This window comes from Talpa europaea (genome assembly GCF_964194135.1).
Source record: "Talpa europaea genome assembly, chromosome: 13".
NCBI classification, from domain to species: domain Eukaryota; kingdom Metazoa; phylum Chordata; class Mammalia; order Eulipotyphla; family Talpidae; genus Talpa; species Talpa europaea.
Window position 1 is genome coordinate 48,493,465 of NC_140080.1, and position 72,089 is coordinate 48,565,553.

General features: G+C 43.6%; 1 protein-coding gene across 1 annotated transcript; it reads right to left on the minus strand.

Moving 5' to 3' along the window:
* Positions 1 to 13,887: 13,887 nt before the first annotated feature.
* On the minus strand, positions 13,888 to 38,985 carry CIDEA (cell death inducing DFFA like effector a; the record flags this gene model as incomplete). Its single annotated transcript, XM_084252673.1, has 6 exons — positions 13,888 to 14,076; positions 26,470 to 26,719; positions 28,889 to 29,014; positions 31,086 to 31,267; positions 37,926 to 38,072; positions 38,854 to 38,985. 6 exons carry the CDS (start codon positions 38,983 to 38,985, stop codon positions 13,888 to 13,890), a joined length of 1,026 nt encoding a protein of 341 aa, XP_084108799.1.
* Positions 38,986 to 72,089: the final 33,104 nt, after the last annotated feature.

Genomic DNA, 72,089 nt, shown 5'->3' on the forward strand with positions numbered 1-72,089 from the left:
CTACCCGATCCGCAGACCTGGAAACCCAAAGTCACTCTCAGAGCTGGCCGGACGCTGTGAGCTGGCGGGGACCCTCCAAAGCCCACGTGTCTGCCTTTATACCAACCTGGCTGCTTAACCCCACCCTCAGGTCCCAGCCACCTTCCCTTTGGAGGTGATGGGATTTGTCTTTCCCAATACCCTGATGGCTTTGGTCTGGGGTGGGGGTGGAGTCCACAAAGCCTGTATGGAATTAGCTTTAGGACATCCTTTCCCACTAACAAGTCCTCTATCACTCTGGTTCCTTGAACACACATAAAGCAGAATGTGTGTGGGGATGGGGAGGCTGAAGGAGAGGGCTGGGATGAGGTGGGCACCAGGGGAGGCACCAAGGAAGAGCCAGCTCTGGAACATTCCAACCAGTAACTGAAGGTGGAGGAAGGGGAAGTAAAGAAAGGCAGCTTCAGACAGGCGGAGAGATGATTCCTTGAACTATAAATTAGAGAAAGAACAAGATGTCACCAACACTACCCATAAAGAGCTTCAAGAAATTTCTTCATTTATTGAAGTCCTTGTTCTCAGTCCAGGAAATCAATGACAAATAGAAATGATCTCACTGTACTTTTGTCATGTAGACACTTTCTCCCAAAGTTAAATGTGGTTACCAAAAATTACATCTCCGTCATTCTTCTCCTCCATAGCCCCATCTCTTCACACACAATTCAGTTAAACCTATTGAGTGTTAAAAGTAAATCTTATAAAAATATACGTTTTAGTAATTTGGGCTTTCTATGGGAGATTTCTTTTTCACATAATTCTAAAAAGTCTGCTTATTTTTTCTCAGGATGCTAAATGAAGGACAAATTTTCTGATATCTTTTGCCTCTAAAAACAAGAAAAGGTAAACTTCAGTCTGGGATTTTTTTTTTAGTTGACTAAATTCTTTTTCTGATAAACTAAAAAGTTAGTTCTCATCAATGTATTTGTTTTAGGGTCTATAGGCTCACACCGTGTTTGCTACTAAAGTCCCAGTAATTCTCCACCGTGATTGGAGCCCTTCCCTCCTTACACTCCCACCCCAACCTTCTCCCCATCTGGTTGCCTCAGTTTTGCAGTCAGATGTCAAGGGTTTGTTGTATCGGTTCAGCACTATGGAACTTTCCAGTTCCATCCATGCTGTCACAAATGCCAAGAGTTCATTTTTTTTTTTTTTTTGTAATAACTGAGTAGTATTCCACTGTGTGTGTATTTATACAACATTTTCTGATCCATTCTTCTGTCTTTGGGCATTGAGATTGTTTCCATAATGTGGCTATTGTAAATAGAGCTGCAATGAACATAGCAGTGCATATATCCCTTTGAAAAGTCTTTTTGCAATCTTCATGTAGATGTGGAATTGCTGAGTCATGTGGTAGATCTATTTTTAATATTTTGAGAAACCTCTGTACTATTTTCCCATAGGGGCTACACTCCTATCAAAAGTTTTAGAGTTCCTTTTTCTCCATCTTATCACCACACTTGTTTCTGATCTTTATGACATGGGCCATTCTCATGGGTGTGAAGTGTCATCATTGTGGTTTGATTTGCATTTCCCTGATAAGTGATGTTGAACACCTGTTCATGTACCTTTTGGCCATCTGTACATCTTTGGAGAAATGCTTATTTAACTCATTTGCCAATTTTATTTTTATTTGGGTTATTTGTTGTTGGGTTATATGGGTTTTTTTGTAGATCTTGGATATCAGTTCTTGCTGGCTATATGGTGTGCAAGTATTTTCTCTCTTTCAGTAGGGTGTCTTTTTGTTTTAGTGATAGTTATTTTTTCATTGTGCAGAAGCATTTTAGTTTGATGTAGTCACAATTGTTTATATTTTCTTTTATTATAATCCTTGATGTTGGAGATGGATCTACAAACACATCCCTGAAGCCTATGTCATGGAGTGTTTTGCCTATGTTTTCCTTTATGAGTTTTATGGTTTTAGGCCCTACAACCAACTCCTTTGTCCAGCTTGGGTTAATTTTTGTGTGGTATGAGGTAGTTGTCTAATTTAATTCTTTTGCATATGGCTGTCCAGTTTTCCCAGTACCATTTGTTGAAGAGGCTTTCCTTTCTCCAACACATACTCTTGGCTATTTTGTTGCAGATTAACTCCCCATATAAATGTGGGCTTATTTCTGGGCTCTCAATTCTCTTGTGTTGGTTTGTGTCTGTTTTTACTCCAGTGCCAACTGTTATGATTATTATAGCTTTGTGGTATTGTTTGAAATCTGAGAGTGTGATACTGTCATTATTCCTCTTTTGTTTTGGTCAGGATTGCTTCGGCTATTTGTGGTCTTGGGTTTCTTTCTTTCTTTTTTTTTTTTTTAAAGATTTTTATTTATTTATACAAGAACTGGGGTACAGTTCAGAGGCACAGGAGGGTGAGAGAATTCACCAGAGACAGAGTGGGTAGCAGAACAGGCAGACGGACCAAAGACATTGCTGAGGGGAGCAGCGGGCGAGGCAGGAGAGGTCTGCCGCGCCACGTGGGAATCTCCCTGGCAGGCTGGGAATCGAACCAGCACTAGAGAGGCTGTGGACAGTTTCACAAGTTCTGCACTCAACCCGCTATGCCATGGAGGAGGGCTGGTCTTGGGTTTCATGTGAATTTTTGTAATAATTGTTCTATACCTTTGAAGAATGTTATTGAAATTTTCACAGGGATGCACTAAATCTTTTTATTGTTTTGAGCAGGATGGTAATTTTCACAATGTTAATTTTTTGGTGTGTCTTCTATTACTTTTACAAAGTCTTATAGTTTTGTTTTTTTTAAGATTTGTTTATTTATGCATACAAGAGCTGGGGTACAGGCCAGAGGTGCAGAGGGTGAGAGGATTCACCAGAGACAGAGTGGGGAATAGAACAGGCGGACTGAATGAAATACACTGCTGCGGACAAGTCAGAAGAGGTCTGCTGCGCCATGTGGTTTGCTCCCTGGCCGGCTGGGGATTGAACTCATGCTGCAGAGGCTGGGGATTGCTTCATAGTGCTGTGCTTAACCCCTTGCACCACCAGGGAGGCCCAACGACTTAATAGTTTTATTGCATAGGTCCTTCATCTCTTTGTTAAGTTTACTCCTAGGTATTTAATTTTTAATTTTTATTATTATTATTTTTTACACTATTGTTCATTTTTAAACAATATTTGCTTCCCCCCACACCCTCAGGTTGAGTTCCCATAGAATTTCCTTCACCAATACACCCGTGCACCATCACCACAGTCCCCTGTGCTCCTCCCTCCCTCTGTCTGATCCCTCTCCCTCCTCCTCCCCTGCAGGATGTCTCTGACTTATAATTGTCTGTTTTTGCTTTGTTGTGTTTTGTACTGTTATTTTTTTTTTTTACACTGATGTCTTATTTGGTTCCCCTATATTCCTGCTATAAGTGAAACCATCTGATATTTTTCTTTTTCCTTCTGGCTTATTTCACTGAGCATAATTCCTTCTAGCTCCATCCACATTGATGCGAATGGTGTGAGTTTATCTTTTTTGATTGCTGAATAATATTCCATGGTGTACATATACCACATCTTCTTGATCCAGTCATCCATTTTTGGGCATTTGGGTTGTTTCCAGGTTTTACCTATTATAAATAGTACTGCAGCGAATTGGAAGCTTCAAGGGAAACTCAAGAGAGCACACTGAGGGAGTCGCAGTACCACACTTGACCCCCTGCACTGGCCACCAGCAGCCAGGAAGTTATTTACGAACGGATTCTTTTCACTTTGGTTCCTTGTAGTTTCTGACTATGTTACAGGGCAGCCCCGCTCTAAAATGGGTTGCCTGACTGTGGGTCCTCACCCACAGCTTAAAAGGGACTTACACTGAAGGCACACACAAAAGATTAACAAAGGTTTATTTACAAGGGAAGGGGAAATAAGGAAATGTACAACTCAGGGAGAAAAGAGGGAGATAAATTCTTAATGTGTCCTACCGGTTCCACCAACCCGGAATCCCAAATGACCTGCCAAGACCAAACCTACCTGGCCAAGAGCAGGAGCCAAGTGCCCCAGACCCCACTAACATGGCTGGTTTTATTTACAAACAGAGAAGATGGATGCTTAACTCCATCCTCAGGTCCTCGCAACCTCCCTTTGGGGATCATGGGATTTGTAGTTCCCAGTGTCTTGATGGAGTGGGGATGGCATCCACAAAGCCTATATGGAGTTTGCTCAGGACATCCTTTCCCCCTAACAACTACACACTTTGGAAGCCACTGGGCCAACCCAGTTCACTGTCAGCCCAGGATTTTTTTCAAAAAGATTTATTTTTATTTATTTATATGTACAAGAATTGGGGTACAGGCCAGAGATGTGGAGGTTGAGAGGATTCACCAGAGACAGAGTGAGGAGCAGAACAGGCAGACTGACTGAAATACATTGTGGAGGGGAGCAGTGGGTGTGCATGTGGGTCAGCTTCCTGGTTGGGGATCAAACTCCTGCTGCAGATAACTTGACAGTGCTGAGACTTAACCTCTTGCACCTCCAGGGAGGGCCAGCCCAGGATTTTTTAAACTAGCTGAAGCAGTTTCAGGATTACCTTGGGCAATTTACATTTTTAAAAATAGTCTTTATTTTTTTTGTCCATTAAAAAGTAATAGATGGTACTATGTATGGTGACAGATGTTAACTAAACCTATGTGGTGATTACTTCACAATATATACAAATATTCAGTCCTTACCTTGTGTACTTGGAACTAATATAATATTGCATCAATTAGACATCAATTATGAAAACTGAAAACTTATTGAAAATTGAGAAAAATTAATAGATGAATTTTGCAAGATGAAAAGTACTGGAGATTAATGTGCAACAATATGAATATACTCAACAGTACTGGACTGTATACTTAAAAATGGTTTAAATGGGCCTCCCTGGTGGCACAAGGGGTTAAGCACAGCACTGGGTAGCTATCTGCAGAGACTTCAGTCTCTGCAGCCCAAGTTTGATCCCCAGTGGGCCAGGGAGCTACCCACATGGTGCAGCACACCTCTCCTGTCTTGCCTGCTGCTCCCCTCAGCAGTGTATTTCAGTCAGTCTGTCTGCCTGTTCTGTTTTCCACTCTGTCTCTGGTGAATCTTCTCACTTCCCCACCCCCTCACCTCTGGCCTATACCCCAGTTCTTGTATGCATAAATAAATAAATCTGTAAAAAAATAAAACGGTTTAAATGGTACATTTTATATTATATACTATGTTCTTTTTATATAATTATATATATTTTATATAATGTATATGAAATATATAATTTTATGTATGTATGTATGTACATAACTTTAAGTAAGGGTGGAAGAGTAATAGTTTCATAAAATAATGTGACCAAAAAATAACGCGAGACAAAAATCCAGCTCCCCAAATATTATCAATTAATCAATAATATTTAATGCAAAGCCTGCCAGTCTTTTATTCTACAACCAATTTTCTTCAACCTAATTAGACATGTGAACATAATGTTACATTTTCGGGGAATGCCCACCCTGGTCTGGCAGGCAAACAACAAGCCATCTTCAGGGATCTAACTTTTCAGATTAAAAAAGGATTTAGCACCTTTTTTAAAAATTTATTTTATTTTATATATTTTTTACATCACTTTTCATTCTTGCATAATGCATGCATTTTCTTCTTGGTTATATTCCCCACAATTCCCACTCCTCTTATTTTGACCCCAATCCCTCTTCCTCTTCCCCCTCCCCCCCAGTGTGTCTCTGGTTTATAGTTGCTTGTTGATTTTTGATTTTTATTATAATTAGTCATTTTCCTGGTCCCTTATTTAGGTCTTCTAAATTCCTGCTATGAGTGAGACCATCCGGTATTTTTCTTTTTCTTTCTGGTTTATTTTGCTGAGCATGATCCCTTCTAGCTCCATCCACGTTGCTGCAAATTGCATTAACACCGTTTTACATTAAGTAAAATAGAAATTGATCTAAGTGATTAGATCCTTAGCATCTTTGCAGGATATTCTGTAGAGGGGAGGAGAATGGATCCTGGATTGCCTTCCTCTAACATCATCGTGTCTTTGGATCATGATAATTTAGGGCTGGAAGCACTTCCTATCAAGAATAATTATATTACTGACATTAATTACTCACTGTTTCTAGCTATATAAATTAAGTTCAAACATATTTATTTGGGGCAGTTCTTCAGGAGTAAGATCTTTTGGGGCTGCTTCCCAGGTTTGAATCCTCACTTTATTATCTAGTAAACTATTTGCTTAAATATTCTTAAGACTTTATTTTTCAGTTAATAGGTTCGTGTTGCAGGCATGCTTTAAAACAATGAACTTTGTAACATAATTTAGTATGGGGCTGCATAAAACCATTTTTAGTGACTGCACAACATTTTATAGTATACTCTAGTTATTCCATATGTTTGGACATTTGGATTGTTTTCTGTTTATCAATACTGGTTATCAAACATCTTTATGCAGGAAATATTTTTTAAATTTGCAATTGAAGTGTGACTCTTAGGGATGGGATTATGAGTCAAATGGTATGATGAAAAGGATTTAGACATATGTTAGTCCTCTTTTCAGAAAGGGGGTAGAGAATGGGTGTAGAAGAGAGCTTCACAGCGTAAGGGGGAGACTTAGTGAGGAAGGAGACACACACACTCAACTGAGCTCTGGATGCTTGGAATTTTTTGAGAGATAGACCAAACCTTGTCTCTCACTTTGAGAAAAAGGGTGCTACAGCTACAGTTTTGGTCGTGGGGGTGAGTTCTGTTTTGTTTGAATGATAAAGGACCCTGCCCTCTTTAGAAGGGAAGGGACCAGAGAGGAGGAGAGGGCCCCTGAGAGACCCAGGATGTCTCTGAGGAAGGGCAGGGCACCGCCAGAGCCCAGTCTCTGCCTTGGTGTGGTAGGAACTGCTCTGCAACTGCACTATCCTTTTGGACCCTTTACCCACACCCCTCTTAGATGGTGTTACAGAGCAGCCCGTTCTTGACTGCTGGGAAAGTGTTCTCTGCCCTTTCCTTTCCTTTCCTTTCTTATTTGTTTACCAGCATTTTTTTCCCTCCATCCCTTTCTATCCAACTTCTGAAGTGTCCTCTTGTTGGGGAGATCCAAGCATGCAACTATCTTGCTAACAAAGAGAGGTGGCTGGGATGAGGGTCTCATGGCAGTCACACAGAGTGAATTTAATTTCAGCTTTGCCATATGGGGATATGGGGGCTCTGACTGCAGTCTCGTAGGGCTGTTGGACAGATTGTGCCTTAGGTCTTGAAAGAGTCTTCTTTGGCATGTTGCTCAGAGCAGGGGCTCACCATGTCGGCTCAGTGTCTGTACTCGTAGGTGGACCTCCTAGTTCTGCATTTGTAGAGGGCAGCCTTGTCTTGTTAGGTTACTGGGCTACTAAAAAAATAAGGTTACATTAAATACAATAGAAATTGATCTAAGTGATTATGTTACAGGGTATAAAACTGTGACAGGGGAGACAGCGTTGCTATGGCTGCAGGGAAAAGGATGTCCTAAAGCTAATTCCATACAGGCTTTGTGGACTCCACCCCCACCCCAGACCAAAGCCGAAGACACTGGGAACTCCAAATCCCATCACCACCAAAGGGAAGGTGGCTGGGACCTGAGGGTGGGGTTAAGCAGCCAGGTGTGGTATAAAGTCAGACACGTGGGCTTTGGAGGGGTCCCCCATTTTGTCTCTCCGCCAGCTCTGAGAGTTCTTTTTGGGTTTCCAGTTCGGCGGATCAGGTAGGACGCATTAAAGACTTTATTTCCCTATTTTCTCCCTGAGTTGTACATTTTCCTTATTTCCTTTTCCCTTGTAAATAAACCTTTTATTAACCTTTTGTGTGTGCCTGTAGTGGAGTATTCATAAGTCCCTTGTAAGCACGCGGGTGAGGACCCACAGCCAGGAACCCGTTCAATATCGGGGCTGCCCTATAACACAGGGACATGTGCCATTTTCCCCACCCCTTCTTCCATGCCACCAACATCTCAGATGCTTGGATTATAACTCCCAGCCTGCCATGAATTACACTTGAATGAGGTGGAGAGAAGGGGCTGCTGGGAAGGAGGAAGGAGTCAGGAGGACGAATGTTGGTGTAGAACCTAGAGAAATGAGAGACACATGGGCAGGCTGTTCCTGTCCTTGGTCTTGGTGACTTTAGTGCTTTTGGCCAGCAGGCTCTTCAGAGGCAATGACAGCCTTATCTTGGTCCTCTGGTGGATACAGTGTGTACAGTACGTGTTGACCCTCTTTCTGTCCCAGCTTTCTGGAACCTGTCTAATCCCTTGCTTGTGGGTCTATGCCAGGTGTTGCTTTGAACTTGTTCTCCTTGTGACTTTGCACCTCTGGCCCTCCCTGATCAGCTGGGTGTTTGTCTACAGGGGATGGATGATTTCAGAGTCTGACCCCGACTCTTACTTGGTATCACTTTCTCTCTCTCTCTTCATTGAATGTCACATCAACTAAAAATCTTTGCACACACTAACAGTATGCTTTCTATGTCTTTGTGCACAAGGGTGTCCAAACCCTTACAAATAAGCAATGGGGTTTTCATCCTAAACAGGCTCCCTGTGGCCCCCTCAGTTTTGCCCAACCTCAAATATGCGATTTGAAAGGTAGTTTGTGGGTGTGTGAGAGAGCACTAGAGAAGTGTCTACTTAATCACCTTTTATTTGAAATCAAACAAATATTTACCTAGTTTATGTAACACACAATAAATGCTGAGTTCTACCTCAAATGTTAGTGAGGACACAAAGAGAAAAGAGAACAGGAGAAGAGGAGACAGATACAGGAGGGACAGACAGATCATCATGCTTAAGGGGGGATGAGAAGTACATTTGGAGAAATGTACTTGGGTTGAACATTTCTAGAGGCATCTTCCATGGGCGGAGAGCCATGCTTGTCTTCCTGGGACTCTCCTACCCTGCTGAGCCCATGAACAGGGAGGCCAAGAGATAAAAGTTCCAAGGCCAGGATGTCCTCAGCTCTGTCCCCTCTGGTTCTATCGTAGGAAACAATTTTGAGTGTCTCCTAGCCTCCTTCTAAGTTGAGAGCAGAGAAGCCTTTGGTGCAAGTCATTCTTGGGGTGAGCCACACAGCAGAGCAGAGCTGGCACAGAACCCCAGCAAATTGGGGATTTCTGCAGACGTCCTGAAATTTCTGCCTTCTCTAGATATTGTGGCCTTGTTAGTGATGCATCTAGTGAGGATTTGCACACATGACAGGGAACTTGTTTGTGATAAAAATTTTAAAGACCAAAAGTATTATATGTCCACTGATTAATTATCTTGGCCTTCGTTTTTTCTGTCGATTCCCTCTCTTCCTCTTGACACTTGTAGCTTGCTTCACCCTGCCCCTTTTTGGACCTGTTTGTCTTTTCTCTAGCCCTTCCTAGCACAACTGAGCTGTTACATAATGAAACCATGCCAGGACAGATATTTAAACTATGCTTCACTTTCACAGCTAAAAGCACAAATGGGAATGTGGGAGTTCGGGCCATTTACCCTGTGGGTTGAGTAACATTAAGTTAATCTGCATCACCCCACCTCCTGGAGTGGTCTGATAGGTTCTTTCTCTGGCCCCAAGTTCCAGGTGGACGTGACATCACCTGGCAGGTATGTGGTGACTGTTCCTGTGTGTCTGCACCCCCACATCATCGTTAGCTCCCCAAGATCACATTGTCCAGGTGTTCCACATTTAGGCATATTACCATCTGGAAAAATGATAAATTCCTGAAGTCAGAGACAAGACTTCTTGTAAGTTGTCCATAATGTTTAGCCTATTATTGAATATGCAAATAAACTTAGAAAATGATTGTGAATGAAGAAAACAGAGTGGCAGAAAATGTGCAGTGCGAAAGGACTCTCCTTTTTTCTGTAAGGTAGACCCCGAATACTATGATGGGAAATTTTAAAAAAATGTAATAATGCCTCCCATAAAAACAGGGTTTCACCAGGTTTTCCCATCGTTAAATATAAATTCACACAGTGTTTTAAAAATAGAGTCAGAATGGTCCAAAATGGATGAGGATCAACAAGTTATTTGCCTGAATTCTCCTCCTAGTCACTCCTGGCTGGGTTTTCTATCATCACGGTCTAGGTCCTGAATATTCCATGGAGAGGGGGAAGGTAGGTTATAGGGAAAATTCTGCCTGCCCTTTGATATGTCCTACAGCTTCAGTTCTCTGAGTCTGAGGGGTGGGAGAGTTACACCGGGGATTAGGGGATGAGGGGGTAAGGGGTGGGGTGGTGCCTTTCTCTGCCTAACATTTTTCCGGGAAAGCAACTGAGATAATGTATGTAAAAATGTCTCTAAACCACAAGCTGCCCATAAGAATCATGTGAAATTCTTATTGTTTTTTTATCCACAGTAAAACTATGGCTATTTGGAGCATTTACCTCAGCCAGGCTGGCAGCCGCCCCCCCAGCTATCTCAGCTGTTCTCAGGAATTCTGTGGCAGCCACTCCCTCAGCTCAGTTGGCCTATAGTGCAGAAAACATCTCTCTCCATTCATCCTAACAGCTCACCCCCCAGTTCTCTAGCCCTTCCCTACTGAATCACATTTGTGGCTAACACCCAAATATAGGCTCTGGGGCTCACTCTTTTAATCAAAGGCGAAATGAAGCCTCTGGGACTGTCACGGTGCTCTAGGGAGGGGTCTGGGTGCTCTCACTGAACAACAATCCCTCATGTACAGATGAGGAAACCCACATCTGAGAGAGGCCAAGCAGCTGGCCCTGCCCACTCAGACTCTAGCTGCTTCTCTTTGTCCTCCTCCTCGCCCTCCTCCCTGACTGAAGTGTGCTGGTGCAAGAACGCAACAAGAGCCTCCCTCCCAGCACAGAGGACACTATTGCCATAGACTCAGGGGCCACGTCCTACAGCGGATCTCTAGAAAGCGTTCATTTTGCTTACGTGAAGCCTGCTGACTGTAACTCCCCATGGCCTAGAACCTGGCTCCTTAAACGAGAACCTGGCTCCGAGTGCTCTATGGCTGTTTATGCTGGCACAGTGCGTCGGGACTGTTAGGCTGCAATAGAGCTGATTATTGAAAACAGACGAAATAGAAAGAACTATCTAGTCCCTGCTCACTGCAGGGAGGGCAGGGGGTTGTGGGCTTTCCTTGTGGAATGAGCCTTCTCCCTGACCCGCCCTTCCTACACATCCTCTTGGATGAGAGCCTGCGCTCCCTGACCCCAAACACTGAGCAGCTGGCCTCCAACCCCAAGTCCCTGACAGGAACCACGCCTCTCCACCCTCTCATCTGGCTCCTATTCAACAGAACAACTGAAGAAGTGGCATGTCAAGGGCTCCCTGACTATTTTTATCTGACCATCTGCCTTCTAGTCCAGGCCTAGCAGGCAGCAACAGGCCCAAGGAATGCCACAGCAGGTGGGTAATGCTGGACAGCTGAGGGCGCCCCACCCTGCCCTGCCCTGCCCCTAACTGTTGTTCTAGGGATGCTGGAAATGTGTGGGGACACCAGGAGAAAAGATGCCCTCTGCACATGGTAGTGTGGGTGATGTGGGCGCTGTGCTCTCTTTTCCATTTGCAGGATGAGCTGAGGCCAGCTCTGCCCATATTGCCAGGGTCTGGGTGGCAGGACCAGGCAGGGAGCAGAGTGCTGGGCTCACAGCCATCAAAAGAGAGAACAGAGACAGACGTTCTCAGATGACATGCCCCCAAAGACGGCCAAGAGCTTGACTTGTAATAAGACCCATGTGTCCCCATGGACTCCTTGACCAATTAAACCTGGAGGCGAGTTTATCCGTCCAGGCAGAAACCGAAGCAGCCCCCATGCCCGAGCGCCATCATCAGAGGTGTGGTTGTGGAGCACTTGCTTCAGTGTGCTGGCGCGGAGGAAATGCTGAAAAACAAAAAAAATCAGTAGAAATCCCTTTCATGATAGACATTCCTAAACATACACAAAAGTAGAGATTAGTATAATGAATCTTGTGTTTTCATCAAGTTCCAGGTAGAAGCATTTCTTGAACAAATTTTAACAATATGCCTGTTTCCTCAGGAAGAAAAGGAGGGTGTTTGTATCAGAATTATAGTAAATGTTTGAATTTTCTCTTTTTAGGAAAAAATGGGAAATTAAATGGATCAGATGTTTTGAAGATATTGAATTTCTGTTGCTCCTTTCTTTCTCCTTAGTGTAAGATGTGCTCATTTCCCAAGCGCATGTGCTCAGCTTCACCCCCTTCTCCTGCTGTTGGAATAGCACCTGCGGGCTCTTGGGGCTCAAGAGGAGACGGCGGGATTACCTGGAGTCCTGGACTGGCACGGGTGGCACTTTGGGAAAGGCACTTAAATTCTAGATTCTAGGTTTTTTTCTCGCATATTCATCTAATGATATCTTAACTCTATCATTTAAAAGTCAGGTACAGCTATCTTCAAACCATGGAAGCATTTTGTAATGTTAACGATACTGAAAAATGTGAAAGTCATTTTGAACATGACTAAGGCAACAAGAGTCAGATGGAGAGACTGGAAAATTGAACCCCATCTGCCCAACCGCCCTAGCTTGGGTTCTGCACGCAGATGACTATGGGCCAATCTGATGCTCGGAGGGCTGGCTGCAAGTGGGGCTCTCCCCCTTGTTCTTCCCACCACCCAGCAGGGCTCCAGGTGCTTGAGGGGCTGCTGCAGTCACCTATCCCAGGCCCAGCCAGGGGTGGGAGTGGTCCTTGCAGGGCAGGTGGTCCTGACTCCAGCCTTTCCAATGACAGGGGGTCCCGACAGCCTGTGTGAAATTCCTTTCTGCTTCAACTACCTAGAATCCCACGTGGAACATGGTGACTCAGCACATGAAAGTAAAAGTAGTCACGCGGCACCCTGGGGAGCCGGCTGTGACCCCAAAGGGCCTGGTCCTTCTCCTGTCTTCCTTGGTTTTTAGTCTCGGTGTTGTGGGCGTTTTCCTGGACTTTTCCTGTGGCAGGTGCCTGGATGCTGGCAACTCCCCCAGAATATAGTAGAGTAGGGGGCCAGCTGTTTGTGTCACCTGAAGAACAGGAAGTGACACTTTATAGAGAGAAGTGACACACCACAGAAGGTCATGGCCATGACAACTGAGACCAGACCTGGGTTTCATTTTCATGTGGTGGTGTCGATGGTCCCACACAACCACCCATCCCAACAAAGCAGCTCCTAGGCAAACGACTCTTTTCTTGGTTTTCTGGCTGGTGGCTCTTGGGGGCTGCAGGTCACTGGGGCCACAGGCAGGTGCAGATTTGCTCTAATGCCTACCTTGGGGTGGTGGCTATGTGGCCAAGCACTCCTCCCCACCATTGTTTCAGATGCCACACTGCTGGGTGAGGGCTTCTCTGTGGTGGGACTCCCTACATTGTCACTGCCTGAGACAAGGGCTGTGGCCCACCATCACTCTGAGCTCCAGCCTCCGTCAGGTCTCAGAAGTATGGTCATCCTAGCAGTTTTGGAACACATTTGATGCCACGATCACAGCTTTGTACCAGCCTGTCTTCCTTGGAGATAAATCGAGCCCCAATGCAAACACCTTCCCCCTCAAACCCTGCTTCTTTTCAAACTCTGGAGAGAGCTCAACATCATTTTGAAACCAGAGGAAACCGTCTTTTGAGGCTGTACTCCAGCATGCAGACATCTGGTTTTTATCATTCCAGAAAAGGTGATAAAAATTGCACTTGGGGGAATTGTTGGAGCTGCCCATTGTGAACCAGGGGCTGAACCCCACCCCCTGACTTCTGGCACGGTGCAAGCCACAGGGGGCTATGGCCGCACAGCACCCTGGTCTGGACTTGCCCCTGACGTCCTGAGAGGGAGGCTGCTGTTGGGAAGGGGACAGAGCTGGGTGGCCATTTTGGGGGCCTTTACTAGGGAGTGATGTGCATGGGCTCACTCCTTTTCATTGGAGCTGCTGTGAAAGGCACCTGCCCTACTGGGTGGCAGGACTGCAGTCCCCCACTGCTTCCAGGGTCAAGAGAACGCAGCCATGCTCTTGTTGTGACAGTCTGTAGGGGGTCTGAGTCAGGTCAACCATGAACACAGAAGGCTTGGCTCGGGGCTTGGCTGCTAAAGTGCCGTGCTGTGCCTGACTTGGGACGCCAGTGCCCTGTGAGTCCACCTGCACCAAGAGAGAGAGAAATAACCGTTTTTCCTGGTGCTCGAGAGACCTGTTCCTTCATCCTTGATGAATTCAGTTGATCTGAGTGATTTTAAAAATAATTTTTCTTACATCTGTGCTTTAGATATTTTTATGTCATTTTGGGTGCTGTTAGGAACCACATATAGTTACATGACTATTTAAAAAAAACTTATTTTCTTTGTGTTTGAATTAATGTTAAGTCTAAGAATCTGTCTTATTCAATCATTACAATACTATGGCTGTCAAGGAAAAATAACATAATATCCATTTTGCAGATTGTAAAGGAACAGTGAGGAATAAACTGAGCCAGTGGGTGGTGCTCATAGCCAGCTCTATGGTAAAAAACACTATGGTGCTCACAGCCAACTCTTCTCAGACTCCACTCCCTGAGCAAGGGCTTATGGGAAAAAAGGGGCCAAGCTGGGGCTTTTGGCAATTAAAAACCTGCTGAAGTTTTAGACATTTAAGCTGCTAGGGCTTTGGGAATTAAAAAAATAAATAAATAAACTGCTGGGGCTTTTGGCAGTTAAATCACTGGGGAGGGAGGTATCTTTGGAGAAGGTGCCAGCTTGCCACATGTGGCTTCAGCTTGGACCTCGGTCTCTGCTCATGTGGGGTAGAAGAGATGGCATCCTGCCAAGTGCCAGCCTGTACATTCTCTCTCTGTGTGTGTGTGCGTGTATGTGTCTACATAAATCCTGTTATTGGTCTTTCACACCACAAATTAAGTCAAGCCTGGGCCCCAGGTTTGCCGCTTCAGATGAAGAAATTAAATCTCAGTGATATTAAATAACTTCCCCAAGGTCACACAGCTAGTAAAAATAGCAGAACTGGAGGTAGAACCTAAATATTGTTTGTGGTTTTGAGAAAAATTTATGTATAGTAAACACAAGGTGATATTAAAAGAATGTCAAGAGCTAGTACATTAATAAAATGACCAATCAACAAAAACACAAAATGATTTCTTTTTATTCCTAGTTAAACAAAATTATATTGTAAAATGGCAAATCAAATTATATAATTTGTAGAATAATTTGCTTATCAGGTTGTTTTAGTAACTTTCAATCATTTCTTTATTTTTAGGAAATGTTGAAATGACTTTCCTACATTACTCTGTGACTTCCAAATAAATGATGCCATTAATGCCATGTCTGAATAATGATCTGCGTAGGAAATACTGCAGTCTCCCCCAATGATATTGACAGACATTGGGTGACTTGTGTGGAGAACTGCTCTTAACATCAGTTAATATCGCTTCTAGCCTTCATTAGGTCTACAAAACCAGAACAATTAGATTCACAAATGTCAAGATTTTCTAATGCTGCTTTTATCAAATAGCTCTTTTATTAACCAAGTCATGCAAATATTTTATTGAAATGCCATATTTAATTAGTTGGCTTCATCTTATTAATTTTTATTCATTTTAAGTCACAGACCTTAATATAAATCATTTGATAGTTTCATGATTCAAAAACTTGAAGAAATGTAAAGCACTATTATATTTTCACTTTTTTTACCACAAGTGCATTTTAATGTAGTTGATTAGACATAATCAAATAAAAAAAAGCTTCTCTTCTGAAATTGAAGTTTCATTTTCTTCTGGAATTGAGATTTCATCCCAAGTAATATTTCATATACCTCCACTTTTACAATATCTTCTGTTTGTAGCTCATAATTTATTTTATGTGTTTGATCACTTTTACAATATATTAAATTAGTCATCTTTAATAAACAAAAAATTTCTTGTTATCAATCTAAAGGAAATATTAGCTAATATCTAATAAATTGGATCATAATTTATGATTTCTAAATCTCTAAACAAATTTTTCATTTCCAAAATTTTAATGAATACCATTCTACCATTTTTTTTTTATTAGAGTGACTTTAAAAAAGTATGATACAATTTTCAAGTCATTGTTCAGGTCTAGTCGTAGACTACCCATGAGGCCCAAGAGTTTTTAATTCAGCTTCCAGCCTATTAGCTAATCCTCAGGAATGTATGTGTGATAGTTGAGAGTATGATCTGAGGTAATAGCACATTTACGTATTTTGTTAGATCATCCAGAACTAATTTAAATAAGATGATTTCAACAATGACTTAGACACCTAGAAAATTTCCAAAATTTGGCTGGACTTTTTCTTAAACAATACATTGTACAAAATCCAAAGGAATTGCCAAGTAAACAATTCTTTTTTTTTTTTAATAGAGGCATGTTTTATTTATTTATTTATTTGTTTTGTTTTTTTGTTTATACATGCACTGGGTACAGTCAGAAGCGCGGGAGGGTGAGAGAATTCACCAGAGCCAGAGCGGGGAGCAGAACAGGCAGAAGGACCGAAGCACACTGCTGAGGGGAGCAGCGGGCGGCAGGAGAGGTCTGCGCGCCATGTGGGACCCTCCTCTGGTGGCCGGGGAGCAGCCGGGGATCGAACCGGCGCCGCAGAGGCCGCGGGCAGCTTCGCAACCCAGCGCTCAACCGCTGTGCCACCGGGGAGGCCCGAAACAATTCCTTTTGAAACCATTTTTCTTGAACACCAAAAATGAAGTTGCTACATTATATCAGATGTTTTTCTAGCTTCAGGAATGAACAACATCATAAAACTTTCTTCCACCAAGGACATAAATCTTGCATTTTAAGTAAATGATTAAAATATTTTTGCTTGGAATTTTATTTGAAATGATTGAAATTTCCTTAACAGGCTTTTACTGCCTCGATTGTAAGTTTTCCAAAAATTATTTTCTCATTTTAATAAATACCTATTTTAGAGCTAGCAGGACCGTTAATCAAATTGTCATAGCTCCAGCTCATGAAAACCAAGTCAAGATATCACTTCATTGGAATATCATATTCCATATGAATATTTTCCTGAAATTTGATGAAATATGTTCTGTCTGAAATTTTTTTTTAAATATTTATTTATTTATGCATACAAGAACTGGGGTACAGGCCAGAGGTGTGGGGGATGAGAGAATTCACCAGAAACAGAGTGGGGAACAAAATAGGCAGACCAACTGAAATACACTGCTGAGGGGAGCAGCAGGTGAAACAGGAGAGATCTGTTGCTCCATTGGGTATCTCCCTGGCTGGGGATTGAACTCATGCTGCAGTAGCTGCGGATAGCTTCATAGGTTGCGTCTTAACCCTTTGTGCCACCAGGGAGGCCCTGAAAATGCTTGATTTTTAAACACTTTTTATTATGAAAAATATTAAACAATATTAAACCTATACAAAGTTTGAGATAATAGTACAATGAACATCATAGTATCCATCACAGCTTCAACTATGATTAATTCATGAATAATCTTTCATTCTGTGTATGTGTGTGGTTTTTAATATTTTTCTCATTAAGGAATCTGTGCATATTTGGTATTTATGTACTTGCAATGATTAAAAACAATTGTCTAATTGGTATAACAAGTCAGTTTTACAATTCCTACCTCAAATTTAAAAAAAAATATTTTTATGCATACAAGAACTGGAGTACAGGTCAGAAGTATGGGGGGTGAGAGGATTCAACAAAGACAGAGTGGGAAACAGAACAGGCAGAATTACTGAAATACACTGCTGAGGGTGTTATAGGACAGGGAGAGGGGCAGCCCAAACCCCGCAAACCTGCCTATTCTACATGGATTCTGCCATCCGCCGCATCAACACAAAACATAGGAGACTTTAATGGGAAGGAACTTTAATAAAACTAGGAAACAATACAGGTAAGGCAGAGTCTAGTTTCTAAATGAAGCATCCAGAGTTACCCGTCCCCTCGTGGGTAAAAGTCCATCCAAATGGGATTGGCCCAGAGCAAGGCCCCAAAGCCTGCCACACGTCTAAGGCATCTTCCAGTGGGGACCCACAGGAAAGGGTGAGAAACAACCACACAAGCCCGGAAGGAAAAGAGCAAAATCAACATTAAGATAAAAGCTGCCATTGTCACCTCCCCATGGATCTCACCCACATCTGTGTCACCCCGTCCACGACCAAAAGACAAGCACAGTTTCTTCACATGTCTCTAGGATCCACGCGCCTCCTCCAGGTTTCCTGGCTCCATCCTGCTTCCTACCTCAGTCTCTTCTGCAGCTTCTTCTCTACCTGCTCAGCTCCACCCTTCCTTGGGTGGGGCAGGGAACCTGGAACCTCCCCCTTTCCTGGGGACCACCCTGTTACAAGGGGAGCAGCAGGCAAGGTAGGAGAGATCTGCTGTGCTCCCTGGCAAGGGATCTAACTTGTGCTGCAGTGGCTGGGGACAGCTTCATAGGTTGCATCTTAACCTCTTGCACCACCAGGGAGGCCCCCCCACCTAATTTTAACTTTACAATGAACTTAGGCAGATGCCTTAAATTGAAACATTATAGTATCTTTGATTTTTAACATCATTTGATATTGAGCTCTTCACAGTTACTTTAACAGGATTCCATGTTTGTGTTCTTTATGTGAGTGATCTTATCTGAGTTTAAGGGCATGATTTCTGACTTCTTCTGGTCACAGAAATTTGGAATAGTCACTGAGTTTCCAGCTTACTTCCTCAGTTGTAGTTAGATTCTGAATTTTATTTTATTTTTTTTTTTACATTACTGGGAGGCCCATTCCCAATTAGGGAACCAAAAATGGGAACCAGGCAAAACAGAAGAGTGCCCAGGGACTGCAAACTGTTAAGGGGGATAGCCCATGTAGCCCATTGCAAAGGCATCAAGCAAGGTGATCAAACTCTAGTGTGTGCAAAGATGTTTAATCGGTGAGATATTCAAAGGGCATATTGAGAGAGCAGAGAAAGAATTTCAAATAACAGACTCCCAATTAAACTCCAAAAGCCCCCCTCCCCGAGTGGGCAAATGCCCAACCAAACAGTCCAGGCCCGGAGTGAAGTGGCTGAAGCCCGAAAACAACGCTGCCAGAATGAGTCCTTGGCACATGCCTACAAGATGCCCAGGCAGGGGCTAGCAGGCTAGGAGAGAAGGAGACACCCAGAGTTCACAGTGTACCATCCAAACTGGAGGAGTCAAGAGGAGGCTGCCACTGTCTTTGAAGAGCCTGCCTACCCAAGTGCTAAAGCTGCCACAACCAAGGACCTGGAGCAGCCTCCCCACATGTCTCTCTTGCTCTTTTCCACACAAATCTATCAGCTTCGCTCCTTCCTTCTTCCAGTAGGCCCCATTCAGGAAGTCCAGTAAATGGTATGCTGGGAGTTGTAGTCCAAAGTATCTGAGACCTTGGCAGCATGAAAGAGGGGACAGGAAAGATGTTGCCTGTTCCTGAAACTACAGTGTCACCTTCCCTCTCTTGTGGTAACAATTGTACCACAGTGATTTTATTTTGTGCATAATTCTTTTTCACCCTGCCACCATTCCTTAAACCTTTGACGATCTCTATCTCCCTCTTCTCTCTTAACCTCAGAAACCTCACTTCCCTTATTCATGGTCCCTAGTTTTTGTACTTATTTTGTTTTGTTGAATTATCTTTATGTAAATGGCTACTATTTATCTTTATCATTCTAACTTGTTTTATTACATCTAATTCCCTGAAGCACCTTCCATTTTGCTGTACATGGCAACATTTCATCTTTCTGACTGACTAGTATTCCTCTACCTGGACATACCACACCACTTAGTTCAATTATCTCAATCATCTATTGATGGGCTGCTTCTGCATCACAACCACTGTAAACAGAGCTGCCGTCAACATTGTAGAGCCCATAATTTTTTGAGTTGATGTTTCCTTATTCTTTGGATAGATGTCCAAGAGTAGAATTGCTGGGTTACACAGCATTTCCATTTGAAGTTTTTAATCTTTTTCATATTCTCATCTACTTTCCACCTCACTTCACAGTATCATTTTTTTCATCTCTAAACATCTGATTTGTAGCTCCTAAAAGTAGGAATTCTTTTAGAAACATAACCATGATCATACCTAAAACTCAGTTTTTTAATATTCTTTTAAAAAACATATCACAGACAATCCTAAGAACTTGGGTGTCTTTAGATACTTTTCAAAGTGTCAATGTTTCTTTGATTATATTTCTTGAAAGTTCACTATAACTTAAAATATGAATCTTCTCCTTATTTACAAGATATACTTTCTATCATTTGATTATGAGCTTCAACATAACATGTTATGTTCATCATTGTGACGAAATATTTGTATTTTCAACTTGAATGAATCCGAATCATGTTACCACCAAGAATAAGCCACTCTTCTTTGTTAGTGAAATAATTAGTTTAGGGAAATAGGTGACGCAACCGGGCTGGTGGGGGCCGCTGCCCTCTCCAGGACCCGGGGACCCAGCTCAAGGCCATCAGCCAGAGGAAGGCCCCACCCAGGATGAGGGACTTTCCGCGGCCGCCTGCAAGCATAGGGACTCGGAGACCGCGCAGAAGCAGAAGAAAGAGGCACATGAGAAGAAGGAGCAACCTGAGTAGCTTTGTGGCTTCGTGTCCAGCCCTCCTGCCCTTGGCCTGTGTCCTTGGAGCAACCCTCCCGCGCCTCCTCCCCATGCGCAGGTCCCAGCACCACCCTCCCTTTCCCCCAGTCAAGAGCCCCTCCCTTTGGTGCTTCCTTCCCACAAGTGCTGGGGGTGGGGGTGAGGGGCCTTACCCCTTTCCAGCAGTTTTTTTTTAATTTCTGTGAGACTTGCCTGGAAATATTAAAAGTAGCTTCTAATTAAGTTTGTAATTCCCTAAATTAAAAAAAATATATATTATTTTTCATTCCAAAAATACACTTTAAGGAAATCTGAAAAAAAAAAAAAAAAACGCACTTGATGTTGGTTCCTTCCTTGCTTCCTTGCTTCCTTCTTTTCTTTTTTTTTTCTTTTTTTAAAAAGTCATCTCTATAGGGGATCTGTGGGGCAGGAGAGGGAATTTACAGATCTGAGTCATGTGCAACTAAATAGCTCTGGTAATTTTAAAAAATCGCTTTCGCATTCTTTGTGAAGTTTCACTTTCATAGCCTGAGATCTGATTTGGTGTGACTGGATATTTTATTTTCATCATATAGATTATAAAATGATGCACAAGAAGGCTGTGCCCTCCCTGTGCAGAGTTGGGGTGGGGGCCAGCTGGAGCAGAGGGATGCTTCTGGCATTTGGGTCACACTGCAGTTTCCACTCAGGCCAATCCCCTCTGTACTGACCTCTATTGTTCTGAGACATCTTATATTGCATTTTAATTTAAATGCTAATTTTACACACTGCAAACTGTGTATTATAGAACGCACAGAGAATGTATCTTAGCCCTCTCTATATTTTTGTGTTTATTATCGCAGTGTGTCAAATCATTGTACTAATAAAAGGGCAGAGATGGACTTCATTTATTTATTCCATTAATCAACAAACATTTACAGTCATGCCTCCCTTAAGGATGTTACTGTCATCGATACATTGCAAATCAGATAGCAGTCCTGCTAGCGCGGGTGTGTAAGGCAGGTGTGTCAGGGGACACCTAGGTTGGTGTAAGCACTCTGTCACCTGCGATCAAAGACAAATGGCTTAATGATGCATTTCTTAGCACAGATCTCCCTTCCTTAAAGGATGGGTAACTGCTAAACAGTTTCTCCTTGAAGATGCTGTTCCGGGTCATGGATAGGGTGGGACAGGCACAGGTGAAGGAAGCTGCTAGAAGAAAGGTTTTGCCATAGCCTGAAAAAATGTAAAGTAGTAAGAGAATTGAACTATCACTGCAAGACAGGACTGAACTTTAGCAAGCATCTCCTAGACCACTACATTAATGTTAACTTGAAAAAAGTGTTTTGGTTATATATTGTTTGTTGTTTTTGCTAAACCTACACAACAGTTTGTATAGAAGTGATTAGCATGAAGGGTTCATATCTGACTTTATATTTGTACATATTTAAATAATGTTATAATGAAAATAGTAGTGTTTCTTTAGGATTTTCCTCTTCTCCTACCTCCTCATGAACTCTCCAGCAGTTTCACCTCCCTCCCCTAACATGCACAGGTGGTACATGCACTCACATAGCATGCACACCTGTACGCACAGCGCACACATGCACATGGTTGTATTCCCAAAAGGCTGCCCCAAGATAGCATGTCCCAGGGCAGGAGACTACCTTTGAGGGCACTCACAGTGGAGCAAGGAGGACCAGACAGGGGTCATCCTCTGGCTCTGGGAGTTCTAGCCCTGGAAGCAGGGGAGAGAAGTTTAGAAGTCAAAATAGAAGGCAGACTGGATGGATCGATCCTCTCCAATGCTGACAGCTCAAAGATGAGGGGCCTGGGGTCAGCTCTACCTCCTCTTCCTGCCCCCCAGGAGCTTCCCCAGGTACTCTCCCACCCAGCGTTGTCCCCTCTCCCTGCACATAGTGCCCAGATGGCCCCCCCAGAATACTTGCAGCTGTCCACTTTGAGACAAGTCCCCCCACAGTCAGTGGCTCCCATTGCCCTGCTCCTAGAAAAAGGTTTGTTGTCATTTAGTTTCCCTCGTCTGCACCAGAGAGAATGGCAGGATAAATCAAAGAAGTTAATGAAAGGAGTCAGGATTTCATGGACGTGCTCCCTTCAGGATTGGGGGTCCTTGCAGGAAGGGAGAGAGGGGACCCCAGTCCTGACCTGAGAGGAACCGAGCCCTGGCCTGTGGCCTAAGAGGCCCAAGTCTCTGCCCGGGCGCCACAGGCGGCTTGTTGGCGGAACAGGCTGTAAGCAAGCAGGGAAGGCACTATAAATAGGAGTTTTTTTTTTAATTCAAGAGTACAGAAGTAGAACCTGTGGGGGGAAGTTTTAGGGACCCAGATGTTTTTTTGTTTGTTTTTTTCAAAGATTTATTTATTTATTTATACAAGCACTGGGTACAGTCGGACGTGCGGGAGGGTGAGAGAATTCACCAGAGCCAGAGCGGGGAGCAGAGCAGGCAGAAGGACCGAAGTACACTGCTGAGGGGAGCAGCGGGCGGCAGGAGAGGTCTGCGCGCCATGTGGGACCCTCCTCTGGTGGCCGGGGAGCAGCTGGGGATCGAACCGGCGCTGCAGAGGCTGCAGGCAGCTTCGCAACCCAGCGCTCAACCGCTGTGCCACCGGGGAGGCCCGGGACCCAGATGTTAGACTAAAAAACCCCAACTAGTGAAACATGTGGAAGAAGTTATTGTGAGGAACATCATTCCTTCAAGTGTTCAAACCAAGGGTGCTGAGAAGGTCTCGGGTGGGGGTGGTGGGGGCAGCAGCGTCTCTGAGCACACCCATGACATCTGTGACTCTAGCTGAGACACTGCTCAACCCCAGGAGCCGTGGTCCTGACCCAAATGCCCTCACCTGGGCAAGAAGCTTCTTTTAAAGCAAAATACTATTTGGAGTGAATGTGAGTGATTTATGTATAGCCACAAATTGGAGCAGCAGCCTTTCAAGTTTTTATTTTGTGTGTATGTTTGAGGTCTAGTCATACACTGGTGAGGCAAGAGTTGGTGTGTGACTGGAAGGTCATCCCATCTTTTTTTTTACAATTTTTAGATCTTGGTATCTTTATTTATTTATTTTAAAAAGATTTATTTATTTATGCATACAAAAACTGGGGTATAGGCCAGAGGTGTGGGGGGTGAGAGGATTCACCACAGAGTGGGAAGCAGAACAGGCAGATTGACTGAAATACACTGCTGAGGGGAGCAATGGGCAAGTCAGGAGAGGTCTGCTGTGCCATGTGAGTTGCTCCCTGGCTGGGGATCGAACTCATGCTGCAGTGACTGCGAATAGCTTTATAAGTTGCGTCTTAACCCTTTGCGCCAACAGGGAGGCCCAGTCATCCCACCTTAACTGCCTTCCCCTGTTGCATTCTCAGGCATCATGTCTAAGAGGTCCAGGTCTTGAGGAGAGAATGTGGGGCATTCGTGACATGAATTATATTTTGACAATGCAGGCTGAGTATTTCTGCTCCTTTGCCCCCGACCTTCCTGGGAGGACCCCAAGTTTCCACTCAGCCATTGCGTGGTTGAGGGAGTAAAACAGAAGAGGAGTAGAATTGGTAGGATGAGGAGGGGCTGAGTTCACATCAAAAAGATGGAGTGCTTTGGGAAGAGTCAGGAGTCAAGGGTTGAGGTGGGAATCCCCCCACAAGATTGAGGAACTGAGGTACTGGGGGATATGGTGGGGCCTGGAAGCTGCTTAACTTGTTGTCCATACCTGGCCAAGAGCCTCCACATCATAATAGCTGTGAGGTGAAGGGCCCTGCTACCCTGGCTTGGTGGGTGGGGCACAGTTGCTCCCCCCTGTGACCAGGTCAGGGGGTGTTGGTATTCCACAGTGGTGCTGTGCATACAGAGGTGTGAGGAGTCTGGGCAGGAGATGTGGGGGAGATGCAGTCTAGCCTTCAAGACTGACCCCCAAAGTTACAGCCAGTGACCTCTTGGGGTCAGAATACACCCCAGTGCCTTGGCATCTTAGCTTCCAGAAAACCTAGGGTGAAATCTTGGGGTATGATCCCTCCTGGAATGGAGGTTTGAAATTGAAAATGGGGCCTACGTTGAGTGTGAAATGAGACTCCAACCTGCTCTAAGGGTTTGTGGGCCATTGTGCAGCTGGAAGGGCATCTCTGGTCCTCTCTGAGGCTTCAGTGAAACCCCTTCAGGGCTGTGCTTTTCTCAGGGTAGCATAAAAGCAATAGCCCCTGAGATAAGGCAACTGTTTGCAATGGTTCTCCTGAGGTAGTTCAAATCCTTCTGTAGAAGCTGAGGTAACGGTAGCCAGGAAGAGGCACATAAAAGAGAGAAGTGGCAGAAAGGTGAACAGATGCGGGCCCAAGTTTCCTTTCCATACAATTCATTTATAACAAAGGAGCAGGAATCAAAGGGCAGGAGGCCTTCTGAGTGGGAGATGCATCCCCCTGGGCATGAATCACCATCTGTGCCTCCTTCCTGAGACACAGTCATGCAGAGCACAGCTTCCTGGAGAAAGGCCACATCGTCACAGGATGTCATTCCTGTGTCCCCAGCTGGGTCAGCTCAGGGCCAGGTGTCACTCAGCGGGGGTGGATATGCCTACTTCACTTCACTGTGTGCTGTGTGTGGAGAAAAAGAACTTGCCTTTGAGAAAGTGGATTCCAGTTCAGGCTCCTAGTCTCAAAAAACCTATGGCAATGCCAGTGATTTGGGTTCTTGGGGCCAGCCAGCCAGCACATGCTTGGTACCTTGGCAGGGGTAGAATTATGGTGAGCAGAGAAGTGCCAGGCTGATGAAGGGCATTGCTGATTTTAAAATTCATTCACTTACTTATTTCTAATTTGCAAATGACCAATATGGGACAAGGGGAGTTGAGATTCCAGGTCTTCAGAGCACCAGTTCTGGACCTTTGGGAGACAAAGATGCTGGGCTTGTCCTTTGTTCCCATTTCAGTCACCACATTTCCACTGGCTTCCAGGGGCCTCACCTTGCTAACCAACTCAGGCTGCAGCGCTGGAGCTAGTTCCTGATGCCACAGATGCAAAGCATACGTGTCTCCACTCTTCTTGCACCCCCAGTGGGACTTGACAGGGTCCTAGGTGACCTCCTGAGGGGCCTTGCTGTCTGCCAGAGCTGGTAGCTTCCAGAAACGTATTCTGATACCCCACTGACCCCCTGGGAACACCCCTAGCTGGGCACTCCCTCCTCGTGTGCTGTCTCCAGGCCTTGGGAATCTGTTTACTTTTAAACCTGTGCCCAGAAAACTGGTCTAGGAACTGAATTTCTGGAAGTGTGTTCACAGAGGGCGATTTAAACCAGTTTGCTTGGACTGTGAGCTGATGACTTTTAGAACAGTTCATCGTGGCACCCTCTGTCCCTGTCAGATGTGTACTCTGACCCCTCAGAGTACCCCTGACAGGGTCCTAGGTGACCTCCTGAGGGGCACCTTGAATCTAGCCTTAGGTGTGGAGCTGACTGTACTGTGACCTCAAAAAGCAGGGCATATTGACAAATAACAAGGTCCACGCAGAAACGCAAGGATCACAAACCCGATCTCCTAAGAAAGTCTTCCTCTTTTCTGAATCTTAATTTCAGAAGTCAGTGAATCATGGACACAAGGAAAGACCTTGGGCCCTTGAAAGGGACCCACAAGATGTGAACAGACACAGTGGGTGACATAGGTATCACTGATCCCCAAAACCTTGCAGTGGTTTCTCCCTGGAAGCCACCCTTGGTGGAGTTTTGCAGCGCAGGGCAGGAGCTGAGGCTGAAGCCAGCTCAGCCGCCTCCGCTACAGCCACTCCTCCCTGAGCCGGTGACCTAAATGTGGGTTAAGAGAAACTAAGATTCATACCACAAAGTGTCATGTTTGGAATGTGCATCACCTAATCCCGCCTCAGACAGGAGAGAGGAGCACCTGTTGGGCCCGTTCCCGTAAATGCAGGAGTTTTCCTTTCTGCCTGCCAAGGGCTCCCTGGGCCTTTGATGTCAGCCAAATCAACCTTTGCATCTGGCTCTGTGCAGCCCTTGGATGTCCCAGCCTGGAGGCTATGAGACCCCTTCCCTGTGTCAGCTGCTCCAACATGGGCTGCCTGGTAACTCTGGGAAGGGCTGGGTGAAGGGGGCAGTTCCACACTCCAGGAAGCCCTTCTGTTGAATTTAACTCCCTTCCGATGATGAGATGGCAAAACCCCATCCCTCTCACATTCTCCTTTTGCTTCATTCCCGTTTTCTACCAGGCTGGGGTGCTGTCTGGATACGGCAAGAAAAGGCCAGGCCAAGGGTGGGTGCGGCTGAGTCAATGGGATCAGGAACTTCAGGGAAAATTCCTTTTTTGGAAACCAGGCAGTGGCTTCTCAGGACAACTGAATCCTTGGGAAGTGACGCCAGCCCACAGTCAGCTCAAGGCAGGAGCTGCCTCCTCGGAAGGTGCTGGAAAGCAAGCTCAGAGGCCCCCTAATTTCAGGCTGCTCCCCTCCCTCCCCCCCACTCCCTGTGGGCAGGGCTTTCAGTAGAGCTCCTTATATAGAAAACATTTATGAAGAGGCTCTGGGGCAGCAGTGGGATCGCATCTGAGCAATCTCTGTGGCGCTCGCTCTGCAGCAGGTCTTGGACTGGAGAGAGCAGACACAGACGGGGGGAGGGGAGGGCCAAAACACCTATTTCTTTGGCTATGATATTTAAAAAGAGGCTGTTTTGAGGCATCCTCCCACAACTGACTGCCTTACCTTTGCCTTTCCTGCCTGCAAGGGATTGGCCCAAGGTTCTACTTCTCCAACAAGGCAGTTCAGAAACTGTGGGTCCCCCCAGGATTGGAGTGGACCTCCTTTTCATTAAAGTCTCATATGTTTTGTGTTGATGCAGCAGGCGGGAGAACCTACTTAGTGCAGGCAGATTTGCGGGGTCTGGGCTGCCCCTCTCCCTGCACATGATGACAGGGACTGAAGGGGGACTGCGTTTGTGGAGGGAGGAAACATCTAGGTTCCACTCCTGGTCTTTGGGCTGGAATTGCAGGTAATGGTGCAGGCCTGGCTAGGGCGCCTTCACCATGCCTGAGACATCTCTCAGCTGGAAGGGGAGAGAGGCCCCCACCCAAGGTTTCTTAACAGGAAAGCCATAAATCTGAAAGGGAGTAGATTTGTTTCCTAGCATCTATTCCCCTAGTTCTAGTGGCAATACCCCCATTCCATTTGGGGTACCATGTTCCTGAACTCAACCCTAATGGTCAGGGCTTATCTTTTCTGGTCTGTGGGGTGGAGTGTGCAGGTCATGCTGGCTTGGACTGTGTGATCCACAGCATTCCCCTGAGCCGCAGGGCTTGGGCTGCCTGTGGGGCTGGCATCTGGCTTTTGGGAGAGGAGGGCCTATGTGAAGGTGACGCCACCTCACAGGGAGGCTCGACTGAGAGATGCAGAGACAGACTCCCTGGCACCTCCTAGGAGAACCCTGTGCAACTGTGTCTGCAGCTAGAGCTAGCTCTGCTCTCCCCAAGCTTCCTGAGAGAGAGTTCCACACTTGCAGCCCAGGGTCTCCCCAGCAACACTGGCACGGCCAGGAAATAAAGACAGCTCTGCTGTGCATCGGGTCTAGGTTTTAAACAAATTTTAAAAAAAAATTTTTAAGAAAAGGCTGAAACTGCTCCTTGAAGGCCTCCAAGAATTCAGGTCCTTAAGCTTTTGGGTCCCTTTGGGTTCATTCAGGACCCACATTAATAACACACACACAGAGTAACACTTGACAGCTCGTTATTTCTGTGGCACCAAGTACTAAAAAAGACTTATGCTATTAAATCCATTAGAAGAACAGATTTTTGATGAGTTTTGCTTTTTGGGGGAGAAGAAAAAGACACAAGGAAGTATTATTTTTTATTTTTTTTTTATTTTTTACAGCATTGTTCATTTTTAAACAATATTTGGTTCCCCCCACCCCCTCAGGTATAGTCCCCATAGAGTTTCCTTCCCCAAGGCACCCGTGCACCATCACCTCAGTCCCCTGTGCTCCTCCCTCCCTCCCTCTGATCCCTCTCCCTCCTCCTCCCCTGCAGGATGTCTCTGATTTATAATTGTACAAGGAAGTATTATTGCACTTAAATATTAAAAGTATTGTGATTTACTGCAGGAAATGAAGTGCTAAAAAGGCCAAATGCAAGTACATGCTGCTGTCCAGCCACATTCCTCTGGCCCACGGACCCCCTCCCTGACTTCTCTTCAGCCTGGCATGCACAGCCCCCATGGCATCACCCAAACAACCCCTTTGAGCCAGGTACCACTCCTGAGTAGAAGAGACCGTGAGCTTACAACTACATGTGGTTAAGAACATGCACTTCTTCCAAATTTGTCATCTGAAAGGGACTGTTGGCATCGTGTTAAGAGCTGGCTGTGCCCCTGCAGTCTGCATCCCTATTCATGCATGAACCCCCACCTGGAGTGGGACTTAGGAGAAGCCTGCTGTTCTGTGTCCCCGAGCACACGGAGCATGTAGGTGCCTGCGTAGATGAGAAACTGCCCAGTCACCTGGGCAGCATGGGACAGGAACCGCAGCAGGCTCCTGCAACAGAGGAGACAAGGGCAGGATTAGTTCTGTGTCAGTGACAAGTGAATTCACAAACGTTCATATGCACTCACACATACTATCCAACATGCGTTCAGAGCAGGTGTGTGTGTGCCAGAATGCCTGGATCCACGGACCAATGACAAGTCATGCTGTTGACCCGGCTTCCCCTGGGGCCTTGCTAACATGCAGAGGTTGATTTGGGAGGTCTGGGATTATGCATTCTGGGGAGTGCCCACTGACCTGGGATCACCCTCTGAGTGACATGGCTTCCACTAGCCACTTCCAAATATGGCCAGTTGCTCAGCAAGGAGAAAACACTAAGCAAGCTGACTGCTGAGTGTACATACCTTGTCATGTCCTATAGCCTCTTGCTTAAGCTGGGGACCTGGTTGGGTGGGTGGGGGTACTTATTACTAAAATCAGGCTGTTAGGTGGGAAAGAAGTCCGGCTGAAGGCAAGTCTTAGCAAACACTGCACTTGTGACCTATGAACCAGTTTGCTTAGGACTGGAACATCTTGTCGTTGCCAGAGTATCTAATCCTATGGTTGAGCTGGGCATTCAAGGTGTTTCAGACTAAACCAGTAGCTCTAACTCAAATTCTTATTTTCTACCCCAAGTCCAGGACTAAAAGGTTTCATTCCAGTTGTAAAGTTCTGTTGCTTCATAAAGACAGCCCGGGGGGCACATGGACTGGGCATCCGCCAAGGGGCCAGGCAGGCCTTGCCTTTGATTTAGGGACCTTCTTGACTTCTGTGCCATTGAATCTCTCAGATGGAGAGAATTAGTGACGAGGAGGTTGTTTGTCTTTCAAAAAAAAATTCGCTGAGCTGGGATTTAGGATGAACTTTACACTCATTTCTATACTTATCTAAGTTGTATAACTCTCCTGTTATCTTTAAAACAATCAAGCAATTATATTATTTTTTCCTAACTCAGCAAAAAGAGGAAGCTCCCTTAAGAATCAAGATTTGAACACCAGGACAGGAAGTGTGTCCAGGCAGGGGTTGTTGATGGTTCTCACGGAAAACAGGCCACACATAAACCACCATCCAGCCAAGGCTGTGCAGGGATGGGAACCTGTCAGAGGAGAGCAGTCCCATTTACAAAGCATTTCCATATGGGCGATGCCCAGGGAAGGCCAGAGGAACCCTTGTGGGGACAGTTAGAAAGAAGGAACCAGAACTCTCAAAGAAGCAGGCAGACCCTGCCCCACGGGGAGGTGTAGAGAGCTTCGGATGGAGAGTCGCAGCCTTTTTAGACTCAAATACCTGCCACTTCCAGTTTCCCTCCTTTCATCTCTCCCTTCACAGAGACTTAGTGTTTTAGAGACTCAGTGATGAATTTCCTGGGGGGCTAGAAATAAGTGTATTTAGAATCTGTGCAATCATAAAGAACTTGGAAGGAATGTTTTCATTTTAAAGATGATACAAACAGGCTCAGAGAAGTTAAGTAACCTTCAGAGGTCACACAGCTGACTGCTCAGAGGCAAGTATCTGTCCTGGCTGTACCCAGGGCGTACTCCTTGTGAACACACAGAATTTGTTCAAATAGACCTGGGGCTTAGACTTGGGGCTTGTCTCCTATAGGCGCCCCTGTGGTGCATGTGGGCAGCCTGCTCCGGGCTCGTGGGACCATGTGCCTGGGCAGCATATGGGGAAGGACCACGTCACCACTCCTTCCTTCTAGCTGCAAGTTAGCAGTCACAGAAATATGTGCAGAAGTATTCCTCCAAGCTTTTGGTGCCTGCTCTGCACAAAGCAGGCTGGACTCCCCACAGCTCCAGACTTAGCTGTGACTGCTTAGAATTAAGGTTTTTAAAGGCACAGCTCTAACTTTTAAAAGAAATTTGGTTTTTATTTATCTGTATTGTTTATTTTTCATTTCCATTTAGTATTTAATGGTCTTTGGAGAAAAAGAATATATCTGGCTCAAGACTTTCTGTTTTCTGAAATCAAACCCAGCCTAAGAATTAGACTGCGGTGGAACACGAGTTAGCGTGACCTTCAGCTGCGGCCGGAGCCCTGTGCAGGCGTCATATCCCCCAGCTCACCCAGAATCCGTTACCTCAGCATGGACCTGAGCCCATTGCACCGGATGTCGTAGGAGACCGAGTACATCTCGTACATGGTGGCCTTCACGTTGAGGCAGCCAATGACATCCTTGGGATTCGGCCTGTACAAGTCGAAGGTGACTTTTGCTATTCCTGATTTCTTTGGTTGCTGGCGAACTGGAACATAATTACTACCCTGGAACAGCGAAGGGAGGAAGAGACCTTAGGAACATTCCAATGATCACAATGCAAATGCTGTCATTCTGGGACAGGCTAGTTTAAAATCTGCAGTGACTGCGCTGCTGGTTAGTTGTCCGGGGCCTCGGCGAGCTGTGGCGCAGTAAGAATGCACATCATTAAGCAGGCAGCCAATGGGACAAAGCAGCCAATGGGATGAACACATGTGTACACCACGATATGTGCAGGAGCCAGGCATGCAGGGAAAGTACCAACCAAAAAGAAGCACGCAGCCTGAACATGAGACACAGGCAAAGCGCAGGCGCAGCACAGGGTATACAAGGCATGTGCTAGAGGACGTAAAGGTCCCTCGTTTTGCAGCTTCTCATTCAGTGTGTCAGCATCTCATTTCATCCCCAGCCCCTCTTCCTTGCCTCTCGAATCCGGCGGGTCGGGACAGTTAGTTACCTGAAGAATGTTTTTGTGGAGCAATAGGGAAGTATCCTTACCTAATCTACTATCAGTTTAGTGATTTGGATTTGGCTTTAGGATCCAGGCATCAATGAGCTGCTGTAATTGACATGTGGCATTAAGATGCATTCACGCTTGGCTTTTAGTGCCATTTGCGGTTACCTGATGGCATGAGTGGCCTCCTGGCTGTGGCACAACCTGCCAAGAAGTGCGGGAAGCATTTTAATTTTACAAGAGGCCACTGGGCAGAGAATTTCAGAGTCACATGGCTAAGGTAAGGAGTACAGTGAGAACTTTTAGGGTTTCCCCAAATATCTAGTAACCGCACTGAATGAGAGCTGACTTTATGGGGACATCAGGCTGTTTGGTCACAATATCTACCCTCAGTCTACCTGAAACATCAATGGGTGCTTCAGGTTGAAAGGAGAAAGCCTGAAAATCCCCAGGTTATAAAGGGCACTAAAACATAATCTTCCCCACCTAAAGCTTTGAAAAGGCAAGAGAGAACAAATTTGTCCCAGGGCACAAAAGGCAGGCCCAAGGCTAACCTTCCTACACGTTTGCTCCACGCACAATTGTGAAATATTCAGGGCTCAAAGCTATGCAACCAATAGAGTTGTGAAGTCTCTGGAATCTTTAGAGGTGGGAGTGTTGAGGTTATGAAGATTAAATTCATAATTACAATAATTTGTTATATTTGAAGTTAAAACCTATATTCCCCTAAAAGTACCCTAACCCTGCTCACTAAAGCTGCTCTTCTTTTTACCTCTCAGAATATACATGTATAGAGCTTTTGCTTATGGCCCAATGTTTAATGCACAAGGGATTCTACTGCCTCTTCAGAGGGTGGTAACTAGTCATCATTTGGGAAACTGTATTTCTGAATATTGATTACAGAATCAAAAGGGTTTTTACTTACAATTCTGCCACAACCCTTCTTCATCACCTCACATTCCTTTTGCTTTTTGAAAGTCTTTAACTTGCTTACCCTAAATGTTTTCCTCGAGTCTTGGTCTTCAGTCAACATCAAGATGCCCTCACAAGGCTAATCCAGCTGCCACCTAATCCCAGGTACCTGGACTTCTCTAACCCACTAAGGAAGGACACTCTGACCTCCCTCTTGAAGTGCTCTGAGAAACTGCTTCCTCACAGGCTTTAAAGGTTTTAGACTGAAGAAAGGAGACCTCTTGTGGCTATTTCTTGATTGGAAAATTTTTTTGTTGTTGTTGAAAGTTCTTGTTCAGTCAAATAAAAACACCAACACGCAGAGTAGGTTCTATATCAGCTATGAGGGGCCCATCTCCACCTAAGGAAGATGGTTGGAAACTAAATCAGGAGAAGAGTCCCTCTCACTCACTTGCTAACCAGGCTGTCACTAGCCCCACACCCCACCTTGAACGGGTCACATCATAGCGTCATCCACTTCCATTGCATCCTGTCACTCCTTGTTCTTCAGCTCCGTGGCCCCTTGTGCACACATTCTGGGGGCATCTACATGTCACATTTAACTAGGTGTCTCATTCATAAAACAAATAAATGGAATAAACTCTGCCTTTGGTTTATGGTGCCTCCTCACATCACTCATGCTCTTCCTCTGCCTTCACCCCTGCTCTCATCACTTCCGTCCTCTTAGAAGTACCGTGACGACACTGACTCCCCAGGTGGCTCAATCAGCTCCCATCTCAAGAACCTCAATTTAATCACGTCTGCCAAGTCCCTTTTTGCTATATTCATAAAATCCAGAGACTCAGATATGTACACCTTTGGGGTATCATTATTCTTCCTGAAATACTTTCCTCAAACAAAAAGCAGTACAGCCCAATATTGTCTTTTGAAAGAGTCGTCTAATTTAGCCCATCATGTTCCAACCCATAGGTATGACTTTCATCAGCTTTAAGGGTATTTTAATTTTTTTTTAAACTAATTTTTTTTTAGATTTATTTATTTATGCATACAAGAGCTGGGGCCAGAGATGTGGGGGGTGAGAGGATTCACCAGAGACAGAGTGGGGAACAAAACAGGCAGACTGACTGAAACACACTGCTGAGGGGAGCAGCAGGAGAGACAGGAGAGGTCTGCTGCACCATTGGGTTGCTCCCTGGCCGGCTGGGGATCGAACTTGTGCTGCAGTAGCTGCGGATTGCTTCATAGTACGGTGCTTAACCCCTTGTGCCACCAGGGAGACCCCAAGGGTATTTTAATTTTTGTGATTTTATTTGTATTATTTCTTTCAGTCAGAAAACTATGATGTGTTTGCTATGTAGAGGCATGAAAGAGGAAGCTAGGAAATGGGTATAGGCAATCAGTGAGGAACAGGGTACCCCAAGCCCATTTATCAGTCTGATTGGAGAGCAACTCTGGACCAGGGGGGTGCCACTCCCTCCAACCCAGTAAAGAATGAAATATCCAGAACACCAACACCATAATACAATGCTAGAGCAATGAACCATAGTTTCAGGAAGATAAACCAGGTAATGTGCTCAAACTCAGTGGGCCCCGTAGCCTAGGAGACCCCACGTCCAGCCATCAGCAAGAGAAACAATGAGACACATCCAATGGCCAACATCCACTCCTTGCCTATTGTACCCATGTAAGCAACTGCTTTTTGGCCCCTCAGCAGCTACCCATTTGGGACCCCTCTCTGCTCAGAGAGTTTTCCTATCCTTCTATCAACAAACCTCTTGCTTTTCTGTAACTTTGGCCTTGACATTGAATTCTTTCCTCACCAAAAACAAGAACTGAGAAAGAACCTACCTGGGGTCCTCAGGCTCCAGGCCTGCTCCCAAAGGCCCAGTCAGGAGTTCACATACAATAGATGCCAGTTTATAGAAAAATAAAGAGCAATAAGATGATAGGTATGCACACTACTCTGCATAAAATGAAATTATCAACCAATTATCACTTGTGTATTACTTCCCAATTATATTCCTCAGTCCCCTCAGGAGGAAACCATTTAAGTGCACATCAGTCCCATACTTTTTAAATTAAATTTTATTTTTATGCCTGTCTTTTAAAAAATTTGCATGTATAGATAAAACATTATATTGCTAATTTTGTAGATATTTGAATTATCTATAAGTGATTAAATGCAGAGGTTCTCAAAGTGTAGTTTGGAGATACCTGGGGATCTTGAGACCCTGAAGCTAAAACAATTTTCATAATAAACATGAAGATGTAATTTGCCTCCTTATGAATAGAGGAGTTTTGCACTATACATTTTCTAAATGGCCAATACATGATATTATAAGATCATCCCTGGTAAAAGGGCCATCCAAAGTACAAGATACTTACAACTATGAACAGATTAATAAGAGAGAGAATGAATACAGAAAAAATAACCGTCAACAATGAACTACATAAGATGGGCCTAATAATCATAGAAAAAATGGCTGTAATAAAAAAGCAGAATTTACATTTTTTTCAAGTGCACATGGCATATTTTCAAAGATAAACCATATGTTGGCACACAAATCAAGTGTCAACAATTGAGTAATACCAGTATTTTTTTCTGATCAAAATGCTTTAAAACTAGAAATTAACCATAAAAAATAAATCCATGGAAAAACCTCAAACACATAGTGATTAAACAACATGCTTCTTAATAATGACTGGGTCAATGAAGAAATTTAAAAGGACCTGATGACAAATGAAAATGAAGATATAAATTGTAAGAATCTAGGAGATGCAGCAAAATTGGTACTAAGAAAGAAATTAATTGTAGTACAGGCCTAGATTAAGAAATAAGAAAAATATCAAATGAAAAAGTCACCCTTGCTCCTAAAACAACTTGAAAAAGAAAAAAAAAATTCAAAAGTTAATAAAAGAAATGAAATAATAAAAATTAGAAATAATGATGTTAAATAATGAAATTAAATAATAATGAAGAAATAATGAAGGTAAAACCAAAAAGATGATACAAACTCAAAAAGATAAATAGAATCAATAAAACTTTAGGTAGTCTCATAAAGAAAAGAGAAAATCTTAATAAATAGAATTAGAAATGAAAGAGGAAAAGTTATGACAACTACCACAGAAATACAAAGGCTCATAAGAGGCTATTGTGAACAACTCTACACCAAAAATTTGGTAATTTTGAAGAATTGGATAATTTTTAAAAATACTATAGTTTACCAAGACTGAAGCAGGAAGAAACAGAAAATTCAGGCAGATCACAGTTGTGGAAATCCTAATAATTAAATCTTATGGTACAAAGAGGATCCTATTGAGGTCTTAACTTATATTTTCCTAAACAGCAATGAGGTTGAGCATCTGCCTATGTTTTGCTGTCTTCTGCAGATGCATGTCTATTTTTTGCCTATTTTGTATAATTATTCAAAACAGCATTTTGAATGTTGAATGTCTGAATGTTGAAACACTTGGTTATGTTGAAAACACTTTCTCCCTACCTGTGGCTTGTTTTACTTTCTTTTTAGTATCTTTTGATGAAAACCATTCTAAATGGAGTTGGGGTTGTAATATAAAAAATGGTTGTGTGTTATGTCTTGTTTAAAAAAAATACCAAATACTCTGAGGATGCCAAGTAGACATCTACTAGAGCTTTGCACTTACCGTTCCACTTCGTTTCTGTTCTTACCTTTATCTCTCTATGGCACCTCCTTTAGACATAGCTTTCAGGTCTCTTATTATTATCTTTAGTTCTGACTGAGTTTCCATTTAATTACTATATTTTTCATGTCAAGAAATTCTATTTGATTCTTTCCAGACTGCCTAGTCCTTTTTGATTACTTCTTGTTCCTTCTTTTGATATTTTTTTATATTTTAAACATACCTACTTTATACATTGTATCTGATGATTTCAATATTTGGGATCTTTGCAGACCTGACTGTTATTTCGGGGTACCTTCACATAGAGTGCCTTGAGTTCTGATGTCATGTGTTTTGATTCTGAACTCACATCTGTTGGAACTTTAAGAGTGAAAACTCTTGAGGCCTGGATCCACGTTCACTGCAAGCTAATTTGCTTCTGCTAGTTATGTGGGGGCACATTGACCGTGGATCCTTAGGGCTGCAGAGAGGCTCGTTACTAAAGAGAATTCAAAGAATTCAAGTCCTTCCATTGATGCTTCCTCCTGAAGCTTGAAATGAAACTCTTAGCTTGGGTATTTTTGGATTCAGCAGTTCCTCAGACCTCTTTTTTTTTTTTTTAAAGATTTATTTTTATTTATTTATACATGCACTGGGTACAGTCAGAAGCGCGGGAGAGTGAGAGAATTCACCAGAGCAGAGCGGGGAGCAGAGCAGGCAGAAGGACCGAAGCACATTGCTGAGGGGAGCAGTGGGCAGCAGGAGAGCCATGAGGGATCCGGGGAGCAGCCGGGGATCAAACTGGCACTGCAGAGGCTGCGGGCAGCTTCGCAACCCAGTGCTCAACTGCTGCACCACCGGGGAGGCCCTCCTCAGACCTCTTAACGGTGATATGTGACCACAAATTCTCAGGAGAGTACTTGAAGATTCTGTTTTATGTGGGCATCGCTAATCTGGCCTCCTCACTTTATGTCAGCTCGACTTTGTCTTTACTTCCAGAATCCATGAAAACCAAAAGGATTTAGTTGCTAAGATCAGAGGTAGCCCACAGGTGAGATGCCCACAGGTGAATTGCCCTGCTTCAGTGCTTGCTTTCCTCTCTGGGTTCTGGCTCCCATAAAAATATTGAACTCTGAGGATTTCCCTTTCTTGAAGGTTAGTTAGGCATCTAAAGTAATGCTTTTATATTTTTGCTTTACATTTTTAGGTGCTTTATAGTGGGATGGTTTGCCAAGATATATAATTTATAGTTTTTTCAGTAGAAGTCTTTGTTGTTTCAAATCACTGTGCTCACGTACGTGCGCGCGCGCGCACACACACACTTTTATCAGCTGTTAGTTTGAGGGGGCTCCTAAGAGCAGAGACAATGACTTGTTACCAGTTCATAGCTATGCATTTTAATAGGATCTGTAGCTATTCACTAGCCAAAGCCTGCCACACAGCATTGTTTACTTTAAATATATAACTCAAATTCACAAAGGTGCTAAGTTTCTAGAATAGTCCTTAATCTAAAATAGAATCCCTCTGAGGGTGGTAGATCTGGTCATTTGGTGAATACAAAGTAAATATTTAGAAAGAGGGCATGTCAATTCAAAACTAGGGATTGCTCCTTGTAGGTAAAAGTTCTCCCTTGTGGCTGTTTGGATGTGTGTTTTGCTTACCGGTGTCCACTTCTGTCCTTTTTCCAAGACCATGAAATGTGTGTTGTCTCCTAAGGTCTGAAAGAATTCCTCTGTGTCCACCACAGTGCCATCCTCTTCTAGCACCAAAGTGACCAGGCCAGTGGTGATAACAAGGGCCTCGAGGGTCTAGATGGGCAACACAATTAGAGACATGAGATGAAGCAAGAGATTCCATTTTGACTAGTCAATGACATAGATGAAGTTACAGTTTTAAAAGGGTTCAGTAATTCTGATAAAACTTTAAAGATATACCTTCATTGGTGACTATGACCCAGTCTTTGCTTGAAAAGGAAAAACTAAGATTTCAAATAAGTATAACTTGTTCAGGCTTTCAATGATGACATAAGCAAGTATGTTGAATTCTTTCTCAAATCACTTCCTTATTTCAATAAATATAAACATAATCCTGCAATACAATAGCTAAAAAGCCCAACCTCGTTTGGCATACATGCACTTCTCTCTTGCTTCACAGACTGTGTGTTGGAAGCTCATTTCTCATTTCTGTGAGAGTCCTTGGGTCAAACCTCCATGACAGTCCAGTGTTTTTCCTTCTTTGATTACTTAGGACACTGTTTTAGATTAAGGAGTATTCACCCCTGGGTTTAATAATTAAAAACAGATTTCTAAAACCTGCTGCTTGCCTGTATTTTCCCTTGTGAACAAAATAAAGTGACAGTATCAATTGATGATTCGTTTTAAGGTTTTTGTCTATACCTAAATTATAAAAGAAATTATGTTTCCTTTCATTCTTTCATTTTCCCTTTAATCACTTGGAAATAGCTCTCTTCACACTCTCCAAGACCACAGCATTGACATTTCTGTTTTCATTTTGGCTCTGCACACATGCCCACAGCTCTGTGTGGCTCGGGGCACCTCTGTGAACTGTGGGAGACTCTGGCTCATGCACCTTGCTGAGAAGCTCCTCCAGACTGTTTGCCATCACCCCTCTCCGGCTGCTTCTGTCATGGTTGGAGACCCGGAATGGGCGAGGGGAATGGATGAGGGGAGTTAGCAGGGCTCTCTTAGTCTTTGATCCCATGGACGTTATGGGCCTAGAAGTGAAGAGAAAAATGCAAACTATCTTTGCCATCCTTTTCAAAAAAGAGTCTTTAAAGGGAGGTTTGAAGTATACAGAAATAAAACAATTTTAATATTTGCATTTAAATCAAAGAAAATTAATGGGGATGAGTTAGTAAAAGACATTTTTTATATATACCCCAATATCCAAGGAACCAACCAACAAACAGGAAGTTAAAAAAACATAATCATCTTTACATCTATTTTATCAGAACATTCCATGTCCTGGTGATAACTATTTGAGAAGGAAAGGTAAAAAATCAACACACTCAAAAAAAGAAATAAGAATTATGTACTATAAACATGGGTTTTAGAGATGAAAAATCTAGGAAATGATTTATAGAAGCCATGAAGTAGCTAGGCAGAGTTTAAGATAAGCTACATGAACACACATATACATAATAACTATGTATTTGTACAGTAAGACTGAATCAGAAGTTTAAAAGCCATGTATTGGTTACTATACAATAAACTGATTTTTAAAATTAACTTAGGTTAAACAGGGAACAATGAAACACTATAATAACTGGTTGAAAAAACAGGAAGGAAAAGAAATTTAAGCTATATGTTACATGACACTTTGAAGTAAATTTCACATTTTTCAAAGAATTAATACAAAATTTCACTATAAAATAGAACTAATATGAAAAAAGAAAACTGTAGCAAAACAAAATCAAAACTATTCTGAGGACAAAAATTCCCAACCCTTGGTTATTAAATTTTAGTTACCTAGCAACTACTAAATAACAAAATGGAGAAAAATGAGAAATAGCTAATGAGAAACTTACTACTTTAATGAAAGCATATATTTTTAAAAGATTTATTTATTTATACAAGAACCAGGGTATAGGTCAGATGTGCGGGAGGGTGAGAGGATTCACCAGAGACAGAGTGGTGAACAGAACAGGCAGACTGACTGAAATGCAGCACTGAGGGGAGCAGTGGGCGAGACAGCAGAGGTCTACTGCGCCATGTGGGTTGCTCTGCAGCTGGCAGGGATCGAACCAGCACTGGCGAGGCTGCGGACAGCTTCACGGCGCTGCGCTCAACCGCTTGCGCCACCAGGGAGGCCCGAGAAACTTACTACTTTAATAGTTCTTTAACAAACACATATTTTGTTTTATAAATATTATCTCACTTAATTCTCAGAAAACCCTGTGAGACAGTCTTCATTTTCTCAATTTATTGATGAAGGAAATTAAGATGCAGGACTGCCTGCTGCTGACAGAGGCCAGAGATGGGGTTTAGACCCACCCATGTTCTTTGCCTTATAAAGGTGATCTGGCTGGCACACACTAAGTGATTAAATAATAAGCAAATTTGCATGTCAGTAAACATAAGAAGCTTTTCATAGCAATTCAAGAAATGCAAACCATTTACCATACCACATGCTTTAATGCAACAAGCAAGATGTTACTTTTTCTTGGCATTCATTACATATTATTTATTTATTGAATTTTTATTTTTATTTTTATTCAATTAATTGATTTTGAATTATATAATAATTTGAATGATTATATTATGAAAATTCAATTCATTATTATTTGAATAACAATTCAAATAATTATTTATTATTTTACGAGAACTCCACAGGCGGCACAGATGCATCTTGGTGGCACTAAAAGGAGGGTCCATGTCTCTGGAGCCCAGAGTAGCAGCACGTAAGAGAGTTTTGACCCAGGACTGGGGACATTTTAGATTTAGAAATGTATCCATAAAGGACTTGTTCAAAAGAATATAAACAGCAATTAGTAGTTTTCCATGCAAGTCTGGCTTTGTGCTATGGGCTGTGGTGTTTGACACGTGGAATCACTTCATCCCCATGGCTCCCGAGGGGCCAGGTCCTGTTGCTGAATTGTCCCCACACACGTGTACTGCTCAGTTATCAGCACTTTGGACAAAAGATTGATTTATTTATGCATACAAGAGCTGGGGCACAAGCCAAAGATGCAGTGGGTAAGAGGATTCACCAGAGACAGAGTAGGAAACAGAACAGGCAGATGAACCGAAACACTGCTGAGAGGAGCAGCAGGTGAGCCAGGATAGGTCTGCTGCACCATGTGGGTCACCTCCCTGGCCAGGGATCGAAGTCATGCTGCAGTGGCCGTGGACAGCCCCATAGGTTGCGTCCCAACCCCTGCGCCACCCGGGAGGCCCTAGCACTGGATTCTATCTGTGTATCTACCGACCAATATAAATGTACGTATCTATATCAATCTGATCTATTGATTGATAGATACGCAGACACATTGTCACTTATTTAGGCAAAATTTTCCCAACTAGATTGGAATTTTCTTATGGACAAAGATTTCTCTGTTGTATCTCCCATAATGCCAGACTAGTGTTAGGCAGACCAATTTTAAATAGTGTGTTGCCTAACTTGAACTCTACAAATGGACATAAGTAAAAATTCAATGACTTATGAAGTTATTTGCTATATGAAAAACTGAGAGTATAGTAATGAACCAGCTCTCCAAAATTGTCAGGTTAAGGCCATGCTACCAACACGATCAGCCAGCTTAAGGAGGGTCTCCGCTGTAGTATCCGTGAGCCCCTTGCCAACACATTGGCATTCTGGAATCAGACCCAGGTTGTTTATAAGTACTTGGCCTGGAGTTATTCTGTAAGCATCACATGGTGGCTCCTTCACTGCTTGTGTCTGAGCACTTGCTAGGGCCAAACTATGTATTCATTTTTAAACACATTTTAGCCAATTATCAAGGAAAAGTATCACCCTATTTCTCACATGAGAGAACTGAGCTTCAGAGCCTTATCTCAGGGGCACCCAGTGATTAAGAAATGAAGAGAGGGGCCTCCCCTGGTGGCGCAGTGGTTGAGTGCTGGGTTGCAAAGCTGCCCGCAGCCTCTGCAGCGCCGGTTCGATCCCCAGCTGCTGGCGAGGGTCCCCCATGGCGCGCAGACCTCTCCTGCAGCCCGCTGCTCCCCTCAGCAGTTATTTCGTCAGTCTGCCTGTTCTGTTCTCCGCTCTGGCTCTGGTGAATTCTCTCGCCCTCCCACGCTTCTTACTATACCCAGTGCTTGTATAAATAAAAAAAAAGGCAACATTTTTTTAAAAAAAAAGAAAGAAATGAAGAGAGACCTAATCTTTCTCAACTGCCAACCTCAAGCAACAGACTGGAGGTCTGGAGCTCAGGGAGGAAGGGCCATTCCATGGCCTAAAGGAAAGCCATTTCTCAGTTCACCCTCAGCTGCTTTTTCCTTTCAGGTCACCAGATTTTTTGCACAATTGGTTTCCAGTCAGATACCTACAAGGAGATTATGCTAGGTCAGTGGTCCCCAGTGTGGGGTCCTTAGGAAATGAGGAGGACCCCACACAGAAAGTTTGAGCCTTGAGTAGGGGCACTGGCATACAGCCTCTGAACTTCTGCCCTATTACCAGGAGTTACACCAGCTTCCTCAATTACACAAAATGATAAACAAGATGCCCACATCCTGCCAAGCTGGTGTTGCGGGAACTTGTTCACCTTCTCATCCCAGGTGACTGTGTGGGCAGTAGGGAAGTCTATCCACATTATGCCTTTATGTTTAGGCCGTTTGCTCTCAGCTTAACAGGATCTGAACTTAGACTCATGGGTGAAGTCCTGATGAGGCGGGGACAGAGAAAGATAGGAGTCCGTACACAATACCATGTACACTAGTGCATTACTTAACGACTCTACAGGACGAGTATTACAGGGTATAATAGTATTAAATAGTATTAAAACAAGGTGCAGGGTGGCAAGAAGTGAGTAAGGTCAGAATTAGCATACCTGGAGCAGGGGTTTGAATCAGGCCCCGGTTTCATGGAACAGTACCTGCCCCACCAGAAGCAACCCCTCCCATAGCACAGATGACCCTGAACCTCAGAAGCTTCTTTTCCCCCAAAACATTGTCACTGTCTATGAGGCCTTCCAGAATCTGTGTTCACAACGCCAGGGTCAATCTGTCTGTTTTTTACCTAGTACCTAGTTTGCTATCATCAATCTATTTATAGGATGAGAGATAGGCTCAGACAGAATCAAAGAAATGGGAGAACAAAGCCCACACCTTAGATCTTGGGCCCAGGGCCTAGTGGTCAGTGGAACAACTTCAGGGTAAATACCTCTGACCCCATTAGCCACGGTCCTGAATCTCCTCACTGAATGCAGCTTAGCGAGTGCGCCAGTGACCTAGCACGGGTGATCACACAAGGTTCTTATTGTCTTTAAGCTTAAGTCAAGATAAATGCTGGCAGTGGTTCTGATCCTTCCTCCTCACCCTGCCTTAAAGAGAGTCATCCTTGATTTTAAAAGGACATACAATCTATTGTTCCTCTATCCCATCATGTTTCCTGAGAACTGGGTCATCGTTGGTGAAAATCTTAGGGAATACACTAAACAGTCCTCCAAAATTCAACCCTGCCATTCTTTTCAAGGGCTAGGGTCCGAGCTGAGGTGCCAAATTATATAAAATTAAGACTCTCTTCTGCATAACATAAAAAAGAGTCAAATGAAATCTTCTGCCTACCAGCCCCCATCATTCCTTGTGGAAGTGGCAGCAGACAGTCATGTGGAGGAAGGGGAGGAAGGGAAATAACTTACTAGAAGGAAAATAAGGCAGGAGACAGGCTGTTCGAGGAAGCAGATTGTTTCGTGGAAATAGAGACAGTAAGAGAAGTCAGACTTCATAGATTATTCTTGAAAATTGGGGAGGGGCAAATCTCCCAGAAAGAAAGGGCAAACAGAAGAGTCTCTGTATTTTTCCCTGAGGGAAACAGGGAGCTTTCAACTAAGAAAACTGTGTGAAATGAAGCAGCAAGCCACAGACTGACTATAGATGTGAACTTCACTCCAGCAAAATGAAGCTAACTGCCCACAACCTCCAGCTCATAAAAAAGCACCTTTATATATCACCCTGGGGACTAATGTTTACTCTGCAAGCGCTAGAGGAAAAAGGCAGGCACAGGAGCCAGGTCTGGGCTGGGAAGCGTTTGGTGTCATGGTGGTGATGAGGTAGTGCTCTGAGGCAGCGCTCTGAGGCCATATTGCCCAGGGAATGTTCAGGGTGAAATTATGACTGAGGGAACACCACATATCACCCTGAGGCAGCGAGGGAGGTGCTGGTAACAGAGTAATGAAGCACCGACAGGAGTAGTGCCTAGTGGACAGAGCATGTCATCAAGGCTGAGTGACGAGAATGCTGAGACAAGAAGGGATGATGTCAAATATGGGAGATCAGAGAAGTAAGACCCTTGGAAAGTGTGTGTCAGGCCCAGCTGTGACGTCTCTGTGAGTGGTGGGGAGAGCATCAGAGGGTGGACGGCTGACCCAGTGGCAAGAGGCAGAGGAATAGCATTGGCCTCCTGCGTGCCCTATTAGAGCTGGGCACATACCCCAGACCTGTCTGACCACCTGGAGGGGACCGAGGCAGCCACGGTGTGTGCTGACCTGCCTATCTAAATACTTGGTATCCAAGGGTGTAATAACATTAAAGTGAAATCATGTTATAATATTAAAGTGAAATAATAATAAGAGTGAAATAATATTAAAACAAGAGTTTAGACCCACGAAGGACTAAGGATGAGTACTCTGAGTTATTTGCTTGTAGAAAACAGAATTCCTTGTTCATTTAGATCACTAAGGATCACTAAGTGGCACAAAATTTGCACAGAAATGACAGCTATTCAAAACCTAGAGTTCCCTATTTGAGGAAAGGAAAGGGACAAAGAGCGATAAAAGCAGCCATTTGCACCAAGTGTATTTCGCCTTTATAGCAACTGCAGGGCTGGCATTATCACAGACAGGACATTATCACAGACAGGACAACAGGACACAGGACAGGACAGGGCAGTAAGGACACGCACCCTGCAGCAGTCCTTGCTCCACAGGGCGGTGCGAGCTGAGAACTCCCGCTTTCCTGATAACCAAAGCCCACACTGATTACCACGATTAACCAGCTCATGACTGGCTGAAGATTTTATAACTGCTTACTTGTACCTGATCTTAAAAGAAGACACATACGTTGATTAAATCATTTCCTTGGCCAAATGCATTTATTTACTATACCAGTATGTTCCCTCTAAATTAAGAACGCAGTGCGCAGCCGGCAGCCAGCCAGGCCATGATTAGCGTCACCTTAGCCTACACAGGTTTCAAAGAACAGGGAGGAAAAGTGTCTTCCTTTCAACCAACATCACAGATGATTTTCTTCCAGGTTAGTTTGGAAGCAGGTAGATTTTTCAAAGAACTGCAACAATCGCGTGCCCTGAGTGCACTCCTGGAGCTTGCCAGCTTAGAAGGAAGATTAGGCATTTGCTGAGGTTTTGATTTGTCAACATTTCGTAAGCCGGTTACCTCTACTCTGTTTGACCCAGTGGAAACATCGCACAGATGCAGTTTGGGATTGGACGTGGGGACGGTATTGCAGGGGCGGGGTGCAAGAGCAGGGTCAGCCTTCGCTCCAGCCTAGCCTCCCCTCTGCTCCAGGCCACACCCAGCAGGAGCCGGCGTGGCTCTTACCCACCAGAAGCAGCCCAGCCCCCTGGCGCTCGGGGGACCCTGAGAATGGGGGTGCTTGTGTTACAGCCGGAACAGTCTGGAGGCGCGCTGTGGAAAGGTGTTGCCCCATGGGACAGGGGTAGGAGTGGGGGTGGAGGGGAGTGGGAGTGGGGGATACGGAAAGGCCTCACCTTGCAGCTAGGATCGGTTAGTGAGACGCTTGACAAGTCTGCTTTTCACCTCCCCGGTCCCGCCGGGTGACGAAGGGTTTTGTTTTTGTTGTTTTTAAAGAAGAAGCCAGTGCCTTCCGGAGAGAGCAGCTGTATGCGCTGGCAGCTCTTTCTGACCTTGAGTAGGGACGCCCCCCCCTTAAGTCCCGGGCTCAGAAGCCACAGGCCACCCCTGCCGAGGGCGAGTGTCCCGCCTTTCCTTACACTGGAGGACGAGGCTCCCTGCACGCCCGCTCTTTCAGGGCTCCGGGGCGTCTCTGTCCTTTCTAAGAACTTCGAAGGTCCCAGTAGCTATAATTTTAAGTGACTTTCACGCAGCATTTTTAGGATTTTCCCGACAAGAGTTGGTTCGCGAAGATAAACTGAAGCGACGGGAAAAAAGCGACCTCAGCCCGCGGCCGCCGGTCTCTCCCCTCGGGCCCCGCAGAGCCGAGCGCGGGACTCGGGGGCCCCTGGTACCTCTGCGCGGCGTCGCCACCTTCGGATTTGCCGATAAGGGGGGGCTTCCTCCCGCCTCCCCCGCCCTCCCCCGCCCCCCGCAAGTCCTCCGTTACAAACCCAGCTTGGGCTCCGGGAGCAGCGTTCGGGGAACCACCAGGGCCCGAGGAGCGCCCGGTGAGCGACCCACGCCCCCTCCGAATCCCTGACCCGGAGCCCGCCCTCCGCCCGGAGCCAGCCGCGCCGCCTGAGGCCCCTGCCCGCGCCCCCCTCGCGCGCTCCCTCGCGACCCCGAGGCGCGGAGAGCCCGTCCCCGCGCCTGGCGGAGCGCCGCCTCGTCCCCGCGACCAGGTCCTCGTCCCGGGGGAGGCTGCGGCAGCCGCCGGCGAGGCCGCCCCTGTAGGCACCCCGCCGCCTGCCCGGCACGCGCCCGCGCACCCCGGAGCGCCGCCCCGGCCACCTGCAGCCGCTGGGGGAGAAAGAGACACGCGGGCGGGAGGGGGAGGGCGCTGGACCCGGCCCTGGGGGCGCGCGGGGAGGATGCAAGAGGACGAGGGGCTAACGGAGCCCGGGGTTGGGGGCGCGGGGGTGGGGGAAAGGCAGGCGCAGCGGGAGGCAGCGAGCCCAGCACGCGGGGAGAATGGCTCCGGGCACAGGAGGCTCCAGGAGATGCCGCACGCACGGGGCGCAGAATGAGGGGGCGGCACCTGGAGGCCCAGCACTGGGGCGCAGGGCGGGTGTGGGGGGCGCCGCCCGGAGTCGGGCAGAGGTGGCACTCGCCTGAGGAGGGCTCCCGCGTAGTCCCAGGCGCTCTCCATTGCCGAGTCCCGGCGAGCACCGGCCCTTCCCCGCCGCGCCGCCTCTTAAAGCTCAGGGGCCGCCCCGCCCCGTCCAGCCTGCCCGACCAGCGCAGGGCCAGGACCTTGGCAGCCCGCTCGCCGCTGCCCAGGGCTGCAGCTTGCGTTTTGGGAGCGGGTCCACGCCCCTTCAGGGGCCCTCGACGGGCGTGGCTCTTTGAGGCAGCTGCAGAAAACCGTGCTCCTGATCCTCGAACCCCAGATGCTTTGAGTTTCTTGTCACCCTCCTGTTTGCCACACAGTTTCTGGGGGCTGGGGCGGTTGGCAACATCACCCCCCTGGGAGGCATGGCCTTGGCTGTGGAAAGGCTGATGAGTTGTTTTTAAAACCAGACCGGGCATGAGGAGAGTGAGGCGCAGGATGGGTGCATCTGTTCCCTCAAGACCACAACTGGCACTGGAGCTCCCTACACCGAGGCTCAGCTCAGCAACACAGCTGGCTTTTGTGAAGCAAGCACACATTTCTCCTGTGTGGGGGTCTTGGTGTGAACAGCCTCACTTAAGTTGTAGGAGTGTTGAAGCCAAAAGCAATTTCCTTCTAGAGTCCTGGACTTCATCCACTAGGACCTGCTGGGAACTTCCTGGCCCCAGGGCTCAAATGGGGAGTGTTCTCCCTCCCACCCCCCACTCAGGTCATTACCTGCCTTTCCCACTGACAAAGTGCTGTGGCCTGAATGTTTGTGCCCACCCACCCCCCTTCATATATTGAAGTTTGAACCCTCGGTGTGATGGTTTAGAGGGAATGCCTAAGGGAGGTGCTTTAGCCAGGAGGGTGGAGCCACATGATTGGGATCAGTGTCTAATACCAGCTGTCTGGAGACATCTCTTCCCTTCTGCCATGTGAGGACACAGTGAGAAGGATCCAGTTATGAACCAGGAGGAGAGTCTCTTTAGAACCTGCCCATGTTGGCACCCTGATCTTGCATTTCCAGGCCCCAGAAATGCAAGTAATACATTTCTGTTTTTCATAACTGCCCAGTCTGTGGTGTTTTGTGTCCCACACAGACTAAGGCCCTACACAAACTAAGGTACAACCCTAATTTTTATCAATGAGAAAAGGAGTCTATTCAATTCAACTCACTTTTTAAAAAACTTTTCATTGGGCCTCCCTGGTGGTGCAAGGGTTAAAGTCTCAGCGCTATCAAGCTATTGCCAGTTATTGTAGCATGAATTTGATCCCTGGCCAGGGAGCTCACCCACATGGTGCAACAGACAGGTCTGCTGTCTCTCCCACTGCTCCCCTCAGCAGTGTATTTCAGTAGATCTGCCTGTTCTGCTCCCCACTCTGTCTCTGGGGAATACTCTCAGCCCCACCTCTCCCACCCCCGCAACTCTGACCTACACCCCAGTTCTTGTATGCACAAATAAATAAAAACAAAACAAGAAAACTTTTTATTGTGAAAATTTTCACATACAAGGACACTAGAAGGACCATCTCATGGGTACCCCATATCCAGATTCAATCATTTAAAATTTGACTTATTTCCTTGTACTTATCTGTGCTTGTATCTGAACCCTTCACATGAAGTCCTCACCTGGCCTCTCTGAATAAGCAAGATTACCAAAATAATCTCCTAATAGCACAGAATAGTCAAGCTCACCAATCATCCTGACTTATTGGAAGTGTGTATAAGGCTCTGTATACCCATTCTGGAGCAAGTGAAGGTCAAGATCACAGAACTTCTCCTACATGAATAACCAATCAAAGCAATAAATGTTATTCATTTCCTTATTCATTGGTCCTAGAGACAGGTAGTACAGCTTGTTACTGACTGGCTGAATGCCGTGTCAGTGGTTATATGTGAATGCAAACTGTAAAGGAAACAGTAATAAATTTTGCCCAAGAAGTGTCATCCAGTAGGGATATTGGAGCTGAGAATTGAAAGATGAGGGAGGTGAGTGGTGTTTAGGGGTAGCTGTGACTATGCTGCATTGTTTTAGGAAGAACAAAGGCACAGAGGGACATCAGCGTCACATAGAGCCATCCCAGGTGGATGCACATAGAGTTCTGGAGGACGATTGTTGGAACCAACTGGGGCAGCCATGTCAGAACAAATCTGCACCGTACCAAATGCACGGTGGTTGCTGCCCTTCATGGGGAACTAGGGAGGTGGTCAGAGGACCTGCTCATATGTAGGTTTGAGAAGACCACTTAGGAGTGGTATGACTGAACTAGAGCGGGGTGCCCTTAGGCAATCCAAATAATAGATGTCAAGGGTAAGACCTGGCCACTGACACTAGGCATGGAGGGGGAAGCACTAGGGAAGATTTCACAGGAAGTGTAGATGAACAAGAAGGGGAGCAGCTGGAGAAGGCTCAGCATGGGTGACCAGAGAGGAAAGGACCTTATCCCTGAGATAAGAAACCCAGCAGCAGAAGTGAGTTTTTATGGAAGTTGAAATGGTTGAAACCCATGCCCAGGTGGGCCACGCTGGTCAGAGACATGGGCCGGCACTTGGGGAGAGGCTGGGCTGGATGCAAAGGCTGGTCAGCTACCCACCTGCTCCTAAGTGAGTATCTGTGCTCCTGGGCTGTCCCAGGAGCTTGTGTGGAAAGGGAAAGAAGGGCAGCGGTAATACTGTGCCCTAGAGGGCTTGGCTCAAAAGCCCCAGAGAGGGCTAGCAAAAAATGGGTAAGAGGCTGCCCGTGTTGGCCTGTGTTGGAAGGTTCTTGCCAGCACATTTCTCTCTTTTGGCGCGCGCACAAATAAACTTTCTTGTTTAACATAATTTAATATACCTTTATTCAGAAACTACCATGTTCCAATGCAACTGAGATTAGATAGTCAGCAAATCCAGTTTGTTAAATCAACAAAGGTGAGCTGACACCCTGATGAAGTCCTGACACAGAGCCCTCAGCAGGTGGCCAGAGTCTGACCTTCGTGAGTGCAGCCACGTAGGGAGCTAATGCTGCAGTTGGCTCACTCCTCTGGGAGGGGGGCTCACTCTTCTCTCAAAGTCCTGGCAACTGAGCAGCAGATCACTTGCTCTGGAACAGAGACACTTGAGGTCCTAACCTGGCCTTACCTCATTCTAGGTGGATGACCTCAGCAGGTCATTTAACCTGGCCCAAGCCTCAGATCATGTAAAGAAGCACAGGACTCTCTCTTTTATAGGGTGGGGGATAACCATCCTTTAAGGGGAGGTTGTCCTCACACGAGTTAGTGCTGAGGCCACACCCATGCAGGTGATTAGATAGCTGGACTGTACCACCTAGCCAAGGGGGATTACCTAGAACGGAAGCTGCTTCTCATTTACCATGCTATGCTGTGTTATGGGGAACATACATATTTAGAACTCAAAGAAACTTTAGTAATCATCTCCTCCTATTTCTGGTTTTTTTTTTTTTTTGGTAACAAAGCAGATAAAACAATGAACTCTGGATCCTGGTCTTGCTCCTTTCAGATTCTGTGACTGTGGGTGAGTTTTCTTTGTATTTCTTTTCTTTTTTATGAGCTAAATTTTATTTATTTCGAATTATTCTTGAGGATCTGCATTCCTTACCAACTCCCAGTGGGTCAAATGAGATAATGCTTTTGAAGTACATTGTAAGGCTGTAAAGAATTGTAGATTTTATTATAGTGTTGAAAAAGAAATCAAACTCTGGAAAGGGGTTTACTCAAATACTGTTGATCTTATAACCAGGACAACTTCTGCAGATTTGTCAGTAAAGCAAAGAATTTCTTTACATTGCTTCACTATTTTCATAACCAAGTTGTCCAATGTCCTCTTATTTCCATATTACTTTCCAGCAAAATACTATTAGAATAAAATTATTCATACTAACGTGTAAATGATTGCTACCCCGCTCAGCAAACATTTACTGAACATCATGCTAAGTATCCCCTATCCCTACCCATCAATCCATTCTCTGTCCTCTGCCTAGTCCTGGGGTCCCAAAGGCTGGCCCTGGAACTTGCACTAGAAGTGCCTTGCCCTTTGGCTTTCTTTTTATTTTCTTACATCACTGTTCATTTTTGTATAGTAATTGGCTTCTCCCCTCAGAAGTAGTCCCCATAGTTCTCCCACCACCATAGTGCCCATTAACCATCACCTTGTGTTCTTCCCTCCCCTGTTTTGAACCCCCACTATCCCCTTCCATTGCTGTATGCCTCAGATCTATGGTCAGCTTGCTAGTTTTAACTTTTTCTTAACCTTTTGTTTGATTTCTCTATATTCCACATATAAATGAGACCATCCTATATTTATCTTTTTCCTTCTGACTTATTTTACTTAGCATAATCCTTCCCAGCTCCATCCATGTTGCTGTAAATGGAATAAATTTGCCTTTTTGATGTCTGAGCAATATTCCATTGTTTAAATATACACCAATTTTTTTTTCCAAAAGCACTGTTTATTTTTAAATTTTATTTTCATATTCCTCATACAATTGCAACCCCCTTATTTTGAACCAATCCCTCCTTTCCCTGCCTCCCCCATAATGTGTCTCTGGTTCATAGTTGTTTGTTGATTTTGATTTTTTCCTTTCTTATAGTTATTCTTTTTCCTGGTCCATATTTAGGTTTTCTAGATTCCTGTTATGAGTGAGACCATCGGTATTTTTCTTTTTCTTTCTGGCTTATTTCTCTGAGCATGATCCCTTCCAGCTCCAACCATATTGCTGCAAATTGCATGTGTTTATCTTTTTTGAATGCTGAGTAATATTCCATGGTATATATGCACCACATCTTCTTGATCCAGTCATCTATTTTTGGGCATTTGGGCTGTTTCCAAAGCTTAGCTATTGTAAATAGTGCTGCTATAAACAGGGGTGCAGGTGCTCTTTGGAATTATTGTTTCTGTGTCTTTTGGGTAAATACTTAGGAGTGGAATTGCTGGATAATATGGAAGCTCTATCTTTAGTAGGTTGAGGAATCTCCACACAGCTTTCTATAGTGGTTGGACCAGTTTGCACTCCCACCAGCAGTGCAGTGTGCTTTTTCTCCACATCCTCGCCAACATGTGTTGTTGCTAGTTTTTTTAATATGTGCCATTCTCACTGTAAATATACACCAAAGTTTTGATTGATTCGTCTATTTTGGGGCATTTAGGTTGTTTCCATATCTTCTTGCCCTATGACTTTCAATTAGTTTCATTAATGAGAGGCATGTGGTGGACTTTCTTAGTTATTATTAAATATAGTTGTATGGTTGGATAGTATGTGTTTGGTACAGTACACAACTTTTTAATGTACAACTCAAAATGTTTATCATTATGGCCTCTCATATTAAGATAGAGAATATTTGTAATGCTTACCAGGCTCCTTCCTGCCCCTCCATGCAGTAGCCTTCACTCTCTCACTCGCATCAAGATAATACTATTTTGACTTTTGTCACCATTAATTAGTTTTTCAGCTTCTTGAACTTAAGATAAATTGAATCATACAGTATGTTTTCTTTAATGCCTGGCTTTATTTGCTTGGCATTGTGTCTGTGGAATTCATCCACATCATTGCTCATTTTTATTACCAGTATTATTCCATTGTGTGGTACCACATTCATTTATCCATTCATTATTTTTTTTTTATAAATTTTATTGTTATATTCCCCATACAATTGCAGCCCCCCCATTCTGACCCCAATCCCTCCCCGCCCATCCCCGCCCCCTTAAAAGTGTCTCTGGTTCATAGTTTTTTGTTGATTTTGATTTTCACTTTCTTATAGTTATTCATTTTCCTGGTCCCTTATTTAAGTTTTCTAGATTCCTGCTATGAGTGAGACCATCCGGTATTTTTCTTTTTCTTTTTGGCTTATTTCGCTGAGCATGATCCCTTCCAGCGCCATCCATGTTGCTGCAAATTGCATGTGTTTATCTTTTTTGAATGCTGAGTAATATTCCATGGTATATATGTACCACATCTTCTTGATCCAGTCATCTATTTTTGGGCATTTGGGTTGTTTCCAAAGCTTAGCTATTGTAAACAGTGCTGCTATAAACATAGGGGTGCAGGTGTTCTTTGGAATTGATGTTTCTGTGTCCTTTGGGTAAATTCCTAGGAGTGGAATTGCTGGATCATATGGAAGCTCTATGTTTAGTAGGTCCAGAAATCTCCATACAGCTTTCCACAGTGGTTGGACCAGTTTGCACTCCCACCAACAGTGCAGAAGAGTTCCTTTTTCTCCACACCCTCGCCAACATTTGTTGTTGCTAGCTTTTTTAATATGTGCCATTCTCACATGTGTAAGATGGTATCTCATGGTAGTTTTGATTTGCATTTCCCTGATGACAAGTGATGTTGAACATTTTTTCATATGCCTGTTGGCCATTTGTATTTCCTCTTCAGAGAAGTTTCTTTTAAGCTCTTCTGCCCATTTTTTGACTGGATTATTTTCTTTGTTGTTGTTGAGTCTCATCAGCTCTTTGCAGATTTTTGTGATCAGTCCTTTATCATTAGTGTTGGGTGCAAAAATGTTCTCCCAGTTGGTGGGGTTTCTCTTTGTTTTTGTTATTGTCTCTTTTGCTGTGAAAAAGCTCTTTAATTTGATGTAGTCCCAGCTGTTTATCTTTGCCTTCACTATCACTGCTTTGGGTGATGTGTCTGTAAAGATGTCTTTGATGTGCAAATCACGTAGTGTTTCGCCTATATTTCCTTCTATATATTTTATGGTTTCAGGTCTTATGTCTAGTTCTTTAATCCATTTTGAGTTGATTTTTGTGTATGGTGTGAGGTGGTGGTCAAGCTTCATTCTTTTGCATGTAGCGACCCAGTTTTCCCAGCACCATTTATTGAACAAACTTTCTTTGCTCCAATGCATAGTCTTTGCTCCTTTGTCAAAGATTAGTTGACCATAAATCTGTGGGCTTATTTCTGGATTTTCTATTCGATTCCATTGGTCTGTATGTCTGTTCTTGTTCCAATACCATGCAGTTTTGATGATTATGGCTTTGTAGTAGAGTTTGAAGTCTGGGAGTGTGATGCCTCCATTCCCTTCTTTTTTTTTCAGGAGAGCTTTGGCTATTCGGGGTTTTTTGTGATTCCATATGAATTTCATCAATAATTGTTCTATTTCTTTGAAGAATGACATTGAAATTTTGATTGGAATAGCATTGAATCTGTATATTGCTTTTGGAAGGATGGCCATTTTAATAATGTTTATTCTTCCAATCCATGAGCAGGGGATGTCTCTCCATTTCTTTGTGTCTTCTTCTATTTCTTTTAACAGTGTTTTATAGTTTTCTTTGTATAGGTCCTTTACCTCTTTTGTTAGATTTATTCCCAAATATTTGATTTTTTTTGTTTCAATAACAAAAGGGATGGTCTTTTTGATTTCTTCTTCTTCAGATTTATTGTTTGTGTATAGGAAGGCTACTGACTTTTGCGTGTTGATTTTGTATCCTGCCACTTTACTGAACTGATTGATGAGTTGAATTAGCTTTTCTGTGGAGTTTTTGGGGTTCTCTATGTATAATATCATATCGTCTGCAAATAGTGATAGTTTGACTTCTTCTTTTCCTATTTGGATTCCTTGGATGTCTTTCTCTTGTCTTATTGCCCTGGCTAGGACTTCCAGTATTATATTGAAAAGCAATGGTGAGAGTGGACATCCTTGTCTTGTTCCAGATCTTAATGGAATTGCTTTCAGCTTTTCACCATTGAGAATGATACTGGCTGTTGGCTTGTCATAGATGGCCTTTATGATGTTGAGGTATGTTCCTTGTATCCCAAGAATTTCAAGGGCTTTTATCATGAATGGGTGTTGCACTTTGTCGAAAGCTTTCTCAGCATCTATTGATATTATCATATGGTTTTTATATTTCTTTTTGTTGATGTGTTGGATAACGTTGATTGATTTTCGGATGTTAAACCATCCTTGTGCCCCTGGAATGAATCCAACTTGGTCGTGGTGAATTATCTTATGGATACATTGTTGGATTCTGATAGCTAAAATTTTATTGAGGATTTTTGCATCAGTGTTCATTAGGGAGATTGGCCTGTAGTTTTCCTTTTTTGTGTTGTCCTTGTTCGGTTTTGGTATTAGTGTAATGTTGGCTTCATAAAACGTGTTTGGTATTGTCCCTTCCTTCTCAATTTTTTGGAAGAGTTTGTGAAGGATAGGCACTAATTCGTCTCTGAATGTTTGGTAGAATTCATTTGTAAATCCATCAGGTCCTGGGCTTTTGTTTTTGGGGAGGTTTTTGATTACCATTTCAATTTCGCTAATTGTAATTGGTCTGTTTAGGTGTTCTATTTCTTCTTTATCTAGCTTTGGGTGATTGTAGAGTTGTAGGAATTTGTCCATCTCCTCTAGATTGTTAAACTTGTTTCCATATAACTGTTCATAGTAGTTACTGATTATTCTTTTGATTTCTGCTGTGTCCGTTGTGATTTCTCCTCTTTCATTGATGATCCTGTTTATTTGTGCTTTCTCCCTTTTTTCCTTTGTGAGCCTGGCTAGGGGTTTGTCTATTTTATTGATTTTTTCAAAGAACCAGCTCTTGGTTTCATTGATCTTTTGGATTGTTTTTTTAGTTTCAATTTCATTTATTTCTGCTTTGGTTTTTATTATTTCTTTTCTTCTACTGGTTTTGGGGTTTTTTGGTTGTTCTTTTTCTAGATCTTTGAGCTTCGAGATTAGGTTGTTTCTTTGCGTTCTTTCTTGTTTCTTGATGTGAGCTTCTATTGCTATATATTTTCCTCTTATTACTGCTTTTGCTGCATCCCATACATTTAGGATATTGGTGTCCTCCTTGTCGTTCAATTCAAAATTTTTTTTAATTTCTTCTTTGATCTCCTCATTAGTCCAATGGTCTTCCAGTAGTGTGGTTTTTAATCTCCATGAGGTAGGAAAGTTCCTTGCCTTCTTTTTATGGTTTATTTCTAGTTTGATGCCTTCATGGTCAGAAAAGATGGTTGATATGATTTCAATCTTGGTGTATCTGTTGATGTTTGTCTTGTGCCCCAGTATGTGATCGATCCTGGAGAATGATCCGTGTGCGCTTGAGAAAAATGTGTACTCCGTTTTTTGGGGGTTTAGTGTTCTATAGATGTCTGTTAAGCCTAATTGCTCTAGGTCCTTATTTAGAGCTTTGGTTTCTTTACTTATTTTTTGTCTTGTTGATCTATCCATTGTTGATAGTGGTGTGTTGAAGTCTCCCACTACGTATGTGTTTTCTCTGATGTCTGTTTTCAGAGAGGACAACAGTTGTCTGATATATTTTGGTGCTCCTTCGTTTGGTGAGTATATGTTAATGAGTGTTATTTCTTCTTGAAGTATTGTCCCCTTGATCATAATGTAGTGACCATTGGGGTCTCTTTTTATCTTTTTGAGTTTGAAATCTGTTTTATCTGATATAAGTATAGCTGTTCCTGCTTTCTTTTTTGGTCCATTTGCTTGTAGGATTGTTTTCCATCCTTTAACTTTGAGCCTATTTTTATCTTTTGTAGCTAAATGTGTTTCCTGGAGACAGCAAAAGGTTGGGTTTTGTTTCTTAATCCAGGCTGCAACTCTGTGTCTTTTTATTGAAGAGTTTAGTCCATTTACATTTAGAGTTAATATTGATATGTTAACATCTGTATTTGCCATTGTGTTTGTCTTTCCTTTGATTTTATTTATTTATTCTTTTAATAACTTTTTTTTTTTTTGGCCTTCTTTCATTGTTATTCGTCCCTCTGAGGTTCTGGCTTTAGGACTCCTTGTAGTATTTTTTGGAGTGGGGGTTTAGTTGCAATGAAATTCCGGAGTTTCTGTTTGTCTGGGAAGGTCCATATTCTTTCTTCAAAGAGGAAGGAGAGCTTTGTGGGATAGAGTATTCTTGGTTGGCATCTGTTTTCTTGGAGTCTGTTGACTATGTCCCTCCACTCTCTCCTTGCCCGTAGTGTTTCTTCGGAGAAGTCTGATGTCAGCCTGATTGGCTTACCTTTGAATGTTATCTGTTTCTTCCCTCTTGCCAGCTTCATTATTTTTTCCTTGTCCTGGATTCTTGGGAGCTTTACTATTATGTGTCTTGCTGTATTTTTCCTTTCGTCGTGGAAGTTTGGAGTTCTTCTTGCTTCTTGTATATCAATTTTCAGCTCCTTCTTCACATTTGGGAAGTTCTCTTCAATTATCTCTTTGAATATTTTCTCTGTTCCTACATCTCTCTCCTCTCCTTCTGGTATTCCTATAACTCTTATATTTCCTTTCCTCATGGAGTCAGATAGTTCCCGAAGTCTTTCTTCGTTCTTTTTCCTTCGTACTTCTCTTTCCTTTTCTGTTTTGGTTCTTTTTATTTCTGTGTCTTCAAGATTACTTATTCGTTCTTCCATTTCATCTATTCTGCTTTCATTACTTTTCCCAGAGTTCTTTAGTTCTTCCATTAATTCTTTGATCTCCTGCATTTCTTTTACTTCCCTCTTTAGGGACTCAATTTCTTTCTTCTGACCATTGTTTTCCCTCTCTAGGGACTCAATTGCATTCTTCTGATCGTTGATTATTTTTCCCTTATCATTGTTTTCCTTTATGACTTCTGTCAGTTTTTTAATCACGGCAATTTTAAATTCTCTTTCTGGAAGGCTCAGAAATTCTTCCAAGTTATTGTCTTTGCAATCTGGGGGCTGGCTTTCTTTTTGTGGTGTGCTTTTTCTCTGGAGAGTTGCTAGGTTGCGTGTGGTTCTTCTCCTCCCTACTGTCTGTTTTCTAATTTGCCGTATGCGTTGGGACACTGTGTTGTTGGGACTGGCCGGCATCTTGGGTGGGCTTCTCTGTTCCCCTCTGGTTCTTCCAGGAGTCATCTGTCAGTTTCAAGCAGCCTTTACTGGAGAAGGGTCCCTGTTCTAAAATGCCGATGTGGGGACACACTCCCCTGTGCGCCTGGTCTGCCCCGGCGGTGGGTTCCTGCTCCCCTCTGGGCTTGGACTGCAGGCCAGAGGGGGTCTGGCGTGGGCGAACTTCCCCCGCTCACCTCTGGCTCCTGAGGAAGCCTTCTGCAGGTAGTCTTTACTGAAGAAATGTCCCTGTTCTAAAATGGTGATGTGGGACACACTCCCTGCGCGTCTGGTCTCAGGCACACTCTTTTGCGCGCCTGGTCTGCCCCGGCTGTGGGTGCTCGCTCTCCCTGTGGGCTCAGACTACTTGTTCGGAAGGGGCCCGGTGTGGGCTAACTCCCCAGCTGGCCACTAGCACCTTCAGTAGCCTGTGCTGGGGTCAAGTCGCTAGGTGGCGCCAGAGATCTCTCCTAGAGCCCTTGGGGAGCTGATTTTCCACCCCATGGGACAGGGAGCAGAGCGGGGATGGTAGGGTACACCTCAGCGGCTTTGGGGTGCTGTGTCTGCCTTGTGCCCCACCGTCGTGGGGAACCCACGCCCCTAATTTCGTGCCCCGGGTCTCAGTTCCAAAGCCCTCAGTTCCAGGACGCGGGCTGTAGCCCAGATCAGTGGCGCGGGAATGGCGCCTTTTGAATCCCGCTCCCCTGCCTGGGCGCCTTGTTCCTGCTCGCTTAGGGAGGGCCTCTGCGCGTCTCCCCGCAAGCCTAGGTCGCAGGCGCGGGGACCTGGGCAGCTGCGATCCGGTCCGGATCCGCGCCACTTTCCGCGCAAGCTTACCGGGCGGCCGGGGCTGTGTGCTGGTGCTGGTCTCCTCCTGGGGGGCGGGGCTCTCTTTAATGGCGCCTGGAGCTCACCTCCGCGGTGGATCCTACAGGGTTTGCCTCAGCTCCCGTTCACGGGGTGTGGTGGCTGAAATAGTTCCTTTCCACTCACAGTCCCACTTGCTGTGTCCGTTTTTCTTCTTGGCCGTTTTGGTTTGTTGTTTCCCTCCTCTCTGCCGGTCGGAGAGTGCCGCCTCTGTGGGCGGGGGAGGGGAGCAGGGTTCTGCGCTTCCCTCCCTTCTGGTCCTCTTTTATGGCCACTTTCTTCTTCGGGCAGTTTGCTGGAGTCGTCCGTTTATCTTCCGTGTCCCAGTTCTCACTGGGACCTGCCGCTTTTCCTCCCTATTAACTTTTTTTAATGGGAGATCTTACTCGCAGCGTCTCCTCGCCGCCATGTTGCTCCGCCCCCCCTTTATCCATTCATTATTGACAGGAAACTGGAGATTGAGAATCAAGAGACACTAGGATTGGGGCATTATCCCCTGACCCAGTAGCTCATTGGTTCTAGCTCTAGCTGCATAACCATACTCCCACCCCCTGCCCCTGCAGACCCAGGGTGGTACCAGTTTCCTCTTGCCCCAGCAGCTCTGTGGCCCCATCACCCCCATGACGCTGTCTACCACTGTCAATATGCCCTTCAATAGATTCTTTCTGATGAAATCCTTTTGGTTTCACTGTATGTCACTTGTTCTCACACCTGCCTGTTTCAGGCTCTGTCATTGGAATTGGCCTTGCAGTGGTAGTAAAGGCCATCCCTTCCTGTAGGATCTGACATGGCCATGCAATTATGGTGAGGTGCTATGGAGAGCAGAAGAGAGGATACACCTTTTTCTCTAGAGCAGGTGAGATTTCAGGGAGGAGCTGAGCCTTGACAATGTGGAGGAGTTTTTAGCAAAAAATGAAGCATCAGAGAGCACAAATAGCATCCAGCAAAATGAGGACATGGAGGCACGAGGAGCATAAAATAGGCCTACTCAGTTGGACAGAGGGCAGAATGGGTGGAGGAACAGAGGGCCACGTGGAGAGTGATACGTGTACATAGAGGGAAGATGGCAAATCTCAAGATGGGGTTCTGATAAGGACAGCTTGTCTCCCCAGCAGGGAAGAAGGTGTGAGGGCTTGTTGTTGAAGTCTGGCCTGAGCATCTGCATTTCCACCACTGCAGGTTGGGGTTCTAGTGCCTTTGCAACACAGTTGCAAACACGCAGAACTATGCATTGGTCATGAGGTGGCTCACAAAAATTCAAGGTAAAGTTTCACAAAATAGTGGAGCATTGCTTGTGGTCGACTAAGCTATTGTTTTTCTCATGAATTAACTAATGAGATCAAGCATTGCAGTTGGGAAAGAGGAATTGGGGTGTCTAGTGAAAATGCTATAGTCAGTTCAGCCAGGATATGAAGGGGGCTTCAGCCAATTCACAGAGGTTGACTGACCCGATGATATGAATGGGGAAATCAGGAAACCTGGGCATCTTCCTTTAATGTTCCATGACCTCAGTTCCACAAAGAATAACATATTTGAGGAAAGTGAAGGGTACACTGTGGTGTGTACAGGGGAACTGGACCGAAGCTGGTCCTCCTATGTACCGGGGCAGGACCTTGGACCAGTCACCCACTCTGCCTGGAGCTTCGCTGTGATGCACTCAGAATAGGTAGAATTGTAAACTTACCTCTCTTTGTGCTTCCCAATTTAAAAGGAAGCATGGATTGTTTTTTAAGCAAGTTGAGGCAGGGCAGGCAGCAACCTTGTGCAAGGAGCCCTCAGACTAGACAACTGCTTCAACAACTAGACTAGAAGCTAACATGCTTTTTAATTTTGGAATGGACACTAAGATTTCCATGATTCTTTATAGAGACTGCATTACAGACTCATCTTTGAGTTCTTACAGTCCTATGATGCCCAGTGAGGCCCACAATTCAGTGTGCTTAATCTTTTGGGGCTCAAGATCCCCTAAATATCCAGTACAAGTTATAGACCTTTTCTCCAGAAAGACTCATCTAATCAACCCACTTTGAGGGGCTCTGTGTGGCACAGGCTGTGAAGCCTGCTCTGGGAGGACCAGTTTACTCCTTTGAGCAGTGTTGCCCTCTTGGAGCTATGAGCAACCTGGGGTTACCCGCCCACAGTCCCTGTTCAATACTCTGTTTTGTTTGTTGTAGTTACTGGGTGTGGATGTTTCTTTTCCTTGCAAATGTAGGAGCAAAGGTGATGTTCTTTTCTGCTGACTTCATTTTCAATCTTTTTCTCCAAAGAAGCCTGTGTTTTGGGCCTAGTCCCAGGGTGAAATCAGTTCTCAGCTTTCCCAACTGGGCAGAAGGGCAAAGCAGAATGATGTTTTTTGCATAGTTGTGCCAATGTGCACAGCTAGAGAAACCAACACCAAATTTCAGTGTTTTGATCCTTTCAAAAGAAAAGATGCACTTTTTCAATGGAATTTTAACTCTATACACAAGTATAATATTATTATGAGACATTTTTACCAAATCTTAATAGATAAGGCCAAATCTTCTCAGATCCTTGTCACGAATTCTGGTCTTTTTTCTGCATGATCTAATTCTTTCCATGCTTTTTCTATGAGATTGCAGAAACCCAATGAGCATTACTTTGTGTGATGTGTTCCCATAAATGGTATTGTATTATATATATGTCATGCTTTTCCATGCAGTATTGCCGGGGACCAGCCTCCGGCAAAATGTCGTGTCAGGGGTTCCTGAAAGGATGAGACGGCCTCGGCGACCTGTAAGGGGCTGAAACTTAAGGGCTGAGGGGAAGGGGGTGAGGTAGAATGAGGAGACACTGACACTTGGATGAGGTGCTAGTATCTTCTGCCGAGAGACTCAGCAGGTCTTTATTTATTCATTTTTAGTAAGCAGAGAAAAAAATATATTGTCATGTGTAAAGCAGAAACAATTAGTGTATTTTATTCCCATGGACTACTGGCTCCTACAGGTCCCAGCTAGACGGTAGCCTTCAAGGTTAATAGATAAAAAAAACAGATCTAACACTAAAACTTATTATTTCATCTAGACAATTATTTAAAACAGTGGATAGCCACCAGTGCATCCCTATCAGCTAAAGCCTCAGCATCAAAAGACTATTCCATTCACATGGCCTTCAGCCGGAGACCAGCTGTTGCTCAGCTATCAAAACTTTTTCTACCTAGAAATTCCTTAACTCAAATAGCTTCATTTAAAAACTTTCCTAAGAAACTTCAAGGGAAAACAAAAAGGAAGGACCTACTATAATTGTTGTATTGCAATGCTTGTCAGGCATGCTCAATAAGTTGTCTCCCATTGTCAAGTGGGCCAAATTGTTTAATAATTAGTTTCTAACATAATTTTCCGTACTGTTTAGTTGCAGTATACTGATGCATACAATGTAGTTCCTAATGTACTTTTTTGGGAAATTTTTCTCTTTTTATGACCAAGAACAAAAAGTGAAGGAATATTAGATCTTCAGCCCCACGGTGTGAGGCACAAGGAAGCTTCAGCCCCACGGTGTGAGGCCCTTTAGCTTCGGCCCCACGGTGTGAGGCCCTTTGAGCCTCGCTGCTTGCCAGTGTCTTATCTGGCTGGGGCATCAAGGCCTCCTGCAGCACAATATGTCACTTTCTTAATATATAGAGAACTACTTCAACCTTTTAAATCACATATTTCACATATATATTATAATTATTTCCCCTCTTGCTGAATACTGAGCTGTTTCCAATAGTTCATTAGTGCAAACAGTGTCGTACTGAGCACTGTTGTAAATGTTTCCTGTGTGAGTAGGCATTTCTCTGGGGTAGACTACCAAGAAAGGGAGTTGTTGGATCTTAGGGTACGTGCATTTGGACTTTTAGTGTGAACCTTGTGTTGTGTACAGAGATGTTGGTTTATAATGATGCCTATCTGAAGCTTATAAGATGTTATAATTCAATATTAAAATTAGGAAAAAACACAAAATTTTGATAGATAGCTCTCTGATTCTCATCCCAAATGTGTGCAAGTTTCTCGAACCCCCTGGGCCCTTTCCTTGTGACTGCACTATCCTCATGCTGGCTCATAAGTCTCCATTAAATCGTCATCATCACCACCACCATCTTCATCATCGTTTAATAGTTTTCAGTTCTGCTTTCCTTCAAAGCTTATTCTAAATCTTAACTTTTCAAAGAACATAATGACAGTTTTTGGAAATGGAAAAATTAGTAGCTCATAAGAAATATGCTGGGAAAATGTCCATGTTTGCTGGTGTTCCAAGGAATATAAGGTAGCACCTGGGCGCCACTTTTTACCCCTCCTTCAGCAGAGGTTGTTTTTAACCATTGACATTGGTGAGGGCTCAATATAATAGGAATTTATACTGCTGGTAGGAGTATAAAATGCGCCACTGTTTTGGAAGTTAATTTGGGAATATCTACTACATATGTACATGAAAAAATGTTCATTACCTTTGATCCTTAATTCCACTTCAGAGAATCTATTCTGGTAAATACGACACCAATTATGCTTGTTTCACTTTCTCAGTCAATCTCCGAACATCATGCATCTCACACAGAACTGGTACATCAGGAAGATTCAGTCAAGGCTAAGGGATCATCCGCCCTCTGCCCTGGCGGATTCCTTCTCAGCCAGACTGCGCTTTAGTCCCAGTCCCGGCCTTGCCTCTGCTGCCTCCAGCCAGAAGCTTGTGCCTCTGTGGCACCTTCCTCCTTGGATCCTGTTGGTTGGGCTGGCCCTAACTGGAAACCTGACCTCACGGTTCCTTGCCATGGCTGTGTCTTAAGGAATGAGAGGTGGTGACCTTGTGGCCTAGGGGTGTGGAGTGGGTTTGGGAAGCACACACCTGAACTTCTGCAAATCCTGAGGGTGGGACTGAGGGTGACCCATGTCTAGAGGAATGTAGCCCCAATGCCAAGGCTTAAGGCTCCAGCAAATTGGCCATTGAAGGGTGGGTAACATTCTTAGGATGGACTCTTTTTAGGTAGAGCTACCCAGGTGATTGCAGCACCTGAGCCAGAACAAAAAGAACTTGTGTGCTAGGGGTGAAGTTTTGATATTTTGGGATGATTTATATTAGAATAGTAAATGGAGCATGCATTTCAAGCTCTTTCTCTCTTTTATTTTATATATTTTTTATATCATTCTTCATTTTAATACAATGTATGCTTTATCATCTCGGGTATAGTCCTCCTGGAATTCACACCACAAATTCACCCATGTACCATCACCGTAGTCCCTTGTGCTCTTCCCACCCCTGTTTTGATCCTACTCCTTTCTCCCCCACTGCAGAATATTTCTGGTTTGTAGTTGCCTGTTGATTTTGATTTTTACTTTATTATAATTACTCCCCCTCTCCCCGGATCCCTTATTTGGATCCCCTACACGCCTTCTGTAAGTGAAACCATTGGTATTTTTCTATTTCTTTTTGGCTTATTTCACTGATCAAGCTCTTTCTTTTTATAAATTAGTAAGCACATTCATTAAATGATGTATCTGGGTTCAATAGCTAAGAATTTGGCAAGAAGGAAGCTTTTATAACAAAGAAATTATGTTAATGCAGCCCTGAATCTTCTCTATGTTATAACACATAGATTGGCTAGAGACAGGTGGTTTCTACTTTTCACTTTGAATGGAAGTCAATTTGAATACTTAAAGGGAAAAAAAATCAGAAACCCACTAATGAAAGTTGCCTACATTTTGCATTTGCTATTGATATACTATTGGTAATTTTTTTAAAGCACTTGCATCTTAATTATTATTGTCTTTCTGAACACCTCCAACACTTTTTTTCTATTTAACTTGCAATTTTTGATACTCCTTTGGTATATAGATCAGATGAGTTTTTCAATAAATATTGCCAAAAATAGAAACAAAAAGGATATAAGGTTTACTGCTTCTCCTTATGTGTGAATTTAAAACACAATCACACAGTGTTTCTCTTTACCTATATAAGTAAGTCTGAAAGAGAGAATTAAATAAAGCCTTCAAAATATTCTTAGGGGCTTCTTATGCCTTAGGTGAATCCAGTAGAATGAGCAAGGAATTATTTGAAATATCTAGATCATACATTGGACCTGCAATACACACACATGAACACACTGGAACCCACACCCACTATCACAAGTCTCAATCAGAATCCCAATTTGAGGTTATGTGAAATCTGTCTTTTTCAGTTGCTTGGAAAACTAACAGAATTTGCTTTAGTGGATGGCACTAGGAATATGAAAGACAGCAATGGAAAGAAATTAATTTTCATTCTGTCATCTTTTGAATTTTGTATCTTTTAACTTAAACTGCATTCAAAATATCAATCGATTAATTTTTTAAAATTAGCTCAGAATGCTCTTCAGTTGTTTCCTTGTAAATATATAGACATAATTGTAGTGAATTTTTTATTTTATTTTTTAAAAAGATTTTTTTATTCATGCATACAAGAACTGGGGTACAGGCCAGATGTGTGGGAGAGTGATAGGATTCACCAGAGACAGAGTGGGGAACAGAACAAGCAGACTGACTGAAATACACTGCTGAGGGGAGCAGCAGGTGAGACAGGAAAGGTCTGCCACACCATGTGGGTTGCTCTGCAGCTGGCGGGGATTGAACCCGCACTGCAGAGGCTGTGGACAGCTTCACAGCGCTGCGCTCAACTGCCTACGCCACTAGGGAGACCCTGTAATGAATTCTTTTTTTTTTTTATGGTAAATTTTTATATATTTTTTAAGATTTATTTATTTATTTATACAAGCACTGGGTATAGTCAGAAGCACAGGAGGGTGAGAGAATTCACCAGAGCCAGAGTGGGGAACAGAACAGGCAGACTGACAAAGTACACTGTTGAGGGGAGCAGCAGGCACTGCAAGAGAGGTCTCTGTGCCATGTGGGACCCTTGCTGGTGGCCAGAGATCGAACCAGTGCTGCAGAGGCTATGGGCAGCTTTGCAGCCCAGCGCTCAATCACTGTGCCACCGAGGAGGCCACCCTATAGTGAATTCTTTAAAAGGAAATAAACATTGAGGGGCCATGTCAACCCAAGGGACTGGACAAACAGTGGAACTGGAACAGCAAAATATTCATAGAGTAATACGTGAAATGTGGCCTCATCTCGCTCCATCTACTCCATCTATGTGCACTTCATGAAAAAAGCAGATTATACATTTTCCTCAAGTGTACATAGGATATTCTCCAAGACTGACCCTAAATTGGGCCACAAGATGAGTATTAGCACATTCATGAAGACTGAAATCACACTAAGTATCTTCTCATAACATAAAGGTATCAAACTAGAAATCAACTACAAAAAGAAAGCATGGAAATCCTCTAACATGTAGAGACTGAAAAACACACTACTGAAAGATGACCAGGTCAATAAGGAAATCAAAGAAGAAAACAAAATGTACCTTGAGAAAAATGACAACAAGGATACAATCTTCCAGAATGTAAAGGACCCAGCAAAAGCAGTGCTGAGAGAGAGTTAAATAGCAATTCAGGCCTACATCAAGAAAAAAGGAAAGAGCCCAAATTAACAAACTTGAAAAAGAAGAACAACAAAAAAAATCCAAAAACCAGTAGAAGGAAGGAAATAATAAAAATTAGAGAAGAAATAAAGGAAATAGAAATAAAAAACACAAATTACAACATCATGAAACCAAAAAGCTGGTTCTTTGGAAAAAACAAACAACAAAATAGACAAATCTCGGGCCTCCCCTGGTGGCGCAGTGGTTGAGCGCTGGGCTGCAAAGCTGCCCGCAGCCTCTGCAGCGCCAGTTCGATCCCCGGCCACTAGAGAGGGTCCCACATGGCGTGACAGACCTCTCCTGCTGCGTCCGCTGCTCCCCTCAGCAGTGTATTTCGATCCATCTGCCTGTTCTGTTCCCCACTCTGGCTCTGGTGGATTCTTTCACCTTCCCACGCTTCTGACTGTACCCAGTGCTTGTATAAATAAATAAATAATTTTTTTTTTTTTTTTTAAAGACAAATCTCTAGCTAGGCTCACTGAGAAGAAAGGGAGAAAACTCAAATTAATTAGCTCAAAAACAAAAACAGAGAAGTTACAAAGACACTTCAGAAATTCAGAGCACAAATAAAGATTACTGTGAACATTTATATCCAAACAAGTTCAATAACCTAGATGAGATGGAGAAGTTCTTAGGATTACACAATCATTCAAGACTGATTAGGAAAGAAACAGAAAACCAGGACAAGCCAGTAAAAACTCTCTCCAAAAAACAAAAGTCCAGGACCAGAGGGCTTCATAAGTGAGTTCCACCAAATTTCAAAGATGAGCTAATAACTCTCCTTTTCAAGCACTTTCAAAAATTGAGAGAGAAGGAATACTTCCAATCACATTTTATGAGGCTAACATTATGCTAAAATGAAAACAAAGACAACACAATGAAAGAAAACTACAGATCAATTTCCCTAATGAACACAGATGCAAAACTGAATAAAATCTTAGTAAACTGAAACTAACAGTGCGTTAAAAGGATTATACATCTGACCAAGTGAGATTTATACCAGGGGCACAAGGATAGCTTAACATCCTAAAATCAATCAATGCCATTCACCACATCAACAAAAAGATAAAAACCATATGATCATATCAATAGATGCTGACAAAGCATTTGATAAAGAACCATTTATGATGAAAACACTAAAAAACCCATTATAAATGGAACATAATATCAGAAAAGCCATATATGCCAAATCCACAGGTAACATCATTCTCAGTGGTCAACAAGTGACAGCCTTTCCACTAAGATCTGGTATAAGACAAGACTCTCCACTATCACCTGCGTTATTCAACATAGTATTGGGAGTCCTAGCAATAGCAATTAGGCAAGAGAAAGATATATAAGGAATCCAAACATATATAAGGAGACACCCTATTGAATGGGAGAAAATATTTGGCACACCATAAATCTGATATCAAAGACCTACAGAGTGCATATATCTCAAGAACAACAAAAAATAATCCAATCAATATGGGTAGAAGAGCAAAACAGGCATTTCTCCAAAGAAGGCATATAGATGGCTAGTAGGCACAAGAAAAAATGTCTGTCATCTCTTATCATGAGGGAAATGCAAATCAAAACCACAATGAGATACCATCTCACACTTGTGAGAATGGGTCATATCAAAAAGACCAGAAACGACAAGTGCTGGTGAGGGTGTGGAAAAAAAGGAACCCACTAACAGCAAACTGATCTGTTCCTCATGGAAAGTAGTGAGGAGTTTCTCAAAAGACTAAAAACAGGATCTGCTCTACCATCCAGCAATTCTACCCCAAAGAACACAAAAACACTATTTTGAAAGGAAACCTGTACTCCTATGCTCATTTCAGCAGCAGTACCATAGTAAAGATATGGAAACAACTTATGTTCCCCAGAATGAATGAGTGGATCAAGAAGATAGGGTATATGTACACAATGGAATACTACGCAGTGATGAAAAAAAGATAAACTCATGTCATTTGCAGCAACATGGACGGAGCAGGAAGGGATTATGCTCAGTGAATGAAGTCAGAAGGAGAAAGAGATACCAGGTGGTGTCACTTATATGTGGAATATAGAGGAACCAAACAAAGGGTCAGACAAAGATAAACATTAAAACAACCTTTGAAAGCTGACCATAGATCTGAGGCATCCAGAAGAGGAGGTGGACAGGGAGGGACAAAAATGAGGGGCGGAAGGGAGAACACAATATATGGTGGAGGACTATGGGTAATTGGTGGTGGGAGTGCTATCCTGACTACACCTGAGGGGGGGAATCCTATACTGTCAAAACACTAAATAGGTTTATATAACAAGCTCATACATATCGCAATGGTAAAGAAAAAATATATCTATAGTTCAATATTTTTAAGTTACAAATTTTCCCCAAACTGCTCAAAGTAATTTCAATCAAAATCCCAGCAGGAATTTTTCATTTTAGAAACCAACAAGATGACTCTTAATTTTTAAAAAAAGATTTATTTTTTTAATTTATGCATAGAATAACTGGGGTATAGGTCAGAGGTGTGGGGGGTGAAAGGATTCACCAGGACAGGGTGGGGAGCAGGTAGAATAGGCAGATCTACTAAAATACACTGCTGAGAGGAGCAGGGGTAAGACAAGGGGGTGTGCCATGTGGGTTAGCAACCTGGCTGGGGATCGAACTCATGCTGCAGTAGGTGGTAACAGCTTGATAGAGCTGAGTCTTAATCCCTGCACCACCAGGGAGGCACTGATTCTTAATTTTATGTGGAAAATCAAAGGAATCAAAAGAATTTTGAAAAAGAGGAACAAAGTTAAAGAATGCATCCCACCTGACTTCAAGACTTACTGCATAATGACAGTAATTGAGAATATTGGTGAGAGAATAGACCAAAATGGAACACATATAGAGAATTCAGATATAGTTTCATAAATATATGTCCAATTGGTTTTTAATAAATTGTAAAGATAAATCAATAAGAAAAAAGTTTAGTCTTTCAATAAGTGGTGCTGGAACACTGAATAGCCATATGAAAAAAAAATTATTCCATACCTTGTGCCTTCCACAATATATACTTCAAATGGATCATAAGACTAAATGCATTATCTAAGAGTATGAAATTTCTAGAAGATAAGGGGAAAATGATTATAAGGGGGTGTTAGAGATGTCTTAGCTACAACACCAAAGTCATGATCCAGAAAAAATTAAATTGAACTTCATCAAAATTAAGACAGTGCTCTCTTCAGAAGGGCTTTGCTAGAAGAATGAAAAGGCAGGGTATAGATTTGGAGAAAATACTTGCAAATCACATATCTGGTAAAGGACTTGTCTCAGGATTAAAAAACCCATCAAATTCAATGATAAGAAAACAAACACCCCAATATGAATTGGTGAAAAGATTTGAACAGATATTTCTAAAGAAGATACTACTAAAGAAGATAGTTCATGTTCAAATAAGCACATTAAAAGATGGTCAACATTACTATTCTTTATAGAAATAGAAGTATAAAACTAATTTTAAAGCTGTAAAAACTATTAAGATGTGTAAAATTTTAAAAAAATGTGACAATACCAAATGTTGACAAGATCACAGAGCAATTGGAACACATGCATTCCTGGTGGGAATGCAAATTGGACAAGTTTGACAATTCCTTATAAATTTAAATATTCATCCACACAACTGTGCAAACCCAATTCTAGATACTCACCCAAGGAATGAAGTAAATGAAGGAAGCCAGATTCAAAAGCTAAATTAAATAGTTTCATTCATATGACATTTTGCAGAAGACAAAAATGTGGAACTTATCACTGGTAACCAGGGGCTGGGGTTGGGAACAGGGTGGTTCTTGGGAAACTTGGGGGTTGATGGGCTTATTGAAACTCTTGACTAGTAATTACATTGCTATATGAATTTGTCAAAATTTGCAGAAATGCACCATTACAGAGGTGAACTTTCATAGTAAAGAAAGGCTGGTGGAAGTGGAAAATAGTATTGCTTTGGAATTCTTTTGCAGTTTTTAAAAAAGAGTTAAACATCCATTTTTCCTATCACTCAGTGATTCCACTTCTCCCAGGTATTTTATACAAAAGAAATTAATAATTTGTTCCCAAAAGGCATGTAAAGATTTTTCATATCATCCTTATTCACCATAATAGCCCAAACTGGAAACAGATCTAATGTCTTTTAACAGGATGTAAGCAAAATTTGCATATATTTGTACAATAGACCACTACTCTTCAACAAAAAGATATAAAATATTGATCTCACAGCAACATGGATGAATCTTCAAAACATTATTATGAGTGAAGGAAGCCAGACACAAAAGAGAACATCCTGCAGGATCCCATTTATGTGACGTTCAAGAACAGATCAAGCAACACATGGGGAGAGAAGTGACAAGAGAGGCCGCCTGTGGAAGGGCAGGTCAGCCTGGAAGGGGGCCTAGAGCTATGGAGATCTATATGATTAGGGTGTTGGTTACATGGTTTAAACATTTGTGAAAACTCATTTTATTACATGTGAATTTAACTTCAATGGAAAAAAAATGTGTATAATGAGAAGCCAGAAAGTGATTACCTGGAGGGGTGCAAAAAGGAAATTTATGGAGTGATGGAAATGTTAATATCTTATTTTGGAGCAGTCAAAACTCGTGTAACTGAATACATGGAATGATGTAATTTACTCATGTAAACTATATGTCAGTGTAAAATAATGTAAAGACATAAAAGAGAAAAAACTAGCCAAAAAAGAGAAAATAGTTAAATAGATCAACAGGCATCATATCCAAGCAGGTATGCTGTAGGGGGTGTCAGGAGTGCAGACCTCTGAAGGTGAAGATATGATGATTGAGGCCATTGTAGAATCTTAGGTCCCTTTAAAATTCTACATAGTTATTCAACATCAACAATAAACCACCCGCAAAGAGGAGACCCTCCCTACCACAAAACTGTAAAACCTAATGCTGCCCTCACAAAAGGGTAGCTCTTTCTGCCCACTTGGGTCTATGCAAGTATCCTTTATTCTCCCACTTTTTTTTTTTTAAAGATTTGTTTATTTATGCATATAAGAGCTGGGATAGAGGCCAGAGGTGTGTGTGGGTGATGGTGGTGAGAGGAGTCACCAGAGACAGAGTGGGGAACAGAACAGGCAGACTGACTAAAACACACTGCTGAGGGGAGCAGCAGGCATGCCAGGAGAGGTCTGCTGTGCCATGTGGGTAGCTCCCTGGACAGGGATGGAATTCGGGCTGCAGTGGCTGTGGACAGCCTTATAGGTTGCATCTTAACCCCTTGCACCACCAGGAAGGCCCACATTCTCTCACTTTTTTTTTTCTCTCACTTTGAAATAAACCTGCTTTTTTGGATATAACTAACATCTCTCTAGTGGAGAAACTCGCCTGGGAAACTCACAGCATGTGGCTGAAAGCGGGAGTTCTGGTTTGCAAGCTTGTGTGTTCTATAAAGCTCCAGAGAAGATGAAATTGTGCCTGATGTAGTTCAATCATCTAGGTCTTTTCACAGCCCATAATAGCAATTATGCCATTTCTGCAGACCCTCTACAGATGCCCAACAAAGGTGTCCCTGAATAATACCTTACAAGTCCAACTGAAGGTACTCCAGGAATACTCAGAGAATTAGGCTGGGAAACTAGGTATTTGGCCTCCAGAAGTACAATTTCCCCATATATATTTGAGACAGGAATGGGGAATACACCTACCCTCCAGTAACCACTTCAGAATGACTCCTTTCTGTAAAACCCCGGGTTCGTCTGTCCACTGCCTCAGGAATGAGGTTCAAATTTAGATGCTCTATAACTGTTACGTGCAAGTCTTGTAGAGAGGTGGTCCTTGACAAACTACTTCCCTACTCAGTCTTACAGTTTTCACTGATTCCAAAACAAGTCATATGTCTTGAATACTTTATCTACTCATTTCTTCTAGGTATCAACTAAATTTGGACTCTGTCCTAGGATGGCTATTTTATATCCTTTTTTGCCTGTCTGAAACTTTCCACCAGGTATTCTTTTTTTTTTTCCCCCCATCATCCAGT